Consider the following 72089-nt stretch of genomic DNA (forward strand, 5'->3'; position numbering starts at 1 on the left):
TTCCACTTTGTCCTCCATGACAAAAGTCTCCTTATTTTCCTGTTACCATTCTAGCAACTCTTTTTCAGTTTTACAGCACCATAATCTTCTATCCAGCAATTAGATATTACATACTGAAGTTTTTTGGTGCCCAGTCCTCCTTTTCTAGCATACATTTGTACCCCACAACCTTCATAGTCTCTTCTTTGTCACTTAAACGCAAATGATTTCTGAGATGATATTCTCCAGCTCACACATCTTTTAGTTACAAACCTATATATCCTATGGCCTACTTGACACCTCTGATGTCTCAAAGGTACCTCAAACATAAGAGATCGAAGCTAAATTAATAATTTCCCAACGGCACGTGCCATTATTACATAGCCTGATACATAGTCCAAAAAGCTATTGTGTTTTTGACACATCCTCTTCCATCACTGTCATATATTCATCCTTTCCATCTTTCAAGACTCCTCAAATTCTACGGAACGTATTCACTTTTTTTCCATCGACACTATCATCTCCACCCTTAAATCAGTAATTGTCATCCCTTGGCTGGGCTACTGCTAATGGTTTCCTAAGGAGTATCATTTCCATTCCTTTCTGCTCCTCCCTCTTTTATCCATTCTACACCCTGCAGATATGGTGATATTTTGAAACACAAATTTGATCATTTGTGCCCTTCTCCCCTGCTCATCCTGAACTTGTTTTAGTCCATCAGACTACTTACCAGGCTCCTTCCCACTAAACGGATGTTGCTTGTACTATTTCATTGGCTTGGAATGCCCTTCCCCTCTTTTCTCCTAAGACTTTATCCTTCAGACCGCAACTCAACCATCTTGATTTTGGGAAAGCCTATCTTTGTCTCAACGACTAGGTCAAATTTCTCTATTAGGAGACCATACTGAATTGTGTACTTCTCCATTACAGTATTTCCTGAGAGTATGGTGTTTTACTGTCTTTGTTCACCATTGTCTCCTTAGTACTAGAACAATCTTGGCACACAGGCGTTACCCTCAAAATATCTCTTACTTGAATTAATGTGTGGAGGGGATAATTATCCACAATATTTGGGTAGGAATCGCAAATGACATGGCATTTGAGTTGGGCACTCTCGGTGTTATTATTGAAGAATAAGGTGGAGGAAGATGAATTAGGGATGTTGCTACGCACAAAATTAATAGTATTTGCTGGAATATTTAGATGTAAGTGGTAGGGGAGCTGAAGATGTTTCATAGGTTCATTGGAGAATGGTTGAGCAAATGACAGAGCAAGGTTTCAGCTAAAGAAAATGATGTTCAATTTATCAATGTTCTGAATTTGAGGTAACAAATTCATCAGGTGGAAATGGTTTGATGACATTTTGAAATGTAGGAATGGATATGGTGTGAGATTTCATCTAGACATCTTAGTCTGGTTGCCCTTCTGCTCCTGACAAGCAAAACATACTCCTCTCGGGCTTCCCTGGTGGCGCAGTGGTTGAGAGTCCGCCTGCCGATGCAGGGGACACGGGTTCGTGCCCCGGTCCGGGAAGATCCCGCATGCCGCAGAGCGGCTGGGCCCGTGAGCCATGGCCGCTGAGCCTGTGCGTCCGCGCAGCGGGAGCGGCCACAACAGTGAGAGGCCCGGGTACCGCAAAAACAAACAAACAAACATACAAAAAAAAATACTCCTCTCGTCATCTATATCCTTATTATCTATTCTTTTTTTTCTCTAGCCCACTGTCACTTCCCTGGACTTTTACCTGGACTACTTCAACAACTCCCTAACTACTCTCCCTGCATCCAGTCTTGCTCTCCTGTAATCCAGTTTGCACTTTCATTCCAGAGTGACTTTTCCAAGACACCAGAATGTCATTTTCCTGCTGTGGATCCTTAAAATGTTTCCATTGACTGCAGAATAAAATCTGGACTCTTGATCAAGGCTTTATTATTTGATCCTAGAATTCCTGAATTTCATTTCCAGCTCCTCTCTCCAACCATACCAGACTACTTATCCTCTCCTGTTGCCTTTCTACCTTACTGAAATCTGACTATAGATTAACAAAGTTATTCTGGCTGGGGAAAAAATACTATACTGTCTAGTATGGAGATAAAAACCAAACCCAAACAAAAAGACAAGTAAACGCCTAGCTTTCAAGTTCAACTCAGATGTGGCCTCCTGAAGATTTCTTCTCTAGGAAAATTTATAGTTCCACTGGTTATCTGCCAGCTCACTGTAATTCTTAGCCAAAAGTTAGCTGCGTCACTGTCTCTTACATAGGTGAATTTAAGCTCACTATTTGGCATTTCTATCCTTGAGACTGTCTAATTACAAAGGGTTTGGCTACACATAATTTGTTGTCACACGTCTTTCTGGGCTGGAAATGTGTCCACAGATTCCTTCCCTTGACCTCAAGAACATGGATACCGCGGGTGGGGGAGGGGGTCATTACGCCTTGCGTCATCACGTGCCGAGAGGGTGGGGCCCTCAAGGGAACTGTAAGGAGGGCGGAGTCTAGTAGAATGGGGCGGGGCTGATAGGGGCGGGGCCACGAGGCGGGGCGGGGCCATAGAGGAGTCAGGGGCAATTCTGCCATTCACCCGGTGCAATTGGTGGTGGGAGGCAGCGTCTGTAGAGTCCCCTCGACGCTAGGTTCCGAGAGCTCACTGGGACCACCAGCTCAGACCAGAGGCAGACGCGTAGTCGAGCGGAAGCTGGTGGCACCGAAAGCGGCGGCCGGAGTCCGAGCTCCAAAGGCGGGAAGTACCCAGGATCGGGGAAGCCCCGGGAGCAGCGCGGCGTCGCCTCCCTTACCCAAGGGGCCGCGGCGACGGTCACGGGGCGCGGCGCCAGAGCGCGCGACCCAGGCTGGGATTCCAAACAGGCGGCCCAGGCTCCTCCTCCATTCGGGCCGCCTCACCTGCGGGCAGCTCTGCGCCGCCTCCGCTGGTATAGACGGCACCTGCGTCGCCCGGCTCACCGGTCTCCGCCCCTCGACCGCCGGCGCCAGGCCCAGGCGGCGCACCTGGACTCGGCGCTGCAGGAGCCGAGGCCCTTGGGGTGTGGCGTCTTCGCCACCGCCCGGAGAGAGTGCAGGTGGAGCGGGCGCGGCTGCCGCCGCCGCCGTCGTCCCGGTCGCCGCCGGGTCCCGGGGACCCGGCTGTCCGCGCCCGTGCCCGGGGAGGAGCCGCTGCCAGCCGGGCACCATGAACAGCAGCAGTGCCAGCATCACCTACGCCAGTCGCAAGCGGCGGAAGCCGGTGCAGAAAACGTGAGTGTCTGGTGCGCGTCCTCAGCGCTGGGGTGGGCGCTCAGGCGCACAGGTGCGGGAGGCCGCCCCACCCGCGCCCACGTCTCAGCGGCCTGGGGATTAGGTCCCTTCCCCACGCAGTCCGTGGAATCGCAGTTTGGAGGCCGGTCGAGAAACTCAGGCCTTGGGTTTTTACGTGTTTAAAGATTTCATTTAAAAAATTGTTCCCCCCGTTCCCCAGTCTCCAGAGCACGCGCACCCTTGCACCCCCCCACCCATTTGTAGCACTGTTCACTGTGCTGTGGTCCTAATTTGTTGAAAGCTCTGGTCTGCCCTGTGGGGCTGTTGGATTAGTTAACCTAAGCCCGTCTTGAAATCCCCTTTCACGTTTAAGATCCTCCTCGGTTAGGTTAGAGGACGGTCACCATTCTCACTCCTCGTTGGGGGGAGATGCTTTTAAGAGCTAAACACGTGCTGTCCGCGGGAAAGGGAATGAGTGCTTCTGAAGGTATTTTGTAGTCCGATGCAACTGGTTTTCTGTTGCACTCTTATTTACTTATTTGGCAGTAATTTTGTAGCGCTCAGCGTGAACGCATCGGTACAATGTATAGAGATGGTAGCAGTTTTGAGTGAGTGTAGTAGCCAGAATACAGTAACGGATTTGTATTTGCAGTCACCTTTTGGGGGAGCTTTCTTATCACTTTGGAGGTGGTTTTAGGGTCTGTAAATGATTTGGAGCTGGAATTATTGAAACAGACGTTTTCATTCTTAGCATCTTTCTCTAATTCCCTCTTCCTCTACTTCCAAGTTTAGTCAGTTCTGATAGATTACAAACTTAGATTTTTTTGTTTGTTTGTTTTGGTGGGATATTTGTGTGAGATGGCAAATACTTTTTTTTTTCAGAAAAAAGAAAAATCCGTGCTTGAGACAGATTTACTTTTGTGAATTGGCAGTATTCATGTGTTTATTCCTAATTATTATCACTGAGTTATTTTACTTCACATTTTTCAAACTTTCATAAACAATTTTCAGAACACATTAAACAGTTACTCAGAACAAATCAGAAGTGTGCATTTGGCTTAAAATTTAATTTAGGTCACTAATCCAAACCAGAAAAATAGCAGTTTAAGATTAATATTTAAGACCAGTTTAAAAGTTTGATTATTCAGGAGTTTTAATTTCCTTTTAGAATTTCAGTGATTATAGGTCTTCAGATCTAGACTTGGCATTAACAGAGGATATTCATCTATAAATAGACTGATTAAAATTTGGAAGACTTATCCTGCAGTGTGGCCGACATTAGGAATACTGCCGAGTCAGCAGTTTTTGTCTTGGCAGTTCTGTTGACATTGGTTTACAAGACTTGCGTTTTATAGAGTGGTTTCTTATATAAAAATGTGTTTGTCTAATTTGACTTTGTCCTCAGTGGTTATTTAAAGTTGAGAGGCGTCACAAACACTTCTGTGTATTTATTAATACAATAGTATACTTGGCATTATATATAATAGAGTTATCATAGGTTTTATGTATATGGTCAGATAACCTGAAGATGTCCCTGGTGGATTTTTAAGTTACTGCATTTCAGTCCGTGTGTTACAGAAAGACCTAGATGACTTTAATAGAATTCTTTAATTTTTATTCATCATAAAGTTTAACATTTTTGGCTTCTCATTAATGTTTTATTAAAGATTTTTCCTTTAAACATAGTACCATACATTTTCTTTTATTTACATAAGATGTACCTTTTATTATTTTACCTTAGAATTTTAATATACTTTCTAAGATGTTAGTATATTTGTATTTAATAATCTTCTCTAATACAACTAAAGCGTTTCCACATTCACCTTTATTTTATTTAGTTAGTATAAATGTTTATCAGATCTTTATTGAGCATCATGCGTTGCTTTTAATTATATAAATGCCTTAAAATGTCACTGCTCCATAAGAAAAGCCTAGTGCTGGTATTTACAGAATCACGTGAAATCGTTTATAAATTGTTTTTACCAGAATGAAAAATGGTTAACTTAAAATGCAGTTAATCAAAGTCCATTTTAAGAATGGGGCCATAAACCCAATATTAAGTTTAATGTGTTTTTTTAGTTAAATTACTAGTTTGTGGCTAATAGGCTCTATAATATGTTGGCACATTGTCAGAAAAATTCATCTTGTTTGGGCTGAAAATGTTATTGAGATCTGTATAACTTTGACCCCTTAAGTCAGCCATTGTATCTTACTTAAAGAGAAAATATGTTGTAGCATAATTACAGGACTGTTAATAGGATGGCCATTTAAATATACAATTCCATAAAATTTTGGAATCAAATGGGTGACATAATTTTAACCTGAAGGTCTTCCAATCTTCAATGGAATTTATTAAACGGGATAAACGCCCCCTAGTGGCAAAGTCCAACGTTGAAAATTATCTTAGTACGAAATATATTTTAAACGTGTTAAATTTAATCCCACTAAAGTATCTTGTACATAGTAGACACTCAGTAAATGTTTCTTTTCTTTTTGGAGTAATGACTGCTAGAAGATTAAAGGATATGAAGCAACCTTGCATCTGATACATGTTCCTAAAGAAATTTTCAAAGATACCCTTAGGAATGAATAGGTTCTACTGTTTCCTTACATGTTCCTTAAAATAACCCTGCTCAAAAAAAAAGAAAGAAAGAAAGAAAGAAAAAACAATTTGTTTTTACTTAAATCCTCTTCTTGTTTTATTTTCTTTGGAGATGAAAGCCTTTTTGTACATTTCTTTAATTACTTTGCTGCATGAAGATAGGTGAAAAGCACACTATTGAATTAAATAGAGTCTGGGTTTTTTTTCCCCTAATGATAATAACTTTGGATGTATTTTTGTAGTTTTTAAGTTCTGTTAATACATAAAAAGTTTTAGTGGTACTTCAACGTACCATATTTTTAGAAAATTAGTGCTGAATATTGGCAAATAATAGGTGTTGAGTAAATGCAATCTACACTTAAAAATGATATCAGCAGTGGTGGTGATCAAGCCAGCCATCATGAAGTGTCAGAGTTAGAAATAACTTCTCAGCCTTAGTTGACCCTTTTTACTTTAACACACTAATAACATTAGTATAAAAGCAGTGTCTTCCTTGCTATGTTTGCTAAATTGCTATTCATTTTATTTAAACCTAATGAACCTCACTTATACAATACCTACTTGGTTGAATAAAATTATGTTTTACTGAAAATGTTTGATATAAACGTACTATGATAAAATTTCCTAAATAGTTTCTAAAATAAAAATATAGGTATTTTTAGTTACATAATTGTTTCTCCACTGTTGTTTTTCTTTCAAATAAGCTTTGTTCAGATAGTTTATACATAGTGACTATAAAGGCTCTCACATATTGGACCTATGAAATAAGTAAGTGAAAGTGATTAGTTATTGGTAACATTTATAAAAATAAATGGTATAAAGAGGAAACAGTGAACAGTAGTTGAAAAAGCGCTAGTTCTAAACTAAAATTGAAAAAGCACTAGTTCTAAACTAAAAGATGAGGTCTAGTTTTCTCACTTGTGTAGGTCTGGGCAAGTGACTGACCAATAAGGCAGGCAGTCAACACCTACATTGCCACTCTCACAACTAAAATTAGCAGCAGAAGAGTATTTTATAAGCTGTAAAGGCGTCTAACAGAAATATAGATTGTATTTTTAAATAATTTCAGCTTACATTATCACAGAGCAATCAATTCTCCTGTGAAACAGTAAGAGGCAGTATATGATTGCATTCTCAATTGTGAGTAATGAAATGTGCTACTCCACTGGTGAAAAAACTTACACAGTACATGCTTATTGGTGCATATAATTTAGACACTTACTTAGAAATTAGTACCATGCAAATCTTTAACAACAGTACCTTTCTACTTCCACTCTTCTTTTAAAATTGATATTTTTGCATATTGGTTTTGTATAACAAAAACCTACTGTTTGTTAGTACTTATTGTGACATAAGCATGCACAGTGCTTTACAGACATCATTTTATTTCATTTTTATAATAGTAGTATGAAAAGGTATTATTATTTCAGTTTTCCAGATAGGGATCTGAGGTTCAGATTCAAAACTGTTAGGTAGTAAATGAAAGGATGAGTTTTAATATCAGATTCCAGGTCTTTTGGCTCCAAAGCTTACGTTCATTCCAACTTCGCAGTGCTGCCCAGGTGAGTAAGTTCAGTGATGCATATGGTACACCCATATGCTAGGGATTTCCTTAACGCTCACTGTTTCTTCTCAGATAGTGTTCTGAAATAAATTATTTACCTTTGCCCAAACATGATTTGTGCTTGCTTGACTCCATACTTGCATTCATGCCCTTTCTTCTTAGAGTCTTTTCCTCCTATTTTCATTGATGTGCTAGCTACCTCCCCTCCTTTAAAACATTGTTTTCAGTGGCTGCATGGTACTCCCTTCTGTTAAAGTTCTGTAATTTATTTTGAGGCAGAAATTCTGTTATTTCCAATCTTTAAATATTTCAGCGAGTACTTCAGAGAATACCCTTGAGATATGTGAATTTCTATGCAAATTTTTAGTTCATTCCTTAGGAAAAATTCCTCTAAGTGGAAAATTGGGACAAAGATATGATATACTTTTACGGTTGAGCCAAATATTATGCTCTGAAACATGCTGTCAAATTACTCTGCAAAAAATTTCCATTCCTCTTGGTAGTCTGTAGGAGTGCCTATATCCTTGCATTTTTTGCTTTAAAAATATTGTCAACTTCATAAGCAAAAAAAAAAAATGGGGTAGATAATTGAACTTCTATATTGGGATTGTATGTGTGGAATAATAGTACGTTTGCAGATTTTTCTACTTGAGATGTCCTTTACATACTGATTTTCTTTGTCTTATGTTTTTCACTTGTTTTTCAGTTTGCTCTTTTACCTTATTTTTATGAAATACTATTTTGAAAAGTATTCGTTTTAAATAACACATGCACATGAAAAAGTCAATAATGTGTATAATGTTATCTTAGTTTAGCATACTAGGCATTACCTGTTGATGTTTTATTGTGATAGTTATGGTTATTAGTGCTATTTAATCTCTCCTCATCCTCCCAGTATAATTTTATCACCATTTTGGACTAAATTCACATGCAGTGTTTCCTTAACTGTAAGTATGTTTATTGCTGAGTTAAGTAATATACTATGATTACATTTTCCTTTCTGTTCTCCATTGTCAGTGATTTCACTTTTTACCTAATTTTCATCTTCATATTATTTATATCTGGGTTTAACTGTGTCTTAGGTTTATCCAAGACAGATTTTGTGTTTCAATCTCTGTTTTCCTTGTTTGGCATGATCTTCCAGAGAGAAGGGTAGTTGCAGAAATCCATGTACTCTGCCATCATGAAACTGGAAGCGATTTACCTATCTTTAAGACCTGATGTAGAAGCCACATTTCCATGTAACCTTCCCCCATTACTCTACCTGTACATGAGCTCTTACCTTCCTGAACTCTCCAGCATCACTTTTATGGCATCTACATTATTGAGCAATACATTATGTTTGATTTTTGGCTTGTTATAGAATGTATCTCCTCCTAGTAAGAAAGACAAGCTCTGTAAAGATGGGTCTACCTTTTATTTGTCTTTATAGCAACCAGAGCTTCCTAGTATCATACACATAGTAGGTATTTGAGAATATTTACTAATTTAACAGTTGGCCACCAGTTAAAATTTTTCATGTTTTAGTTATGTATTCTATGTGGGTTCCAAGGGAAATACAAAGAAAAATAGTGTATATTTTAAAAAGAAGAGGAAAAAGGGAACATTCTTAATGATTTTTTTTCCAGGATTTGGGAAGTAACAGTGATTTCTAGGGCATATTTCATGTTCCAGTTTTCATTGGTAAAGTCTTGTGCTAAAGATTATATGCAGTTTGTACCTCATCACCACTCCTTAAGCATAGCAAAAGAGGGAAAGGGAAGAACCCATCACAATTGTAGAGTGGCTGCAGGAGAGCGACTGAAGAATTCAGACTCCTTATAAGTAACTGCCAGCCAGAATTCTCAGTTTTTGTAGACAGTTTTTTGCCTCACATAGGGAAGTAAAATATCCACCTGTAATCAGAGTAACAGTGAAATTTGACTGACTTTATGTCACAGATCCCCTTTCCAATATCACATTAAGTATGTAATTTATGATGATAAACATTCAACATTTATATTCAGAGATAAATAAGTATGCACTGAAGCCATGGGGAGGAAATGAAGAATGAATGGGTTTAAGAGTTGGGCTTAATGGGGTGTACGTTGTATGGTAGAGAGATTTATCGAGAAATACTTCAATTTCCTAGCTGTTGGAATGAGAGTCATAGCGTAATAGATGCAGAGAAGCGGAGCCCAACTTCTGAAAAATATGAATGTGAGGACATTCAGGTACAGGGGCTGGAAATAAACAAAGTTACTGGTAAGTAGCCTGAAGCAGTGAGACTGGATTAAATCACCCACAGGAAAAAGCCGATAGAGCAAAAAACTCATTACTGTGATAGGTAATCTTCGTTAGAAAATGCCACCTTAATCTCAGGATTACTGAAGCTTTGTCTTTGCATGTCATTTTGAGGTTTTATGGTAAATGTCATAAAAATATAAACATTTACAATTACAGTAATTTATGATTAAACTGGGTTGTTATGTTTTTCAACTTTGTTTCAAACCCTGAGCACAAGTGATGAGCCTAAGAGACATTTTAGCCTGGGATATTAAAAAAGCATTAAAGAGAGCATGCAAGCTGGCACTGGACATGCTATTGGGCTTGTTACCGCCAGTACTTATGGCATGCAGGGCTTCTAAAACAGAAGCATGGCATGCAGTCAGCTAAAGTCTTGCTTTCACAACAATTTTGATTTACAGGTTGGGACAAGATTTTTGAGGTTAAGGTTTAAAAAAATAATAAATTGCTCCTTTACCTGATTGACATCTATAGTCTCTCTATTTCAGGAGATGTCTGAATTCCAGATATCCCAAATCCAATCTTGCGGGGACACTTATTTACATTTCAGATGTAGCCTTTTATTTAAATAGATGGTTGGCAGTATGTTTTGGCATAGGTTTAAAGACAATACAAAAGTAAAAGTGCCAGCATAACTCAAGTGTAATTGATGTACAATTACTCTCTTTTTTAAATTACTTGGTGCATCTTTAATAGGTGTGGATAAGTATGAAGTATTTTCACAAAATAGTTCTGAATATTTATCATAAAAGCGGTAAAAAGGTGTCTCAGATCTATTACTTCAGCTTTAACAACAGTGGATTCGAAATGCCAAGTCCAGAGGGTACTTCGAAGCCCTGACTTTCCTTAATAACTTGGTGCATTTGACTTTGTTCTGTGACCTCCAAAATATTCTGCCCAGGTTCTTTTCCTATCTGCCTTATCACTCCTCCTCCGTCATCTTTGCCCGCTGCCCTTTCCTCAGCGTTATACCTAAATGTTGGCATCACTGAGGTCTGCCCTCAAGTCTCTTCTCTCTTCGTTTGGCATCTTTTTTTTTTTTTTGCGGTACGCGGGCCTCTCACTCTTGTGGCCTCTCCCGTTGCGGAGCACAGGCTCCGGATGCGCAGGCTCAGCGGCCATGGCTCACGGGTCTAGCCGCTCCGCTTCATGTGGGATCTTCCCGGACTGGGGCATAAACCCGTGTCCCCTGCATCGGCAGGCGGACTCTCAACCACTGCGCCACCAGGGAAGCCCGGCATACTTTCCATTAGGAAATATAGTTGTGATCCGAAGCTACGAATCCCAGTCATTTGCAATGTCTCCTCACTCACCGTTTTTCTCTCCCTTACTTCCTATACCTAGGAAGTCAGCACGTCAGTTTAGTTGAGTGAACACTTGAGTCTGGCTATGTACGGAGCTTTGTGGTAGGTACAAAGTGCTGTGTTTAAAAATCTCAAGCCAGGCCTTACTTGTTATCGTCCCACTATCACTCCCTGTGGTCAGGTTCCAGTCATTTCCTTTCTGGACACTTCTGATCAGCAGCCATTAATTGAGAGTCCACTCTGTCAAGTACCATGCTGAGCACTGGAGATACAAAATGATTAAGTTGATATTGTAATAAGAGAACAAACAAGTATATGCAATATAGGTTGCATAACACTCGACTTAGGAAATTCAATCTGAAGCTAAATATTCCATAATGTGCATCATAATACATTAGAGCTGTGGACAGTTTTGCATTGTGTATAGAAATAGTCTCATCTAGTGCAGGGTTGACTACTGCAAAAAGCCAGCGCTAGATAGGCAGCAATATCACATGGAGAAACACCTCTAAACCTCTTTATCCTACTGTTATTGTTATTTCTTTCTGTGTCCTAGCAGCTTGTCTTGCTTCAGTGTTTGTTACTGTCTTCTCCCCAGTGTTTTATAATCATTACTGGAAAGCTACCAAGAGTGCACAACTAGATTTTATATTCAATTACGGGAAATGCTTTCTGCACAGAATATTCCTTAATGGAATGGTGCTTAAGGCATTTACATAAGATGCATAAAGTTCAGTAGTCACCTGGGAGGAATCCAGTGGGAGTAGGTCAGGGAAGACTACAGTAAAGTGATCTAATTGAGCAGCACTTTGAAGCTGGTTCATTGCTCAGTGTTCCGTGGTTGGCACGTGGTGGGTGGTCACTATTTACTGAAGGAAGGCGGCCCTAACCAACTTCCCCTTCTCTCTCTACCCTGTGCTTCACAGGTAGGCCCTCTCACAGTTCACCTTTCCTCAGTTATGCCGCCTCCTGAAATCCTGTTCCCCTTTCAAGATGTAGCTCAGATACCACCTTTTCTATAAAAATCTTTTTTCAAGCAGTTGCTCACTGTACTGAGCTCCCGTCACACTTTTTGAGTATATAGGAGAAGAATGTTTTCCTGGACCACCCAGGACATAGGTGCAAATAAATATTTGCTTTAACAGGTGATTAGTCTGTAGACAATTATTCAATGAGGTAGACATGCATTATAGGTAAAAGTTGAGATTCAGTTGATTAATTGGAGAGACGCAGTAATTAGGTGTGACTTGAATTTGATTATACACGTGACCAGGGAAAATAGCTAGAGAAATGGTCACCAATTTCTGTTAAGTATGTAGTTACACACATAGTCTAGAGGAAGTATCTACTGACTTATTTTGTATATATGACACTTTACCAGTTTCTTACTCTTATTTTTTGTAGAAATAACATGAACTGTAATAGAAAGAAATAGAAATAGACAAGTTCTGAAGAAATTACTGGGTAGGGACATTGAAAAAAAGCCTGTTAAGTTTTCATATTACTTTCTATTATCTTTTTGCATAAAGTATTACTTCTTCATGTTCATATAACATGTTTTCATTGAAAACACATTATCTAGAAATGTTTTGATTGAATCAAACTAACAGCATTATACTCAAGCCAATTTCCGCTCTTTCAGATGCAATTAATTTGAATTATCAAAAATGTCTTTGTCTTCTCAGTAAAACTGGAGGAAAAAAGTCTTTGTCATAAGAATGCTCTGGCTAATTCTTTATTTTTCTGGCAAATGGTGGGGTACAGAGACATGATCTAAAACTTACTTTGGTTTTTTAATATCTTCTCTTTTTATATTTCAACATTAGGTGTCTGATGATCTGTAAATCCACTTTAATGAATTTCTATTATGAAATCCTGGCTAAGGCTTTTGTGTGAAGTTCAGTTTCTCATTTCTGAACTCAAGTTCTACTCCTAACCATAAGTATCTTTTTTCTCAGATGAAAATCATGCTAAATGTTGGGATTTCATTGGATTTTCTAATAGAGACACAAACTATGATGGCTCTAATAATTGAGAAGGATTACTGACCAGTCATAAAAGCAAAATTTGCTGGCAATTGCTGGTAAACAGTTAACCTCTAATATTTGTCACAATGAACAGATATCAATAACTAAAGTCAAATTTTTTCTCGCCTTAATATTGGAGGACCCCATTAGATGGCTGGAGGACCCTATGGAGATGCCACAATGGCTTTGAGAAGTTGTCACTGACAGGAAAGTGTTAAATATAGGAAGCAGAGGATGATGAAGAACAGCTTTTTATTTAGGATCGCTTCTATTTATTTGTAACATAAATGATGCCGAGATGATTTTTGTGGAAGATAGCAAAGGAGGCATGATTTTCACATAACTTACTACAGATTTCTTTCTTCCCCCTAACAATAGATGTCTTTGAAGGGGAAAAACTCCTAATAGATTTGTTAATTGGGAATCATGTATCACAAATGTATGAGGTATATAAGAGGTACTCAGCATTTTCCTGTGATGGGTTCATAAGTTTTTAATAAAACATTATGAAGGAGTTTACCCATTCCCTTGTTTTTCTTAATTAAGATATGAAGGGAGAATTTTGAAAGGATTTATGTAAACTTGAAGTAGATTTTAGATGTTTGTTTTGTTAGAAAAATAGTTGAGGAGATGTTATAATGTGATAGAAATTTTTGCTTTATAGATTTTAATGTATTTTATGGAATTTTGTTTGTTTTTTAGTGTCAAGCCAGTCCCAGCTGAAGGAATCAAGTCGAATCCTTCAAAGCGGCATAGAGACCGACTTAATACGGAATTGGACCGTTTGGCCAGCCTGCTGCCTTTTCCACAAGATGTTATTAATAAGCTGGACAAACTTTCAGTTCTTAGGCTCAGTGTCAGTTATCTAAGAGCTAAGAGCTTCTTTGATGGTAAGACACAAGGGTTTAATTTTTTTTTACAGTCGCCTACAAAATACTTACGTTGAATACGGCTGTTTCTGCTTCTGTGTTGAAAACTGCAAAAATTAGCCGCCTTACGTGAAAAAGTTGTTTATTGCTGGATAGTAAAACTTAGGTAGCAAAGCCAAATTTTTAATATTTCTAAAATCAGTTTTCCAGATTGATTCATCAAACATATGCTGCTGGGCTTCCCTGGTGGCGCAGTGGTTGAGAGTCCGCCTGCCGATGCAGGGGACACGGGTTCGCGCCCCGGTCCGGGAAGATCCCACATGCCGCGGAGCGGCTGGGCCCGTGAGCCATGGCCGCTGAGCCTGCGCGCCCGGAGCCTGCGCTCCGCAACGGGAGAGGCCACAACAGCGAGAGGCCTGCATACCGCAAAAAAAAAAAACAAAACAAAACAACATATGCTGCCACTTAAATAATATGTGGTGTCATTCTTTGAAGATCGTAACACTCATATTAAGAAGGACACTTTCTGGTTCTTCTCCTTTCTACTCCGTTTTTTAAGGTCTTGTTTTTAATGGAAAGAATAAAACACATTTTAACTACTATGATATATTTTTGCTGGATTTCCTTCAATATGTTTCACAGATACATCATTTTATTTATCCTTTCAAAATTATGTATACTTCTGCTGCTTTATAGTAACTATATGTTTGCTCCAGGAAAATGTAGAAAAATTTTTTTCCATTGGAAAGAGCATTTTGTCACTGGAGTCAGTAGAGTTGGATTTCAGTCTCCATTGTGCCACTGACAACTATTTGACTTTAACATGTTAGCATCAGTTTACTTTGCTTTAAGCTAGGGATTTGAGCTAGGTGATATTTGTTACACTTTAATAACACAGGAATAGTCATAAATTATTTTAAATGGAAGTTTTTGTTTGAAAATAGGCTTCATTGTGTCTTCTCATGTAAAATAATTCCTCGATTTCTCTTTTTGTCTGTTTATATGTCAGAAATAGATTTTTTAGGAACTGTTCCATCTTTTAAATATACCATGTCATTTTACCCATAGTAGTAAAGAATTAATGATAAAATCTCAGTGACATGTCAGTGCTCATAAATCATATAGAGACTGATAAGATGAAGATTCTTATTCAGTAGGTTTTGGTGTAGCCAGAGATTTTGCTCTTCTTACAAACTGTCAGATGATGCTGATACTGCTGCCCTTGACATATTTGCAGATACTTGAATTTGCGATTTGTGTGTAGAAGATTGCAGAACAGTTACTTCCCTTTAGGTTTATGTTTAGATGGTTTGCTGTGTTTAGTCTGAGCATCTTTTTTATTTATTGGTTTGTTTGCATGCTGTATGTTCTTCATTTTGGATTAAAAATTATATAGTTTTTTTTTAGGTGAGAAATTCTTTTATCATATTTAGAGTCAGAATATCCCTTAAAATATTTGCATTTTACAGTAAAAAGGATAACAAAACACAAGATCATGTTTGAGCTTAAGTATTCAAGTTTTTGAAGAGCCAAAAAGGAAAAGGAGAATAATGGACTACCACAAAGCTGTAGTACAGTAATAAATGCCTTCAGTGAGTGCAGACTAAAGCAATAAATGTACTCCTTGGGTTTCTGATTCTTAATCAAAAACTGTTCGACTAAATGATTAATATAATCCAGTTACGAAGTTGCTTGGATTTTTGTTGCTCCTACCCTGAGAAAACCATAATTCAAAAAGAGTCACATACCACACTGTTCATCGCAGCTCTATTTACAATAGCCGGGACATGGAAGCAGCCCAAGTGTCTATCAACAGATGAATGGATAAAGAAGATGTGGCACATATATACAATGGAATTTTACTCAGCTATACAAAGAAACGAAATTGAGTTATTTGTAGTGAGGTGGATGGATTTAGAGACTGTCATACAGAGTGGAGTAAGTCAGAAAGGGAAAAACAGGGCTTCCCTGGTGGCGCAGTGGTTGAAAATCTGCCTGCTAATGCAGGGGACACAGGTTTGCGCCCTGGTCTGGGAGGATCCCACATGCCACAGAGCAACTAGGCCCGTGAGCCACAACTACTGAGCCTGCGCGTCTGGAGCCTGTGCTCCACAACAAGAGAGGCCGCGAGAGTGAGAGGCCCGTGCACCGCGATGAAGAGTGGCCCCCACTTGCCACAACTAGAGAAAGCCCTTGCACAGAAATGAAGACACAACACAGAAAAAATAAATAAATTAACTAATAAACTCCTACTCCCAATATCTTAGAAAAAAAAAAAAAAGAAAGAGAAAAACAAATACCGTATGCTAACACATATATATGGAATCTACCAAAAAAAATGGTTCTGAAGAACCTAGGGGCAGGACAGGAATAAAGATGCAGACATAGAGAACAGACTTGAGGACACAGGGAGGGGAAGGGTAAGCTGGGATGAAGTGAGAGAGTGGCATGGACATATATACACTACCAAATGTAAAATAGATAGCTAGTGGGAATTAGCCACATAGCACAGGGAGATCAGCTCGGTGCTTTGTGACTACCTAGAGGGGTGGGATAGAGAAGGTGGGAGGGAGATGCAGGAGGGAGGGGATATGGGGATATATGTATATGTATAGCTGATTCAGTTTGTTATAAAGCAGAAACTAACACACCGTTTTAAAGCAATTATACTCCAATAAAGATGTTTAAAAAAGTTGTATAGTTTAACCATTGTGGTCTGGGCAATATACACTGATTTGAGGATAATAACTTCAGGGAAGATTATATATTTAAGTGTTCGTAGTAGACACTTATGTTTTCTCTAATCTACATAAAAAGCCTTTGAATTTTCAATCTTCATGTATACCAGACCCTTCATCTTCTAGGTGAGTCACGTGATGTTCAGTGGGGTGTGTGTTTGTGTGTGTGTGTGTCTGTATGTATCAGCTGTATATTTACTTTGTGATCGAGCTAGAACTAGGTTTCCACATTCCCTCTGTTGTTTTTGCTGACCATATCTCAGTTACTTCTCTTTTCTGGGAACCATATACATAGCAAAATCCTGAGAACTTTTCCCTAGATCTATGATTCTCAAAGTATAGACCCTAGACAGTCAGCATTAGTGTCACCTGGGCATATGTTAGAAATGCCAGATCTTGGGCCCTACCTAGACCAATGGAAACATAAACTCTGGTGGTGTGGCACGTTTGGGAGCCCCCGCTGTAGATTGTAACCCCAAGGTCAGTCCCAGCTTCTTGGGATGCAGTCCTGATCTTCAGCATTTATTCACATGCTGTGCTGACTGCTTGACCTTATGATGGAGGGTTCTGTGACATGTAAGATGTGGTCTTTGTCCTTAGAGGGTTTATAGTTGAGAAGCCAAGGAGGCACTATTCCTTGACTCTGGTCAAGATGTATTGACATCATTTTGTCTTTTCGTTTCCTGCTCCTCTATAATGGGAAATCAAATTATATGTTAAAAAGAGAAAAAAACACGTATGGGTTGTTCCCTGTTTAGAAGCAGTGGAGCAGAATTGAAGCTGCTTGGAGAATAGCCAGTATGCCATTTCAGTATTAACATACTTACTGCTTTCTAGGCTGTCTCTATGTGTGTGAGTATGTGTATATGCTTACACACATGCGTACACATACATATACATTAATATATGTATATTTAATGTAAAAAGTGGTCTCTCCCCCCATATATATATATTTCATGATTAGATGTGTATCCTGTTCAATACCTCAAGTAAAAGGGATTCCCAAATCTACCTTATAAAGAATGTCACAGTGTAGTGGGGCTCATTGTGGAATTCTCACTTGTTAAAAAGTATTTTCTTGGCTTTTCATTAATAAGTTTATTTTTTATTCTGGCTCAGTGTATTTGACAGTAAGATCTTATTACCCTATTTGTGTCATTCCTTCATCAATTATCTTTTATTTTAACATCTTTATTGGAGTATAATTGCTTTACAATGTTGTGTTAGTTACTGCCGTATAACAAAAGTGAATCAGCTATATGTATACATATGTCCCCATATCCCCTCCCTCTTGCGTCTCCCTCCCACCCTCCCTATCCCACCCCTCTAGGAGGTCACAAAGCACCGAGCTGATCTCCCTGTGCTATGCGGCTGCTTCCCACTAGCTATCTGTTTTACATTTGGTAGTGTATATATGTCGATGCTACTCTGACTTCGTCCCAGCTTACCTCTCCCTCCCCATGTCCTCAAGTCCATTCTCTACTTGTGTCTTTATTCCTGTCCTGCCCCTAGGTTCTTCAGAACCATTTTTTTTTTTTGTAGATTCCATATATATGTGTTAGCATACGGTTTTTGTTTTCCTCTTTCTGACTTACTCCCCTCTGAATGACAGTCGCTAGGTCCATCCACCTCACTGCAAATAACTCAATTTTGTTTCTTTTTATGGCTGAGTAATATTCCATTGTATATATGTACCACATCTTCTTTATCCATTCATCTGTCGATGGACACTTAGGTTGCTTCCATGTCCTGGCTATTGTAAATAGTGCTGCAATGAACATTGTGGTACATGACTCATTTTGAATTACTGTTTTCTCAGGGTATATGCCCAGTAGTGGGATTGCTGGGTCGTATTATCTTTAATTTTAGGTCCTTTGAATTACTGGTTTTTATACTTTAGTATGCATCAGCATAACCTCGAAAACCTGTTAAAATGCACATTCTAGGACATGCTCTTTTTATGCTGATTCTTTGTAGGTTTATTTAGAACCCAGGAATCTGTATTTTTATAAGCATTCTAGATAAGTCTGAGGCAGTGATTTAACCTGGGTTTGATTATGTCCTGAATTATTAAAAAATTTTTTCTTTGCCTTTAGAAAGACAAATCTAAATGTACAAAATTTTAGAAAGACTATAAGTGTGATTTCAGGGTAGTGTGTATTCTAAGCAGTTTTGTAGGGTTGTTCAGTACAGGAACAGAGTTTGATGGAAGATGAGGGAAATAATGTGTGAAAAATCCCAAAGTCTTCCCCAGACCACCAGTTATCTAGGAAGGCAATGCAATATTTTGTAAAAACACAGAGAATAAAATTTGCAAATAATTCTTATGACCTGAACAAGTACTAAATGCAAATGAGGAGACTTGGAGCAGGCGGACAGTGATTAGCATTTTTGTGTGCGGTTAAAACCATTCTCCCACTATTAGGGAAAGAGTAGAGCGAAGTGAAGGGAAGCTCTGAGTGAATAACAGGATGCAAACAGGGGGTGTGTGAATTCCTGCGGAAAGAACAATATAAACGAGTAATCATACAATCTTGTTAGAAAGGAAACTCAAGTTTTACTGTAACAATAGATATTTTTCCAAGAAAATACATCTATTTATTGTGAGTTTAAATAATCCAGCTTGGATGGGATCTTCTTAAACTTTAGAGCCATGACTATACTTCTAAGACTGTCTGAAAAGCAGCACTTAAGTTTCAACTACAGCATTAATCTTTATCCATTTCTAATTAATCAAAACATTCTAAAATATAACTTTGAAGTACTTGAACAAGACTCAGTCATTATGGTAAAGTTAGAAGGTGTTTCTCTGACATAATTAAACTGAAATTATTTTTTAATACATTTTGTAATTCAAGATTATGCTGTATTCTAAATAGTGTGCACTGTGCTAAATTCATGAAGAAGAAAAAGGGGAAAAAAGGCTTCTGCCCTCTAATAGCTCAAGGTCGATTATCTCAGAAACTGTGACAAATACTGTATGTGAAACCCTTTAAAAATATGCACATTAAATATTTATAATGCAACATTTAGAAGGATTAGAAGTTTCATTAGTTATTAGTTTTGGTTTCTACTGAGGAACAGTGTTAACCTTTGAACGTTTAATCCTTGAAAACTCTTGAACTATATGTATTCTAGATAGTAAAGCTCAGAGAATTGTTTTTCAGTTTGTTCACTGTTTTACAGATGATGAAGCAGTGATTATAAAATTTTCATTTTCATAATATGTTTTTTCTTTTGTGCACTTAAATATGCCATTTATTGCCTATTTTTCTCACTAGAATGGAAGGTCCTTGAGAATATTATCAATATGTTTACTGTTACACCTTAAACACTTAGGACAATGCCTGCCCCAGAGTGAGCACTTAATAATTATTTATTAACTTAATTGTATTAACATATCTGAAAAACAATGTGGAAATTCTAAATTATATACTTAGAAATATGGCTCTAGGGCTTAGTTTTTGACGTTAATATTTTGCTATTTCCAAATAAGCTTTCTGTTAATAGCCAATTATAATTATTGGTTCTATCAATTATATTCTTCTCTATTTCTAAATGTACAAATGCAAGGAATGTTTGTTTTAAGGAATCAGCAGTAAGAAATTTTTTACATGGCTTTTAATTAATTGATTGGCTGGATCATACAGTGAAACGTGTAGAAGTATTTAAGGATTCAGTCTTCTTTGAACTAACTGTATCACTGTGCCCCTTCTTGGTGCTTTCAGAACTGCCCCTTACGTTCTTGTGCCACCCTCTTTGCTCCTTTGCCCTCACTTTGTGTTCATTATCTTGTTCCTGGGCCTATGGTCGTTTTCTTCTTTGCTGCATGTTCCTGTTGTATTAATACTTCCCAGTCGTCTGGCAATCTTGGTGTGTTTTTCAGTTTTGTCAGTGTAGTTGGGATGGACAAATAGGTCTCTGGATTTAAAGGATAAAAATCACTCCCTTTGTAAATTTGATAGATTAAAAATTCCAGAATAAGGTGATACTTTATTTTTAATTTCTGCACAATGGACGCATTTAAACATGTTTAAGCATTAATAACAATGATATATTAATAATAGATTAACTGAAATTGTAGAAGGTGTTTTAAGTTCTATTCAGTTTCCTCAGTAACATTGTTCTTCTGTGTTACCTTCTATTCTTCCCTGCTTATTTTAACTGTTTAAAGACTTTTCTAAATTATGTATCTTTGAAGTACTTCTGTAGTGTCTTTTGTATTTTTAGGAAACAAATTTTAAAAATTCAAAATTGCTATTTTCTCATGTTGGTAATTAAACATAGTAAAGTGCAAATTTTGCATCTTGATAGATTAAATCAAAGTTGAGGGGAGCCTGAAGACAGAAAATAACCAAGTGGAGCTATGACCTGGCAAGTCAGTGTGGACTTAGGTGTTGGAAATACAGACTGAAAGCCTAAAATCTTTAACATCACGTTCACACTTTTTCATCAGACTTCAAATTGTTAAAATTAAACTATCCCCTTCTAATTTAAAAAGAAAAGTAGAGAATAAAAAGAAGACCCCAGTCATAAAATGAGTTTTAGACTCACATATCATGTTACCTTTGAGATGGAAAATGTTTAATAAGTTTAAATTTCATAATGACTATGATCAATCATAGTTTATTAAGACAGACTTAGATTTGGGTGGTTATACATAACCCAGTCTTTGAAATTGGTTGATATGAAAGGAAAGGGTTGTTTCCTCCTATATTGTGTCTCTTAATGCCAGGGTCAAACAGTGGACATTGTGCTTGTTAACCAGTCTGAATCAGTATGGTAGTGTTTTATTCTTAGCAAGAGTAATTTCAACATGTAAAAATTTTGAATTAGATTTCATTATCAGTTTAAACAATATTCATCATCATGTAAGGATTGTTTAAATTATTCTACTTTTCGACAGTAATCCCCAAAATTCTTTGTTGAGACACAAATACCTAATGAGGTAAAAAAGGCAGACAAGTTTTCTTTCTTTGAGACAATAGTAAATGTCAAGGGCATGTAGCATTTGTTAATTCTGTAAAATATTCATGGTAGTTATTATACCATTAAAATATAGTCATTAACTGTGAAATCTTTTACATCCTTCATTAATCTCAGTCATGAATTACTCTTTATGACATCTCTATAATTGAGATGTACAAGTTTAATTTGTGGAAAGGAAAACTTATAAACAAAAAAAAGGTGATTTTTGTGTAGGCTGCATTAAGCCTGACAGAGGTGAGCTTGAGGATCTGAGTTTCTAATTCCAAAGTTCTGTCTTTGCAACTGTCATAGGGAATAGTTTTCTGGTTATTTTTAAAACTAGGCAGTGTAGGGGCAATGAGTCATGAATCATTATAAAATGGTGATTATTTTAAGCATGTATTAAGTGTAAATATTTTACATATTGGAGTATTTTAAATTCACCAAGTCTAAAAATGCTGTGAGAGGATAGGATGGTGAGAGTTAACTTACTTTATGTGATGATCTAAAATTTATTCAACCTCATTGTTTACCATGGATCTTTTTTGACTTTATTTTACATTAAAAATTATATGTGCTCTTTTCTTGGTCTTCCTTCTGTAGATACTTTAACAGTTCATTTCCAGTTCATTAGGTTTTCAGGAAAGAGCTATTGTGTTTATTCATCTTTATTTATTCATTAGCTCCTGTGTTTCTCTGGATTTCAGAACATTATCTTGAAAAACAAATATATATGCATGTATATATATGAAGAATGAGCTTGAACAAGCATTAAAAATGAATTAAATAAAAAGCCTTTTTAAGGGTTGATGTTTTATTAAGTTTAAGGCGTTTGTATGTGCACTTTTTTTTTTACATTCACAGTGTTTGGTTACTAACTTTATCTGCTTTTTTTTTTTTAAATTACTGTGTGTCAAGTAATCTACAAAACTTACAGTATCGCAGCAATTGTGATTTCTAAATTCTAGAAATGTCCAAAGTAGGTTTGTTTGCCTAAAAGATCAGCACATTTGAAATCATCAAATAGTGTCGAGTTTCATTAACCCATGGTGTTATCCATTTTAGATGGTAATTTAGCTCTGTGTTTTTTTCCAGAATTTACATTCGAAGACATGAAACTGTAACATTCATGATACCTTCCGTAACTAAAACTGTAAGATTTAGAGATTCTTTTAAATTTTAATTTATGAACTTAATATAATCAAATCCATGCAAATTGAAACATGGATGGATGAAAAGAATGGTAGGACATTCTTATTGAGTCGGTATCGTGGTATTCAAATCCTGGCTTTTATAGTTCATAATATGGCCTCTTTGCATCAGGAATTTAATGTCTCTTTTCCTCAGATATCCTAACTTACAGCAGAAGAATCAAATTCTATGAATAAGTAAAATGAAAAAATAATTTTATGATATTTTACATTGGATACTTTTATCTCTGAGTGTTTTCCTTTGCTTTGACAAGTATTTTTTTAAAAAACAGTGACAAATATATAACAGAGTTTCAAACTGAACCTACACTCATTATATCCTTTATTATATGTTTTGCTTCTTTCTTGTCTCTTTTAAATTTACTGCTTTAATAGGTTTTGTCTTTGATCATTTCCTAGTGTTATATGATTCTAGGATCCTTGATCCTTAATTGCTTGGCCATGAACAGTTCCAGTTGGTCATAAATTTATGGGCTTAGCTTTCTTTTTTAAACAGATTACCATTGGGGGAATATTAAAGCCAGCCAACTTTCAGCAATTTTCTCTTTTTTCTTCCCCAGGACAGATTTTAAATGTCTGTAGTGAAATTGTTTGACTTTTTGTGAGTCTTTGCTGATCCGGTTAATGGAAATATACATCTGCCATGTTATAGTGTTTTAGAAACTATTTTCACATGTAATGTAAAATTAATCACTTGAGGGTCTGTAATAACACACATTTATATTACCACTAATCATTTTTATTTAGTAGTTATATTTATGTGTTATTTTTTTAATCCTGCTCTTACAGCTTTTTGACTTTTTGATCAATCATGTTTAATCAGTAGCTCAAATTCGTTTATAGCTGGTGATTTAGATGTTGGAGTCATCATAATGTCATTGGAACAGTATTTTAAACTATGAAAGTGAATAAAATATTCCTGAGGAAAGCATATAGAATAAGAGGGAAAATACCAAAGATGAAATGTTTTAAGGATGGGCAGAGAAATGTGTGTGTGAAATATGAAACTGTATGTGAAATATGAAACTGTGCTATGGTGATAATGAGTTTGCTCAAAGATGACATCGTTTGGTGTTTCAAGTTCTTAAAGGGGCAAAGAGAGGTGCACGTGAAAGTGTAAAGTAAAGTGAAATTGAAGTCTACAGAAAAATAATAATACTAGAGGAGGTAATTTCTGATTCTTGGTTGTCCATAGAAGACATAAAGCCATTCAGGTGTCAGCAGTGGGAGGTTGAGAGAAGAGACAGTCAAATTGGATCAACTCAATGAACCTAGAATTGTCTGTATCGAACTCTTCCAGCCTTAAATTTGCCCATATGATGTGGGAGTGCCTTTATGGTCAGTTTTACAGAACATTCTGTTGCCTCCTGCATTTTTGATAGTGTCTAGTTTCAAGTGTCTAGTCTCTGTGTTACAGAGGCAGCTTCCCCTCTCTTTGTCCTGGCCCAGTCGAGGGAGACTGTGTCATGTAAGGGGAGGACCAGCAGGCGGGGACATGGGGGGTAGTTCGGTTACTAACCCTGTGGCTTTAGATTAGACCTTTGTCATCTCTGTTCCACAGAGTCTTCATCTTCTCAGCATGGACAGTAAGAATGCTTGCCTGCCTGATGTTTTAAGTGTGTAGTGGGTTTATCCTAAAAAGTAAGATCTTTGTGAACCACAGTTATAAAATTTAAATTGTATGCAGTTGACCCTTGAACAACACAAGGTTTAGTCGAAAATTGGCATGTAACTTTACAGTCGGCTTTCCATATCCATGGTTCCTTCATCTCCAAAGTTCTGCATCCGTGATTCAACCAATCATGATCCTGTAGTGCTGTATTAGTTCCTGGAAAAAACCCACATGTAAGTGGACCTGCCCAGTTCAAACCCCATGTGTTTCACAGGTCAACTGTACATACAGAATTTTTTGTTATTGCCCAGTGTTTCAGTAGTAAATTATGTGGTTCTACTTTCATCTTTATAAAATTGGGATTAGAATTACCTCCTGAAGACATATTCATAATGAACTCTTTAAGCAGAGGAGAGATAATTTTAGAAAGTACGAAGGAATGAGATCCAGAACGTTTGTGAGTTATTTCCTAAATCCAGATTTTCTAAGTCACTGGTTCTCAAAATGTGATACCTGCCCCTCAGCATCACTTGGGAACTTGTTAGTAATGCAGACTGTGGGGCCTCACCCTAGACCTACTGAGTCAGAAATTCTAGAGCGTGGAGTCCAGCAATGTGTTTCAGTAGCCTTCCAGATGATTCTAATGTCTGTGAAAGTTTGAGAATCACTGCTCTGGCTGATGAAATTTTCCTACTTAGAATGCAGTTTTTTTTTTTTTTTTTTAATAAATTTATTTATTTATTTAGTTTTGGCTATGTTGGATCTGCGTTGCTGGGCGTGGCCTTCTCTAGTCGTGGCGAGCGGGGGGGCCACTCTTCGCCGCGGTGCACCTGCCTCTCATCGCGGTGGCCTCTCCCACCTTGGAGCACAGGCTCCAGGCGTGCAGACCTCAGTAGCCGTGGCTCCCGGGCTCCAGAGCGCAGGCTCAGCAGCTGTGGCACACGGGCCCAGCTGCTCCGCAGCATGTGGGACCCTCTGGGACCAGGGCTCGAACTCGTGTCCCCTGCACTGGCAGGCGGATTCCCAACCACTGCGCCACCTGGGAAGCCCAGAATGCAGTTTTAATTCCACTCTTGTTTATGTGGAAAGCTAAATGTAACTTATTCCCCACTGAAAAGGTACACTAATTGCTCTAGTTGGTTTCATTAATTCAGAGACCTAACATATCATTACAGTAGAATTGCATGTAACTAAATGTAAAACTGGAAAAATGTTGAGTAACATCTTTGGAAGTTAATTTCCACTTAATCGAGAGTGAGAATAGATCTAACTTTTAAGGATTTTTGCAGCTTTAGAATGATGTGTTTCTTTAGATTTGCTAAAAAGACAGTAACCACCAGTTATGCAACCTACATTCATTCATAAAGATATAAACTAACATGTGCCTTTTTAAAACCTGAATTTACTTTTATTCTGCCTTGGTGAGTAGAAACTTCTAGGCAGAAAAAAAATCTGTGAATATCATCAGAAAGCACTGAACTGTGTACACCTAATCTTTGTCTCCTGAAAACTTAGAATATAACATAGTTGTATAAAAAAATTTTCAGTTTCTTCCTTCTCTCCCTCAAGAGGACAATGCTTCATTTACCAAACAGACAAACAAACTTGATGTTACTGAAGTGAAATATCTATCTATTACCTCAGAGGATCTAGAAGGAACTCTTTTTAGGTACACTTATATATGATTGGAAATTATTTGTAAATACTCATCCATAGTAGACTGCGGATGTTTTCGTTATATTCAAGAAATACTACATTACTTAACCCTTTCTAATTTATAGATGTAGTTGGTTGAATTTCATAATAGGTGATAGCTTTGCTCTCTTTTATGCTTATATGAATGTGGGAATGGAATTTAACTTTTCCTACCAGAAGTAATAAAGGGGGATGATAAACATTATTGTAAAATAAATTGAATTTATATCAACAATTAGAGATTTAAAAGGCTTATGCTTTTTCCTGGCAAGACATTTACCATGTCATCTTTCTGTTTAAATGCCAACTACAGTAACAAAATACAAAGTATAGTTTACCACATGCCAATATTTTTTCCCGTGAATTTCTCTCTTGAAAAATTCAGAGCATGTTTTTTGAAGAGGAAATATTTGGCTTGTAGGGAGAAATGGAAATCTGAGCTTAGATGTATAAGGAAGGAAAGTGCCATATTAGGAAACATGGATATGATTAAATGCATGTGGGAATAAGACTTGAATATGGGAAAAAGACTTGAATCAGTTGGTAATAATTATATGGATAATATTACAATCTGATAATGCTGTGATATATTTACATTCTAAATTCCATTATCAATTAAATTCTTGTTTAATTGCATCATTCATCTCTCAAAGAGCAAATAGTTGAAATATTTTGATGGTTTATTATCTTAATATTCCACTGAATGCTGAAAGTCAGAGCCTTACTCTTTGGAAGGTGTGCCGTTCCTGCACATGTGGGGAGGATTTTAACAAATGTCTCTTCAGTACGGCTAGTGTTTCCCAAGTAATGGAATTGGCTCATGACTTATTTTCAGATATTATATTTTGTTTTTATGAACTGCCATGTATTTAATCCAGGGGTGTAATGATTAAAGTGTCTTCTGCATCTGATGATGCATATAATTTTTATAACAATTTACAAGTTTGAAGTACCTTCAAATTTATGTTGCACAGTCATCATAGTAGTCCTGTTAGACACTCATTAATGCTTCCTGTTTAGAGATGAGAAAACACTCAATTATCCCTAGTTTGCAACTTTTCGTGTCAGCTTCCATAATGGTTTGAGGGTGTGTAAACTCAGCATATAGCCCATTTTCTCCATCCTTGATTATCAGTTATAGATTCAGGCATTAACCTAGGTACTCTACTTGTTATTTTAGCTCTCACAAGAATTTGTCTCCAGAGGTATCACTGTCCTAATTTAAAGATGAGGAAAGTAAAGGTCAAAGGTGGTTAGCATGGGAGAGAAGTCTGGTAGGTGGTTAATAACAGCTCATGCACTTAGGATTAGGCTGCCTGGGTTCTTATCTAGGCTCTACCACTTAAAGCTAGAACCTTGGGAAAGTTTCCTAACCTCCTTAAGTCTCAGTTTCCTAATCTACTGAAAGGACAGTAAGGCCAGTCCCATAGAACTCTTATGAAGATTAAATAAATAAGACGTAATACATGGAGACTGCCTGACATACAGTGTGGGCTCTAAGTATCACATATTATTATGAAGGAAATTATTTAAGGCCACTCAGACGGTAGGAAGTCATATCCCCACATCATCTTCTTACTCTTCTGTTGCTTTCTGATCAAGGCAAGAAATGTATATGTGAAAGTGAGTAGTATTAATTAATACATCTTCCAGTAACTTTAATAAGGGAGAGGTGGTAGGTATGAGATCAAGCAATAGAGGACAAACTTCATGGAAAGGCAAAAATTACATAGTTTGGGTCAGGTGGCTAGGACATAAAATAAGTTTTCTAAAAAGTCATATTAGTATTTTTTAGATGAGAATGGGTAGGGAGTGCACCCCTCTTGGACTAATCTTTGCACAATATTTACTTAAATTCTTAACTGATTAATTATTAGCTTTAAACAAGAGAGCAACAGAAATACTTGTTTGCTTGTTTTTGGAAGAACCCTCCAGTGATCCTTCCCCCAAATGCACTTACCACTTTTCCTACTTAAGCAGTAGTTATACATACGTATTAAATATTGTCCCTCTAACATTTAGAATTGTAAGCATTGTTGTTTAGAAAGAATTTATTCTTTTTCAAGTTCCTCTAACACTTTAATTAAATTCCATCCTGGTACTTAATGTTTTTGACATTCTTTTCTAGTTCTTCATTTCCATAGCTTATATGCCCTACTTAAAGGCAGAGTCTGTCTAATGTCTAATTACGTTGGCTAATATCCCCAAAACAAGACCAGAAACAAATTGTAAGTTACTGAGATGAATGGCCTCTTTCATTTCTTATTCAGCTTCTCAGTGGTCCAATAACTCTACTGGGAACTGACATCATTCCATTGATTAAAAGTTAATTTTAAAAGATTCCTAATAAGAAAATTTAGACATTGTAAATTTGACACAATTAATATCTATCCATTTTTAGGACGACTTTGCTTCTTTCATAATGTCAGGGTTTGGGCTTTGTTGTTTTCTTTCTAATCGCAAATTTTATTGATATTTGGTATAACTCTTAAATTGTGCCTCGTACTGGAGCTTTTGGAAAACTAGGAGAGTGCAGTGAACCCTTATATTGTGAGGTTTTAATGCGTTCAAGCAAATGTGGCCACTGTAAAGCAAGGAACAAAAAAGCTTACAGGAGAGAAAGGGAGGAAAGGCCTCTTTGTCCTTTACCTTTCAACGAGAAAAGATTAAGCCTTTCCTTCGGTCTTGGTTAACTGTTAGATCAGTTAATTTACCTCAAACTATATTTTGGCCTAAGGAAATCTGTTCTGTGGCCTTTTGGAATTGTTATATTCAGAGGCCAGGTTTTTGGCTTCTTCTTTCAGAGAGATATGCTTCCAGTTCTGCAAAGGCAAGGACTTGGCGTAAGAGTCCAGTGTGACACATGCACTGATGGTTTACCAGAAAATATGCTTCACACATGAAAATGTTTTATATGTGATGCTTTGCTCAAACTAAGAGAAAAATCTGGTTATTAATATATCTCCACCTTATCACTGAGCCAGATTATCCTTAGCGCATAAAAATCTAATAAAATAAGAAATCTTAAAAGGAACGTCACAGTTTGTTTGGCTTAATGGTTTCTCTTATTTTAAATATCACAGGTTAAAAAAAGATCAGAAAAATAGAAAGGTGGTGTAATAGTGTCTAAAAGTTTAATCTTTATAACAGCGCAATCTATGAGCTTTGGGAAATACTGTTAATAATTAAAGCTACCAAGTAATATTGAGTTGCTCTGTGTCAGGAACTTCACATATATTGTAATTATTCTTCACAACAGCCCTGCAGGGTGTTTTTGTTTGTTTGTTTGTTTGCTTTTTCAATTATCACTTTACATATTAGGAGACAGGCTCAGAAAGCTCACACATTTAGGAAATGGCAGAGCTGAGATTTGAACTCAGCTCTGTCAGATACCAATGTCCATCCACATGTTTTAACTGAGAAAACATTTGAGAGTGCTTGGAAAAATGCTAAGTAAGTGAATGGTAGCAATTATTATTTCTATTCATCTGGGCTGCCTTCCAGATGATAAATGTGTGCACACACACACACGATGCAGAGATGGGAAGGTGGGGAGATGCAGCATTACAGTGTGCTACCCTCTATAGTAAGCATCCCACCATCCCGTCAGACTCCCGTTCACATATGCAATCCATAAGCAACTAGAAGATGACAATGAAAGAGAAGCCACATTACAAGGTGTAATACCTAGGAATAGACATAAAAATACTTTTTTGTGGAGAACTTCAAAACATTCTAGTGGGACAAAAAATACAGACTTGAACAAATGGGAAAACATACGTGTTCTCACATTGATTCAACATCATAAAGACATTAATTCTCCATGAATTGATATATAAATTTAATATGAACTTAATACTACTAACAGTTTTTTTTACCTTAAAACTAGACAAGAGGATCCTAAACTCAGTGGACATATATTTCTTAATAAGGCATTTGGTTGATTCTTCTCACCACCCAGTAGTTCACAGATGTTAAGATAAATATGTAGAGACATATTAAGAATATTTTTATAGGTTAGGTTGTGAGGAACCTTTTTCTCCTAAATAGATAAGAACTGGAGGGGTGTTTATAGCAGTGTCATGGCAATTCTTTGAAACTCCTTAAGTAATATGCCAAAAATCATATAGTGAACTCATCAAAAATTATCTTTAAGAATCTGTCAGGGACTTCCCTGGTGGTGCAGTGGTTAAGAATCTGCCTGTCAATGCAGGGACATGGGTTCAAGCCCTGGTCTGGGAAGACCCTGTATGCCACGGAGCAACTAAGCCTGTGCGCCACAACTACTGAGCCTGCAAGCCACAACTGCTGAAGCCCGCGCTTGGATCCCATGCTCAGCATCAAGATAAGCCACCGCAATGAGAAGCCCACATACCAACAAAGAGTAGCCCCCGCTCGCCGGCAACTAGAGAAAGCCCGCGCAGCAACGAAGACCCAATGCAGCCAAAAAAAAAAAAAAAAAAAAAAAAACCAGAATCTGTCAGCTGACTGGAAACCACCCATTGGCAAAGGATTGTTCACTTAGTTACTGTAGTACCAGTAGATACCAATTTTTCAAATTATCTCTGTGTTTGGTGTACAGAGGTTTTTTTATTATAGTTCTTTGAAACTGCTTATTTTAAAAACCACCTATACTATATCATTGTTTTTCCCTTTTTTTCATAGTTGCATTAAAGTCCACCCCAGCTGACAGAAATGGAGTCCAGGACAACTGTAGAACAAAATTCAGAGAAGGCCTGAACTTGCAGGAAGGAGAATTCTTACTGCAGGTAAATTATAGTAAATATAGTTCGTTTTCATTAGGACAATTATAAATGGAGAATTAATTAACAGCCTTTTAATTATCCCCAGTTTATTTAGGATTCACCCAGCGTTTCATACCACTTTCATCTGAAGTACAATAGTGGTATAATGTTAGTATTGTACATGAAAAAATGGAATTTTATGAAGCATATTTATTAGAAGTCTAGTTATCACTTTCCGTGTTGCATTTCTTTAAATAGCAAAAACTCCTAGATTATTTTAAAGGTTCTCATTTAAGACATTTGATTTATGTATATGTTTTGAGGAATATAGCTCCATTAAAATAATTTTATTTGTTAAATAGTTTGAAATTGTTCGTAACCTGAACTTTATTTTTTTCAACGTGTTCTTATAACTATATTTCCTTTTAGCAGCTGTGTGTGACTTATCAACTTGCTCCAGAATTTTTTCAACAACTGTCAGCCCTATTGTCATGCGCTAGAACTTGGAGAGTTTCTAGTAGATTTGTCTACAAAAGTATTTTAAATCTTTTCCAATTTTTTTTTCTTTTGGATCTGATACGATGCTTGATTCTCAGTTAAAATTCTTAGGTATTTATCTTGTTAAAGAAAGATAGAATGAATATGTGTGCTATGAAGGATATATATATATATATGTATAACTGCATTACTTTGCTGTACACCTGAAAGTAACTCAACACTGTAAATTAACTATACTTCAATTTAAAAAATGGTAAAAAAAAAAAAAAAAGAAACTAGTTAAAATAAAACAAAACAGAACAGAAAAGATGTGTGCTATAATCTGCGCTATTACTATTACATAATAATTTTCAATTCTACCCAGTGAACTGAGTGGAGAACTTAATTTGCCATTGTGACAAAAAGTAGCCAGAAGTTTCAGTAACTCCATTCATTCAGTAAATGCTTAAGTGTAACTTAACAATTTATAAGATTTTATTATAATTTTGTAATTGTGTTCAAATCCCAGAGAGCGAAAATTAACTTTTGCTTCCATTATATTAGAAAAAATTAAATATATTCAACCGTGAGTCGTCCTCCTCCTGCCTCTAGCTGAGGATTTTTATATATATTAGCTGAAACATAAAGACCCCTTATTCAGGTCACAGGAAGCATTCTAATAATTGCTGCTTAATGTGATTAAACACGCATCTTAGTTTATGTAGCAAAGTAATAAGGAAGTTCTTATCTCAAGTGAAAATAGACAAATGTGGCATGCTTAACACTTGTTCAACTGCTTTAAATTACGGGCCAGTGATTATTTTTATAACATCTTTATTGGAGTATAATTGCTTTACAATGGTGTGTTACTTTCCGCTGTATAACAAAGTGAATCAGCTATATGTATACATATGTCCCCATATCCCTTCCCCCTTGCATCTCCCTCCCATCCTCCCTATTCCACCCCTCTAGATGGACACAAAGCACCGAGCTGATCTCCCTGTGCTATGCAGCCGCTTCCCACTAGCTATCTGTTTTACATTTGGTAATGTATATATGTCCATGCCACTCTCTTACTTCGTCCCAGCTTACCCTTCCCCCTCCCTGTGTCCTCAAGTCCATTCTCTACATCTGCATCTTTATTCCTGTCCTCCCCCTGCATTCTTCAGAACCATTTTTTTTCTTTTTAGATTCCATATATGTGTTGGCATACGACACTTGTTTTTCTCTTTCTAACTTACATCATTCTGTATGACAGTCTCTAGGTCCATCCACCTCACTGCAAATAACTCAATTTCATTTCTTTTTATGGCTGAGTAATATTCCATGGTATGTGTGTGTATGTATATATATATATATATATATATATATATATATATATATATATATATATATATATATATATATATATATACCACATGTTCTTTATCCATTCATCTGTTGATGGACACTTCCGTTGCTTCCGTGTCCTGGCTATTGAAAATAGTGCTGCAGTGAACATTGTGGTACATGACTCTTTTTGAATTATGGTTTTCTCAGGGTATATGCCCAGGAGTGGGATTGCTGGGTTGTATGGTAGTTCTATTTGTAGTTTTCTAAGGAACCTCCATACTGTTCTCCATAGTGGCTGTATCGATTTACATTCCCAACAACAGAGCAAGAGGGTTCCCTTTTCTCCACACCGTCTCCAGCATTTATTGTTTCTAGAGTTTTTGATGATGGCCAATCTGACTGGTGTGAGATGATATCTCATTACAGTTTTGATTTGCATTTCTCTAATGATTAGTGATGTTGAGCGTCCTTTCATGTGTTTGTTGGCAATCTGTATATATTCTTTGGAGAAATGTCTATTTAGGTCTTCTGCCCATTTTTGGATTGGGTTGTTTGGTTTTTTTTTGATATTGAGCTGCATGAGCTGCTTGTAAGTTTTGGAGATTAATCCTTTGTCAGTTGCTTCGTTTGCAAATATTTTCTCCCATTCTGAGGGGTGTCTTTTCGTCTTGTTTATGGTTTCCTTTGCTGTGCAAAAGCTTTAAGTTTCATTAGTTCCCATTTGTTTATTTTTGGTTTTTATTTCCATTTCTCTAGGAGGTGGGTCAAAACGGATCTTGCTGTGATTTATGTCATAGAGTGTTCTGCCTGTTTTCTTCTAAGAGTTTTATAGTGTCTGGCCTTACAGTTAGGCCTTTAATCCATTTTGAGTTTATTTTTGTGTATGGTATTAGGGAGTGTTCTAATTTCATTCTTTTTCATGTAGCTGTCCAGTTTTCCCAGCACCACTTATTGAGGAGGCTATCTTTTCTCTATTGTATATTCTTGCCTCCTTTATCAAAAATAAGGTGACCATAGGTGTGTGGGGTTATCTCTGGGCTTTCTATCCTGTTCCATTGATCTATAGTTCTGTTTTTTGTGCCAGTACCATACTGTCTTGATGACTGTAGTTTTGTAATATAGTCTGAAGTCTGGGAGCCTGATTCCTCCAGCTCCATTTTTCTTTCTCAAGATTGCTTTGGCTATTTGGGGTCTTTTGTGTTTCCATACAAATTGTGAAATTTTTTGTTCTAGTTCTGTGAAAAATGCCGTTGGTAGTTTGATAGGGATTGCATTGAATTTGTAGATTGCTTTGGGTAGTATAGTCATTTTCACAATGTTGATTCTTCCAATCCAAGAACATGGTATATCTCTCCATCTGTTTGTATCATTTTTAATTTCTTTCATTAGTATCTTATAGTTTTCTGCATACAGGTCTTTTGTCTCCTTAGGTAGGTTTATTCCTAGGTATTTTATTCTTTTCGTTGCAATGGTAAATGGGAGTGTTTCCTTAATTTCTCTTTCAGATTTTTCATCATTAGTATGTAGGAATGCAAGAGATTTCTGCTCATTAATTTTGTATTCTGCTATTTTACCAAATTCATTGATTAGCTCTAGTAGTTTTCTGGTAGCATCCTTAGGATTCTCTGTGTAGAGTATCATGTCATCTGCAAACAGTGACAGCTTTATTTCTTCTTTTCCGATTTGGATTCCTTTTATTTCTTTTTCTTCTCTGATTGCTGTGGCTAAAACTTCCAAAACTATGTTGAATAAGAGTGGTGAGAGTGGGCAGCCTTGTCTTGTTTCTGATCTTAGTGGAAATGGTTTCAGCTTTTCAGCATTGAGAACGATGTTGGCTGTGGGTTTGTCATATATGGCCTTTATTATGTTGAGGTAAGTTCCTTCTATGCCTACTTTCTGGAGGGTTTTTATCATAAATGGGTGTTGAATTTTGTTGAAAGCTTTTTCTGCATCTATTGAGATGATCTTATGGTTTTTATCCTTCAGTTTGTTAATATGGTTTATCACATTGATTGATTTGCATATACTGAAGAATCCTTGCAATCCTGGGATAAATCCCTCTTGATCGTAGTGTATGACCCTTTTAATGTGCTGTTGGATTCTGTTTGCTAGTATCTTGTTGAGGATTTTTGCATTCATGTTCATCAGTGATATCTGGGGCCATGATTTTTATTTTTCCCCTAGAATGTTTAGACAAATTGTAAACATATCCTATGTCAAGGACCCAGAATAAAAATATACTGTTGCAAAACTAGTGTTAACTTTTTAATTTTCTGAAAATTGGAAACATTTAGGTATTTAAAATAAATGGTCTTGTCATTAATTCTGTTGGATGCCATTTGTATAGTATGTGATGCTTCCTCTCTAGTAGGAAGCATCACACACTATACAATTTGCTTAGGGCCATACCTCTTATCACTTATGAAGCAAATGAGCACATTGTAGATATGTGAAAATGGCATATTTCATTATACACAATTGCCATAATGGCATCTTACTTTATATTTCCAACGTGCAGTTATCACCTAGTTACCACTTAGATGCAGAAGACGTTTCCAGAGGTACTGTATACCATTTGGCTTGAAACTTTTGAAACGAAATCTTTTCCTTTGGTTTTAACAAAGGAGGCACGTGAAGAAAATATTACAAGATGTTTAATGCAAGTTTAATATATTTATTTTCTTGATTAGCTTAAATTTGTTACTGTTTTATGAGGAATAAAAATAAAACAGTAAAATAACTTTTTGTATCTTCTCATTATCTGTTATTTGCTTTAGTTGTTTATTTTCATATATTTAAATATGTTCTATCCATTGCTACTTAATACTGTGCTTATTAAAATCTGTAGCTTCAATTTTGAGATAACAGCAGTTGAAATTATAAATAACAGTATTAATTGCAGTTTATTTCTCTTATTAAATAGTAGGTGAAGCTCAACATGATTTTCAGATAGAGAGATAGTTGTGACTTAGACCAAAGAATAATAATCTCTTTTATTAATATGTAATTACCAAATTAATTCCTTCTTTTAATTTACTAAGATAATAATTCAGTACAAGTAATAACCTTGCTCCACATGGTATTTAAGATCATTTAATATCCATATAATTGGTATGTATATAGTCTTTTAAGATTGGTATGTATATATTCTTTTAAGAGGCTTTTTGTTTTATTTCTGACAACTAACATTTGTCTAAAAGTGTTTATCTCTCATATCCTAAATTATCTTTGTGTCACCTGGCATGCACTAATGAGCCTATTGTACAGTACTAAATTCGTTCCACTGTTCGCAAAACATGATATTCTACAAAATAATATGCATATGATCAATGGATACTATTTTCTAGAAGGGAGACATGTGTAAGATAAAAAAATGCGGTAATGGATATATACTATTACTGCCAGCAAAAACTTAAGAATACTCAATTTTGGGGGTGTTAATCATTAAACATTTAAGTTCTTGGTGGGTGCCATCGCCATTTTTCACCCTGGGGAAATTGCCAGGTTTTATAAGGCATAATATCTAACCTCAAAGATCTTAGATCCCAGTTGTGATTACATGAGTTATAGGCATGCAACAGTTGGTGATCAGTAACACATAAAAGCAGTAGATCATGATATAAGGTTAAGTGTGCAGGCTTTAGAGCTAGACAAAGTTTACCTTCTGGCTCAGCTTATTCCTAGCTGTGTGGCCGTGGGCAAGTTACCGTGCAGCTCTTTACTTCAGTTTCCTCGATTTAAAAACTGGAATATGACACCTACCTACTTCAGTGGATTGCTGAGGAAATTAAAGTACTTGAATACATTCAAAAAAGCATTTAGAAACGTGGCTGTTAAATAGTAGGTGCTGTTTGTTGTCTGCATAATCAAATTCTCAGAAGTATAATATAGAGCAGGGATCTTGAAGGTGAAAGGACTTTGAGGGAAAAGGAAGACAGTCACCGTATTTCTTTTACCTCATCTAACAGTGAGGGTATCTACAAGACTGTGTGAGCATCATAAGCACAGGCGCAGTAGCTTCTTCAGTTTTGAATCTCAGTACTTAGCATGCATCCTCTTTGGTATGCAATATTTCATTAAGTATTGAATGAACTACTTGCTGTCATTTATATATCTCTCTGTAGTTCGCAAAGCATGATCATGTAAATCTTTTATCTGCTCCTTTCCACAACCACATATTATAGTAATGCTGCCTTACAGGAATTGAGTGCCAGCTCTGTACCAGGCACTGTACAGTGCCTGTTTTTCAAACAGTGACACTAAAGCTTGAAGGGGTAAATAACTTAATAAAAGCACACAGTTAGTAAGAAACAGAAGAATCCAAATTCTGACTCCAAACTATGTGGTTCTTAAACTAAACCATTCCACATCTCATTTTACATGAATAATAGTGTCTCAGGAGGGTTTAACAATGTTCACATAGCACAGAGTAAAACAAGTACTGAATTAAACTCAAGCAGGAAATAATGAGGGCTTTAGAATTAAAATATGTGTTCACAGTTAATGTTTAAGTTGATCTAAATACTTTTATTACCTTAGAGTATAGCGATATTAACATTGGACTTGAACCACCACTAAAAGAATAGGAAAAGAGAGGATAACTTCTAAACTACAAGTAAGAAGGAGTAATAAAAAATAATTGGCCCAAAGCAGGCAAAATGGAAAGAAAAAGCAGCATAGTATAAGTGGAACAGATAAAAATAACACCTATAAAATGATAGCTTTAACCCTAAATATATTAGTAATGTTAAATTTAAATGGACTATATTTGCTGTGTACTTGTCTTACATGTATTTGTTCTACATGTGTATTTTATGTAGAGTCCATTTGTGTATTCCTTTTCGAATAAAAAGTTTTTAAAAGTTGTATAATATTTTGAGAGCATCCACATTTCAAACTGTGTCAGTGCTTAAACTATCTTTGCACAGAGCTTTTCTTCTATCAAATTTTTTTACGGTTCTAATAAACATCTTTACACACTATCTTCCTTTAAAAGCAGTGTGACAGATTACAGTAAATGATGTGTATACAATTATATTTTAAAAACATGTACAGTATATTTAAAACAAAATCTAAAGCGTGAGGAAGAAGAAATAAATATTAAAGTTATTGTGATTGAGTATTAAATTAGCTCTAAGGTTTTCTTTGGCAGAATCAAAAGGTGTGAATATATTCTTCTCACTACTGGGGTGTGTGCTGTTTCTTCATTTGTGGAGTGTAATAATATTAACCATTTTAAGGATCTTTTCATCACTAAAAGTAACAGCCTTAACTGAAGTCAGTATTTATGGATGATAATATTTTTATTTAGTCACATTACTAATTTTGTAACTTTTTTCCTTGTAGGCACTGAATGGCTTTGTATTGGTTGTCACTACAGATGCTTTGGTCTTTTATGCTTCTTCTACTATACAAGATTACCTGGGGTTTCAGCAGGTAAATATATTTTTCTTAGGTCACTAAAAAATTTTTTTGGAAAATTAATTTTCTACTTTATCTTATACTTAGGGACACAAGTGATAGTTTCTATATATAAAATGTAATTAAAATACATATGCTATAGAATAAAAAAGTATATGTTTGCAGCTAATATATTTTTATACTTTTAAAAATCTACTGCATTATACTTTCCTTAAGGGTATATGTGATTCATGGATTTTGTGTTTCTTTTTTCACTTATAAAGAACTCTTACATATATGAAACTTTAGGGTAAGGGGCAGATAGGGTTTGGACAGGGGCAGACAAGATAATATTTACCATCAAATTAGTTATGGATACTGGAAGGTATAGGACAACTATGAAATGAATGAGGTGATATGTAAAGGTATGAGCAAAATACTATGGCTTCTCCTTTTAATTCCAACTTGTATGGATTATGGAAGCTTTCCTGAAGGAAATGGTATTTAAGCTAACGTAAAGAAAGCGTAGGATCCGGATGGGTGGACAATTGTGGAGGGAACACAGAGAAGAAAAGCTAGACGTACTGTAGACAGTAGGTTGGAAGGCCTTGAAGGAGGTGAGCATGTTTGGTTTAATGTTACTGAGTGTATAGTGAATAAATGGAGTAATAAGGTGTTTGGCATATTTGAGGGGCAAGAACATCCAATATGATTTGAGAAGTTTGTAAGTACACTTGAATGCTAACTACTCGTATGTATCAGTTCTTAAATTCTAATGTGCATAAGAAGCACCTGAAGAACTTCATAAGATGTCATAAAATTGATAGGCCTCATTCCCATATAATCTGATTCAGTACGTCAGAGTGGGGCCCATGTATTTCATTTCTAACAAGCTCCCAGGTGATGCCAAGACTGATGGTTGAATGGCACCGTCTGCACTGTTATATAGACTGAAGTTTAAATTATGTCATACACACTATAGAAGCCACTAAATGTTTTTGTTAAAGGGAACATGTATGCTCCAATCTATATTTCAGAAGATAACTCTGGCATTGTGTAATGGATGGCATAGAGATGACTTCATGCTAGAAGATAAAGTTTGTAGGAAGATTTAAGTCCAGATAGCTAAAGTGGTAGAATCTGGCTACTGACACAAAGCCTAACTTAAGTATTTTTGAGTTTTAAAGAAAACATACTAATGTCCATAGAAAAGCCTGTTTGCAACTTAATTACATAACTAGTTTAATTATTATTTGATGTGATTCATAACAGTTAAGAAATCAGAAAGATTAGCTGTTTCCCAATCTGTTTTTTTCTTCATATATACATATAACCTGGATATTCTTTACGAAAACATTGATATCTGACATTGGTGGTGGTTTATGGCACCATTTTAAAAACTGCATCTTGTGACTCATTAGTGGGTTATGAAATTGATATACTGGATCACCATCAATCATTCCTTTTAGTTGCTTAAAATGAAATAAAATAGAAAACACAATATTGTCACACATATGTGGAATCTAGAAAAATGGTAGAGATGACTTTATTTTCCAAGCAGAAATAGAGACACAGACATAGAGCACAAATGTATGGATACCAACGGGGAAAGGGGTGCGATGGGAGGAATTGGGAGATTGCGACTGACACATACGCTATTGATACTATGTATAAAATAGACAACTGATGGGAATATACTGTATAGCACAGAGAACTCTACTTAATGCACTGTGGTGTCCTAAATGGGAGGGGAAATACAAAAGAGAGGGTATACACACACACACACACACACACACACACACACACATATATATATATCTATATATATATATATATATATGGCTGATTCATTTTGCTGTACAGTAGAAGCTAACAGGACATTGTAAAGCAACTATACACCAATAAAAATAAATTTAAAAAATACTGTCACACATAAAAGAAGTGTTCTGTGAAACTTTTTTCCACGTGTGTGTACACACACACACACACACACACACACACACGATGGATAGAAAATGTATTTCTTGCCATGAGTTGCAATTTAAAAAGTTAGAGCAATTCTGGTAGAAGGGCTAAGGGCTCAGCACTTTAGTAAATGCTGAGAAGCAAGAGGTGAAGGAGGGATTCTAACCTGGTAATGGCATAATCCCTTACTCTTATGGAATCTACCAGAAGTAAAAATTTCATATAAGGAAAATTATTAGAGAGCAGTGAAGGAAATACATAATACTATCAAGCTTAGAGAAGTCAAATGCAGCTGGATATTCAGACAAGGTTTTGTGGAAGGAGGATTTTAAAAATCAGTAAATAGATAAAAATCAGCAGAACTTAATGTGATGCAATTAAGGAGTGGGAAGGTGACTTATTTGACTGAAAAGCATTCACACAGGGAAGTGATGGCAAATAACTTTTTTTAAAACATCTTTATTGGAGTATAATTGCTTTACAACAAAGTGAATCAGTTATACATATACATATGTTCTCATATCTCTTCCCTCATGTGTCTCCCTCCCTCTCACCCTCCCTATCCCACCGCCCCATCCCACCCGTCTAGGTGGTCACAAACCACCTAGCTGATCTCCCTGTGCCATGTGGCTGCTTCCCACTAGCTATCCACCCTACGTTTGGTAGTGTATATATGTCTGTGCCACTCTCTCACTTTGTCACAGCTTACCCTTCCCCCTCCCCATATCCTCAAGTCCATGCTCTAAGTAGGTCTGTGTTTTATTCCCGTCCTACCCCTAGGCTCTTCATGACCATTTTTTTTCCCTTAGATTCCATATATGTGTTAGCATACGGTAAATACAATGGAATATTACTCAGCCATAAAAAGAAATGAAACTGAGTTATTTGTAGTAAGGTGGATAGACCTGGAGTCTGTCATACAGAGTGAAGTAAGTCAGAAGGAGAAAAACAAATACTGCAAATAACTTTTGACTTGTCAATTACAGTGCTAGTCTCTTTCTAGCTTTTCCTATATTGGATTCCTGGAGAGCTTTGCAATCATTTCATTTGTGTTCATCACTACTAACAAGCACTCACTAATTTAGCAAGGTTTTTAAATTAGTAAGCCACATTTTTAAAAAATCAGTACTTCTTGTTAATTTCCTTATACTTTTTTTTTCTTTAGTCTGATGTCATCCATCAGAGTGTGTATGAACTGATCCATACTGAAGACCGAGCTGAATTTCAGCGCCAGCTGCACTGGGCATTAAACCCTTCACAGTGTCCAGACTCTGGACAAAAAATTGATGGTAAGAATGTTTACCGAAAGATAGTGTTGGGGATTTTCTGATATAATTCTGTGAAAGAAAGCAGAGAACCTTTAGGGGCATTGAACTCCATGGTGAAGGTTGGGAAGAAGGGAAAAGACATGAATCTCTGGCCAGAGCCAGATCACAGGGAGCCTGGTGACCTAAGGAGGATTTTGACAGATGACAGCCATTGATGAATTTCACGTGACAAAATATAGCCATATACTCACTAATATATTGTATAAAAAGAACTCTTGGGCTTCCCTGGTGGCACAGTGGTTGAGAGTCCGCCTGCCGATGCAGCGGACACAGGTTCGTGCCCCGGTCTGGGAGGATCGTACATGCCGCAGAGCGCCTGGACCCGTGCGCTATGGCCGCTGAGCCTGCGCATCCGGAGCCTGTACTCCGCAACCGGGGGAGCCATAATGGTGAGAGGCCCGCATACCACAAAAAAACAAAAAACAAAAAAACCCTCTTATGCTATTGTGAAAATGGGGAAGGAATGTACAAGGTTGATTCTGGAGTGTGTGTAAATTGTTCTGTGTTTAAAATGCACCAAATATAAAAGCAGACTAGCATATGCAAGGATTAAAAAACCGTCTTTCAATGCAAGCAGTGTTTTCACACATCTATGAAAATGTTAAAAAGAAAAAAAGGCTTAGAAAATGTAGAAATTGTTGTCAGGATAGCTCATTAGAAATAAAAACAGCCGAATAGGTAAAGTTCTATGTAGTGAAAATGTTATTCGATAAGTTTTCATTTCTTTTCACTAGCTCCTCTTCTGAAAGTGATTTTTCTTTTGTAATCCAAATACAGACTTCGGTTTAGAAATTAACACAAATTTCAGCTATTCAAACAATTTTATAGCAAAATGGGAAGTAACTTTGTGTTGCTATTATTTCTACAGAAGCTAATGGCCTCTCACAGCCATCAGTGTATTATAACCCAGACCAGGTTCCTCCAGAGAACTCTTCGTCTATGGAAAGGTGCTTTGTTTGCCGACTAAGGTGTCTGCTGGATAATTCATCTGGTTTTCTGGTAAGGTGCAAAATCTTTTACTGACATTTACTATTAAGTTTTAGAAAATTAAAAAGAAAAGTGAAACCAATTTAATTTGAATGTATTTGAGTATGGGTTATAAAAATCTACTTTATTAAATAATTTTATAAAGGACAGTAACTTTTTAAAATCTTTTTTAAGTTTTAAAAATATCTTCCATAACTCAAAATCTGTCTTTTAAGATGCAGTAACAAAGACTGAGTGGAATAACAGGGAACTCTCTATCTTCCCCCTTTTTTTGGACTTTTTAGGTATAAGATAGAGAATTATATAGCACTTATTTGGCAGCAGACTGCTTACCCTCCTTGGATTTAATGCCTGCGAAATGGAAAAATTATCACGGCCTTTTCCGCCTGGCTGGAATAACTGCCGTGTAAAAAAGTGGTTGTGTCTTCATGATTGCAGGATCCTTCTCTAGTATGAGATGCTCTTGAGCAGTGTGAACTCCTGAGTAGGATGGCCAGGGAGCAGCGTAGGCAGGACGCTAAGAGTAGAGACGGCTCGGCCTGTCAGGTGCCTGTGTCCTGAAGATTGTGCACTCCACCAGGTACAGAAGAGGCAAAGCATGTTGAATATTACTTTTGTGACCTATCAGGAATTGGAAACAGATAATCAAATCTGTTAGCAAAGGATGATTTTTGTTGGTGTGTTTATTCCTGAAGATAGTTTTGCTGACCCAGAATTAGAACTGTGCTTTGAGCTAGTTTCCTAGTACCGATGATCAATTAGTATGTATGTCTAGGTGGAATTTCTTCGTGTAATTGGGCCTTTTCTCCCTTGTGCTGCTCTCATATTGATGTCAGAATCATCCCTTGGCCTGGTACTGTTTCAAGCAACCAGATTGATCATGGTCATGATTAAATTGTCTCTGTTCCCTCTGTCTTCTAAAATTATTCTTTAATAGAGTTCTGCGTTCTTTGTATGGTTTTACGATTCATTTTAGTGTATTTAAACAGTTGTGTTTTATCGCTCTATAAAAGATTCCCATGAATTTTGAAATATACTCTAAGCTGTGGACTAATCCACAGGCTATATCTGAAAATTAATATGTACTTGATGGCTTTATCACTATTCATTCGTTAAGGAAATAGAGTTTGAGTGTGCGGTGTGCACGGACCCGTGCTAGGCGTGGATGGTAGGGAAGCCGCAAGGTCAGAAAATCATTAGGTCTTCCTTTTGTGACCTATTAAAGCACCGAGTGGTTCACTTACCAATCCCTTGAGGATAGTCCTCATACTACCTTTTAGGATATTTTTAATGGGCTTCCTGGGGAGAAAGGAATTAAAGTCACCTTTGATAGCCTCATGAACTTTTATGGAATTATCAAGAACACTGGAAATGGCCTTGATGGAGCCTTTTAAAAAGGAACCATTTTAAAGCATTAATCTTAATGAACTGTTTTTTGGTTTTTTAAGGCAATGAATTTCCAAGGGAGGTTGAAGTATCTTCACGGACAGAACAAGAAAGGGAAAGATGGATCAATACTTCCACCTCAGTTGGCTTTGTTTGCAATAGCTACTCCACTGCAGCCACCATCCATACTTGAAATCCGAACCAAAAATTTCATCTTTAGAACCAAACACAAGCTAGACTTCACACCTACTGGTTGTGATGCCAAGTAAGTGAAACCTTTTCAGGTTTATTTTACCAAATGTATATTTTGTTGCAGTAAGTGTGTCTTAGCGTGTATATATTTTCCATATGGTGTTGATTATAGTATTGTTTATTATTATAGTAGCTATTATTATTTCATACTTTACAGCATAGCCTTTTAAAATAAAATTTCATCACGTTCACAAATCATTTTATTATTTTACAATATTTGACACGGTTTCTATATTATACAGATGCTGTGTTTATATAAGATTCCATATCCTGATGACATTTATTGTTGGCTTGTTTTACATTTTTAAATTATACAAACTTTGACTTTTAGCCCTAAAAGTTTAGTAACCAAAGCATGTTGCTGCTTTCCTCCTTTCTAATACGGGAATGCAGACAGGTTGGAGAAACCCTGCCCCTCAAAATGTAGTCTAAGTATTCTAGAATTTAATTAGAGATTTTGTGTTTCACCTATATAATCTACTCTGTTAGACTCATCTTTAGCAATAATTTTCATGGTCTTTATTCAGGAGAAGAAAACAGTCTAAAAGTGAAATTTGCAGCCATAATACAAAGAGAGCAGTTACAGAATTGTGTGTGTTTCTACCTGCTAGTGTGAAATTCTGAATGTCAACATAGTACAGAAACTAGCATAGAACTAATGAATTTATGTTGGCTACTTCATTTATGTTAAATTTTAATTTCATTCTTATTTTGCTTTTTTTTTTTAAACAGAGGAAGAATTGTTTTAGGCTATACTGAAGCAGAGCTATGCATGAGAGGATCAGGATATCAATTTATTCATGCTGCTGATATGCTTTATTGTGCTGAGTACCATATCCGGAGTAAGTTGTAGTTTCTTATGAGCTTGGCTGTGAAAGCAGCTTATGCTCTAGTACGTGTTTCAAATTATTACTAATGTAATGTGTTTAAGGAAACTATTTGGATAAACTTCTTAGTATCACACAATTATGATTAACCTGAGTTACATTCTCTATTCATTAGCTGCCACACAGGAATTAAGTAGTGTAATTACTCTGAAAATGACCATTTTGCCCACATTTTTGCTCAGGAGTTTTTTTTAATGGTATCATTTTTAATTCTAAAATTTATGTTACTATAGATTATGCTTTAAAATTGTATAGTAAAATATTAGGCTGTAGGAAATGTACCTTTTTTAAAATGAAAATAATTTTCCCTCCAAACTCTATACTCTCTTTTCACGTGTTACGAGAATTGTCTGACTTAATCTTTCCTTGACCCATTTAAATAATAAGTTTAGTATGAAAGAGGAAAAAATAGCAATGCTGAATAAGTATTTTGATCCATTTTAATATACTGTGCTTAAAAGTCATCAATATATTTATCATCTTTGGTGATATGTGAATTACATCTAGAAATATTAGAGATTATTGTGTTGATTTTGGATTTGATAATTTAATTCTTTTTTGTTTTAGTGATTAAGACTGGAGAGAGTGGCATGATAGTGTTCAGGCTTCTTACGAAAGACAATCGATGGACTTGGGTGCAGTCAAATGCACGCTTAGTTTATAAGAATGGAAGACCAGATTATATCATTGCAACTCAGAGACCTCTAACGTAAGCACAAAGACTTAGAACATTTCATGTTTTGGTTTTTTATTTTAATAACACTTTGGTTTATCAATTCTCCTACATGAAAACCTAAAAATAAATTTTAAGAGAATTTACACTGGAAATAAAAATTGAAAGGTAATATGTACAGAAAGAAGAAGGCATAGGGTAAGGACCTTGAGAAAACAGAGTTAACAGACTTTGTTGAACAACTGTGTATGTAGAGCTACAGAAAGAGAATAATCAAAGAAAACTCCAAGGGTTTATCCTGGGTATATGAAGGAAAGATGAAAAGCCAGTGTCATCTGACAAATAAAATAAAAATGTAACAGTGCTTTGTTTAGCATGTTTGCTAATAAGCAGGCAGTGATTTTTAAGTTTCTCATATATTCTCAAAGTGAGTAGTCTGCCAAATATTTGTATTGCAAATGTTTCCTCCAGTCTGGAGAATTGACTTTTGTATGTGGTTTTGAGGGTAAGGATTACCCTCAAATGTTACTAGCTGACTAGTAACATTTATTGGAAAGATGGTTTTTTGAAAAGACCGTCTTTTCCCCACTGCACTGCATTTCAATCGGGATTGTATCTGGGGCTCCGTTGGTCTGGTTGTCTATTTTTAAACCAAAGCACATTGACTATTCTGTAGCTTAATATGCCTTGATATCTTGATGTATGCCTGCCATCTCGTTTGTTCAGAATTTTTGTTCTCCTTCAAGATAATCTTGGCTCTTTACATTTCTATATAAATAGTTTAGAAATCAGTTGTCAATTCCCATGGGACAATTTGTCAAGATTTTTGAATGGGACTGCATTGAAGTTATAGTTTCTTTTGTGAGAATTAATATCTTCTATAATATTGAATCTTCCAACCCATGAACATGGTGAATGTATATATGTGCATATGGGTACGTGTGTATATACATGTACCCACGTCTTTATCTTAATAATGGTTGTATTTTTCTTAGTTTTATGCATCTTTTAATTTTATTCCAAAATATTTTATGTTCTGTGATGTTTTAAATGGTGTATATATATTATATATAATTTTTAATATAGAGAAATAGTTGATTTTTAAATATTGGTTTATTATATCCAGTGACCTTAGTAAAAATTCACTTGTTAATTCTAATAAGGTGTCTATAGATGTTTTTAAGGTTTCCTACTATATATACCATGTTGTTTGCAAATAATTTCTTTCCTTTCATCCTTTAGACTTAGTTTGGTTGTTGTTAATTCTCTTATTGCCCTGGCTAAGCCCTCAGTAAAATGTAATGGAAATAATGATGAAGGAGATTAATTTTATTCTTCTTCTCAAGGAGCCAGCTTTTAGTTTGTTGATTTTTCCTGTTGTACATTTGTTAATCCATTTTATTTATGTCTGCTCATTATTATTTCCTTCCTTCTACTCTTTTGGGTATAATTTGAATTTTTTCCCAACTTTTAAAATATATATGGTTAAGCTAAGCTATCACTTTTCCTTTGAGTGTCTACAACCCTTATGTTTTGGTATGTCTTATTTTTATCATTCAGTTGAAAATATTTGTTGGTATTTATTTTGACTTTTTTTAATTCATGAATTATTTACAAATACAGTGTTATTATGTCCTTTGTTAGGAGATTTTTCTAGTTGTGTTTTTGTTACTTTAAGCTTAATTCTACTGAAGTTAGAGAATAGTCTCTGAATGATTTCAGTCCTTTGAAATTTGTGGTGGCTTATTTTATGATCTAGTATATGGTCGATGTTAAAATATCCCATGTGCTCTTATCAATACATGTTCTGTTGTATGTATAGTGTTCTTTGTGTTCTTTATATATCAGTGGTCGGGTTTGTGTTGTTCATGTTTTTATACATTTGATATTTTTGTTTGCTTGTTCTATTAGTTCTTAAGAGGTTATGAGATCCATTGGAGCTCTTTACCTAATATGGATATTAAATTTTACATATATACATTCTGTGTAGTACATATGAACCTATAACTATGACATTTTCTCTGTGCCTTGATTTATGAATTCCTTTCCCGTGCAAAAATTTTTAATTTTCATATGTCAATCTTCCTTTAGAGCTTCTGGGTTTTATATTTTATTTCAACAAGCCTCATTTTAATATTTGGATCTTTATTCTATTTGTAATCCATTTTTCAGGTAGGGATGGAACCTGAGTGTGAAATTAATGACTATTATTAAGTTTGGGGACAAATTCTAAATTATTTAAATTTGTCTGGAAAACAATTTTAAGTACTTATCATCAGAAAGATTTCTCTCAAGGTTCATGTTCCCTGCTATGAAACTCAACGACAGTGTATTTTGCTTGCTATTACTTTTCTTTTCTAAAATTTCTTATTTTGAAATGTTTATGATGTGACTCTTCTTAACATATGCAAACTTTCTTGTGCACAATTTTAGAGATGAAGAAGGAACAGAGCACTTACGAAAACGAAATATGAAGTTGCCTTTTATGTTTACCACTGGAGAAGCTGTTTTATATGAGGTAACCAACCCTTTTCCTCCCATAATGGACCCCTTACCAATAAGGACTAAAAATGGTGCTGGTGGAAAAGATTCTGCTACCAAATCAACTCTAAATAAGGATTCCCTCCATCCCAGTTCCCTCCTGAATGCCATGATGCAACAAGATGAATCTATTTATCTCTATCCGGCTTCAAGTAGTACACCTTTTGAAAGAAACTTTTTCAGTGACTCTCAGAATGAGTGCAGTAATTGGCAAAACAATGTTGCACCAATGGGAAGTGACAATATCCTGAAACATGAGCAGATTGGCCAGTCTCAGGAAATGAACCCAACACTCTCTGGAGATCACGCAGGGCTCTTTCCAGATAATAGAAATAGTGACTTGTACAGCATTATGAAACACCTAGGCATTGATTTTGAAGATATCAAGCACATGCAACAGAATGAGGAATTTTTCAGAACTGACTTTTCTGGTGAAGATGACTTCAGAGATATTGACTTAACAGATGAAATTCTGACCTACGTGGAAGACTCTTTAAATAAGTCTGCCTTTGGGTGTTCAGCTTACCATCAGCAACAGTCCATGGCTCTGAACCCAAGCTGCATGCTACAGGAGCACCTCCAGTTAGAACAGCAAGAGCAGCTACAGCACCATCAGAAGCACACAGCAGCAGAGCAGCAGCAACAGCTGTGTCAGAAAATGAAGCAGATGCAAGTTAATGGCATGTTTGCAAACTGGAACTCTAACCAGTCCGTGCCTTTTCATTGTCCTCAGCAAGACTTACAGCAGTACAGCGTCTTTTCAGACTTACCTGGGACCAGTCAAGAGTTTCCCTACAAATCTGACATCGATACTATGCCTTACGCACAGAACTTTATGCCCTGGAGTCAGTCTGTGTTGCCACCTCATTCGAAGGGTACACAGTTAGACTTCCCCATTGGGGATTTTGAACCAGCCCCATACCCTACAACTTCTTCTAATTTAGAAGGTTTTGTCACATGTTTACAAGTTCCTCAAAACCCAAAGCACGGACTCAATCCACAGTCAGCCATAGTAACTCCTCAGACATGTTACACCGGGGCTGTGTCAATGTACCAGTGCCAGCCGGAAGCTCAGCACAGCCATGTGGCTCAGATGCAGTACAACCCAACAATGCCAGGCCCGCAGGCATTTTTAAACAAGGTAAGGTTTTTATCAAACTGAATCAAAAGCCCTTTAGATGATTCTTCGTATGTCATAAATCGAACCAAGTTATAAATTTTCTATGTCAGTGACTGATCTTTTTAAGCCAGTAGTTTTTTAATATGTTAGTAATACAAGTATATCATAGTTACCTGAAAGGAGAAAGAAATCAAGGAAAAAAGCAACATGTCCTTAAGTGATGAACAGGTGAAATTAGTTATAAGTATATTATTTAGAATAATCTTGATTTTTAAAAAATATGGCCTTTTAAAAATTTGGACTTCAAAAAGATTTAAATTTTTAAAAATATTTTCTTCAAAGCTCAATTTTTTTGCTGAGATAGAATTGATTTACAATTACCTTCAGGTGTACAACATAGTGATTCAATATTTTTATAGATTATACTCTCTTTAAAGTTATTATTTAATATTGGGTCTGTTTCTGTTGAAATTGGGTTAAAATCAATATAGTTGTGCTTCCTTCAAATGCTTTTGTCCTAGATGATCTCTGGAATTCAGTACTCAGTTCCTTGGTGTTCTCTGGCAGTCCCTCTATGTGACCTGCCAGATCCTCATTTTCTCCTTTAAGGTAGAATCGTTTTTTCTCCTGGCATTCTTAAAAAAAAAAAAAGAAATTTGGGTAACTCAGCTGGCTTTCTGTCAGGGGACTCAAGCTGGACGTTTTATCTTTGTTTAAATGTGTCATTCAGACGCTTCTAGCATCACAGTAACTTTAAAAAAAAAAAATGCTTGCTGATGATTGCTGCTCTCTGTGGCCACCCAGGAATATATCATGTTTGCATTTATGCTTTCCCATTAGAAAATATTTAGTTCGTTTTATCGTATATTTAAGTTTAGTTTTGAAGCGAATCCTGGTTATAAGACTATGTATTATAAATGTTACATGAATCTTTTTCACCAATTGTTTTTTTCTGGCCTTTTTTATACATGTGGTTTTTTCTGATTATATATGAGCTTATTAATAGACAATGGCTGTGAAAGTTTTTCTTATCCTCATTCCTGACTTCCTTCAGTTATTTAACAATTGGTTACAGTCTCTCTCACAACACTGCTGTGAAGTAAGCCTGGGTAGGTAACTTCTGTACAGTTTACTGTACAAGTTAATTATGTAAAAGTACCTTTTGAACAGGGCCTGCATTAGCATGAGTTCCTTACAGTATTTTCTTCCCCCACTGTTTTGTATTACTTCTTTATGAATGATAAGAATTCTAGACCTATATATTCCCCCTAGGAGTTATTAAAAGTAAAGAAAATTAAAATTCCATCTGTGGCTCACATTATATTCTGGTGGACAGCACTGCTCTAGGCAATATATTTAAAGAGAATTGCTGATGTGCATTGTATTATGACTGATGAGAGTAATTTATTCAAAACCTACCATTCTCTGGGCGCTTACTATATTCCCTTTGAAAATTCGAGGAAGTTTAGAAGCAGCCTGTTTTGATTACTGAAACGTACTGCTACATAGGCTTTAGAAAGGTAGATTTCATTCAAAGCAATTAAGGGTATGATAATAATGTTACTTTCACTAACTATATTCTAAAATACAAAATGCTCTCTAATCTATAAAAATCCTACAGAACTAGGTATCTCTGTCCTCCCTCCTTTTCTCCAGTAGCAGTTATGGAAATCAGCCTAATTTCATTGTTACATGGCAAGAGCAAGTATTTTACTTCGGTAACTTATTTCCATAATTAGGACAGTAATTTTAGTAGTAAAGCATGTTATGAATTAAAAAACTTGGTCCTAGCAATCCTATACCCATGGTGTAATATGCTAAGAAACCTCTTGCAAATCAAAACGTACCTCCTTTGAGAAGGTTCTAGGTTATCTATATAGTCCAGTGTAGTGATCTTCAATGTAATTAAGTCACTGGTACCTAGAACTTTTAGATAAAATCTGGTCAAAACAAACTTACTTACGACAGAGCACAGTAACTGTGATTCACGATTGGTACTCTCTGATCCGTCAGTTCCTATCCAAACCAAGGGCAGTTCACTGATCAAGTACTCTCTGTGTATGGAATGCCAAATCTGAAAGACAATGATATTATTCATCCATACCGTGTAAGAGAAACCAAAAAGCTGTAAACGCAACTCATACAGAATATATGTTCAGTATGTCTTCACTGAATGATTGAAAATTTAACAACAGGAAAGGAATTTGAAGTTTAACAACGTGCAGGACAAAGATTTCAAAAATACATTTTCATACATCTAATGGCTTAAGATATACGAAGGATCTGTTCTAATAAGTTGCATTGCAATTCTTGTTTTCAGTTTCAGAACGGAGGAGTCTTAAATGAAACCTATCCAGCTGAATTAAATAGCATAAATAACACTCAGCCTACCGCCCATCTTCACCCGTCAGAAGCCAGACCTTTCCCTGACTTGACATCCAGTGGATTCCTGTAATTCCAAGCCCACTTTTCATCTTGGTTTTTTGATTCAATTCGTTTGTGAAACATCATGACGGAGTAATAAAACTGTCATTGTTGGATGTTAGCAAGTTCACGTGGAGGCATTGATGTATGTAGTTCTCACTGTTATTCCAAACCAAATTTTAATGATTTTATAAGAGGAGTTAATTACATACATTACCATCATTAAAATAGAAAGTATGCTGCCACAGAGGAGTGAAATAATCTACAGTTTATAGTATTTTGAGATACCACAGAATATACAAAACTTATTCAGGGGGACATTATGACACTTTTAAATAAGAAAATTGTCTCTGTTGGAATTATTTCTGTCAGAATAAAATGAAATACTTTGAGTTTTGAACTTCAGCATTCTTATTAGCGTACCAAATATGAACTATTTCCGTTTCTTTGTAGCTTCTGCTTTTATCTCAGATGTTAAAACAAGTGGTTTGGTGCTTTTACAAAAAGATAATCTCAGTGCTCTCCTCCTTCCTTGGTAATGTAAGTGCCTCACAATTTTTTCTACCTAGAACACTGTAGGAGTATGTTTTATATAAAATATACTTTCTCTTTTTAAAATTAATAATATTCTGCACACAAATATTATCGGTGTTTCTTAAATTCAGTTGTTTTTATTAATCCAGGCATGTTTTAACTGCACTACTCACCCACTTTCTTCAGGTAAAGGGCAAAAAATGGTTGAAAAAATAATTATTTAATCTAGCTGTTTCTAGGCTTTAATGTTGCCGTGTGCCTTATGTTGAAAAATTTTGAAAGGGGAGATTTTCTTTCCAAGTTATTTTTTAATTATCATATAAATAAGACAGCAGCACTAAAATTTCAACAGTTTTCAGAAGTAAGCTTTACTAAAATCTCCACCTTAATAGTTGAATGTTGCAGTGTAAAGAATCTGCTGTTAAATGCAACAGCATTTAACTTAAAATTAACTTAAAATGAAGAGAAGCAGCGTTATTTTTAGCTCTTTAATAAGTAAAGCACCCATTTCAATATGTATAAATTCTTTAAAAACTGTTGTAGATCTATGATCCTTTAAGATGTTGGAATATGTTGACTTTATAAATTTCACTTATTAGTACAGTGGAAACTTTTTCTCATATTTTGAGGAGTGTTAAGACTGAATATAGCAATGTTTGGTGCAAAGTATTGGTATGAGTGAAAAGAATGGTGCATTGTATAGTTTATAATGAACAAAATTATTTGTAAAATATTTTCAGTCTTTCATTTAAAGATAGTGCATACCTTATACGTAAATAATTTGTTTGGGTCTTAACATATTTTATCAGTGTGTCTTTTTAAGATAGTAAATAATGAATCCAACTTCTTTCAAAAGTTGGCATTAAGAAAAAGACAATCATGCAGTTCTCTTAACTTCTTCAAATATTAGGTTGTTTCTATGATGTAATGACCTCTATTATCAATAAGGCAAATTAGGCTACTATTTTAACCATCCTCAGGTGACTTAGAAGTGCCACCATCTGCCCTTCTTTTATTTAAATATGACATCTGAAAGGCATAGGCACATTTTGCATGTATTATATAAATACATGATGGAATCCCACACTGAAATGTAGTATTAAAATACATTTTTAATTTTTTTAGTAAATTAATGTATATAAAAGTGACTTCAGACAAAATATCTACATCAGTTTTATGCATTTTCAGACAAAATTTTGAACCTGTAGAATCAATTTAAGAGTTGAAAATAATAAATTTGTCTAAAACATTTCATAATTTATTTCTAGCATGAGGTATCACTAAAGATTTAGACCAGTGATCCAGATTAATATTCCCTTTTCACATTTAAACCTTTCATTAAAAGTCTTCATATAAACTTAGTCTCTTCCACGCGTTACTGAATGGTTCAGTGGGGGGAAAAAATAGCCTTTTAAAATTGTGACTATAATGACAATCAAGTATACACTTATAAAATTTAAACAGCTTAAAGCAATATTGTATATTTTTATCTATAAAAGTAACTAAAATTTATCTAAGAATAATAAAATCACATTAAACCCAATACACCTTTGTCTGTACTGCTAAGTGCCAGACAAAGGAAGAATGGTTTGTGTACTGCTGTATTGAGGGATTTATTTTTAGATGCTGTGCACTTCTGAGGATGTGGATGTGCCCCATTTGATCTTTTTCCTATGCCAGGTTGTTCTTACAGTACCTGAAGATTTACCAGTGTTCCAATGTATTACATAGCTTTCAATCATTGCTATGCACAAACTAGTGTTTTTCAGTATTACTAAATTTGAGGTAAATGTTTTCATGGGTATTCTCTCCTTCAAGACGTTAATGCTTTCATATGCCGTGAATACATTTTTGTTTAAAATATGATTTATAATATCCTTCCTTATTATCAAAAAATTGTATACAATAATATATATGGTAATAAAATAATCACCAAGTATGAATAATATGTTTAAATGCAAATTCTTTCTGGTCCCTATAAAGGAAGTGAGTATTTATAGTATAGTGTTATATTAGATGAAAGCAGTCTTCAATATTTAAGGATAGGTTAAGTCAATAATTCATAAACTTCTTATAAAGTCCTGCCCCTGGATATTTTGGCCTTGACAGGAATATTAAAAAAACACACTTCAAGTAACTTCATAGGTTAAAATGCTTCTGAAATGGATATTCTTTTAAACCTTGTATTATCAGTGTTATAGTCTAGTGGTATTTGTTCATATCTCACATTAAAATCCAACATTCCATGTTAATAGACAATATTTTAAGAATATTTATGACAAAAATTTAAACAACCCATGTTCTATTCTATGCTTAGATTAGAGAAGTTATTGCCCAAACTTACACCTCTAACAAATATAAATGGCATGTTAAACCTTTGGTGTTAAATTCATAACTATTAAATACTCACCAAGAATTCTGCAGTTAGAATTGAAGAAAAATTCCTGGGAAAAAGTTTTCATTCTAGTAACAATTTTTTACATTAATTTTCCATTTGTTCTTAATCCTTAGGTATTTTTCTCAACAAGTCGATAAAAACATAGCAAATTAGCATCATACTTTTGGATATATTCTGGATATTTGAGAAAGACTAACACTGTCTTTTGCCTATGTGCACAATATATTCAGTTTTAACTGATCTGAAAGAATCAAGAAAAATCCAGATAATATTTCTGGTCCCTACTTTCAGTCAAATGACTTCATCAGCATGAATGGCTTCAACTTGCCCCCTTGTCACCAAGCCTGTCAAACACTGGCCAGGGATATTAGCTACTCACAAGACTAGGGAATGTCTCTCAAGTTTTTTCCCAGTGTCCGCAGAGGACCATGCTTCCAGTTCCACTAATACGACTGAAACCATCAAAACCCCACAGCACATCCTAAGTGTGTCTGTACTTTTACCTCAACAATACCACTGTCCTCTGCTCTTAGGCCAACTTCCAACATGGGAGAAGGAGAAGCTCCCCGGCCTCCAAGATGGACACTCTCCCTAACCACAACCTGCCCCCTCCATCCCTCCCCCATCTCCTTGGCAACCACAAGTCTGTTCTCTACATCCAGAGGCTGGGGGTAGCAGATGGAAGCTAATGTATTTGGAATGGATAAACAACAAGGCCCTACTATACTGCACAGAGAACTGTAGTCAGTATCCTATGATGAAGCGTAATGAATAAGAATGTAAAAAAGAACGTGTGTATATATATTTAACTGAATGACTTTGCTGTACAGCAGAAATTAACACAACACTGTAAATAAACTCTACTTCAATAAAAAAACAAGCACCCTTCCTTTCCAGTTTTCATACACTCAGCTACTCCATCTCCCTCTTCCAGAGTCTTTTCTCTCTCCTATGGGCACCCCTGTGTACGCGTCATCCTCTATCCCAGGAAAAAGAAAAATTACTTGATTCTGCATCCCTTTTCTTAACCCTTTGGAAGCTCATCCATTCTTCAACTACTACCTTTATGATGAATCCCCTCAAAATATGTGAGCTCACCTCCGAAAAAGGGTGAAATAAGACACCTTATCTCTGACTTTTGTTGAGCATCCTTTCCCTCTAAGAGCAGAATAGCAAAGCTAAGCACACAGACTCTGAAGACTCCTGGCCTCAACACACACATGATGTGAATCATTGGGAAGGTTTCTTACTCTCTCTGAGCCTGTTTCCGTTTCTACAAAATACGGATAACAGTAATAGGCGCCTCACAGGATTCAATAAATAATTTATGTAAAAACAGTTCCCAGTTGCAAAACTGGTACAATTTGAGCAGGAAAACAATAGCATTGGATTACAACCCAAAGAATAAAATATCCATGAGTCCATCCTGATATAAATAAATGATGGAAGAAAGAAATAAATAGGGAAGAAGGGACAAATCTTCCTTAAAGGAAAATCACAAATATAGGTGACTATGCCTTCCAATAGATGGAGCTTAATACCCCTCCCCTTGAGTGTGGGCTAAACTCAGCCTCTTGCTTCTAAAGAATACAGTACAGAAAGGGGAAAAAAATGTTTATATTGTAGAAATCTGGCAAGCACCACTTTAACCAAGAGATGGAGTTTGACATCAATTATGTCGTGGTGTTCTCACAGATATGATGCTATATGATCAGCACACTTCTACTCTGTGGTATTTTCTCAAACACACATAGCCCTAGTCTAATCATCAGAAAATGTCAGAGAAACCCAAATTGAGAGACATTCCACAAGATTCCTGGGAGTATTCTTTAAAGTGTTAAGGTCAAGAAAAACAGACGTTGAGACGTCACAGGTCGGAGGAGACTAAGGCATGACAACGAAATACAAAGTACAATAGGGTATCTGGGATTGCATTCTGCAATAGAAAAGAGGCATTAGTGGAACAACTGCAGAAAGCCGAATAACGTTTAGTTAATAGTATTGTACCACTGTCGTTTCCTAGCTTTACCAATGTACCATGGTCATGTAAGAGGTTAAGTTTAGAGGAAGACGGATGAAGGGAAGAAAGAAAGTCTGTATCTTCACAACTTTTATGTAAATCTAAAATTATTCCTAAATAGTTAATTTAAAAATCATTTTCATATTAAAAACAGTTTCTTCTTTGGCACATAGCAAGTACTCAATAAATGTCTGCCATTACTAATAATTTCCCTGCAATTTCCAATCAACCTCTCCTCAGTTGTAGGTGAATCTCTACATTGACCCTACTCCTCATTCTGTTTACTTCTGATCTCATGAATATCTAGGTTTTTAGTGTCTAGTTCAGTGTTGCTTTCTACTTTAAAGTCCTGATATCATCCTTATCAATGATCCTTCTAGCCTTGTTTCCATAACTACTACACATCAATATAATAACCTATTTTTCCATTCCAGCCAAGAATAATCACATCTCATACTTTGAGCATTTGTAACTGCCTTATTTTTGCCAACTTGAAATTTCCTCTTCTCATCACGCCATCTTTCTTCCACTTTCCCATTCCTTTCTTCTTTATTCAACTAGCTCTCTGCGCTCCTTGTGATCTCTAACCCCATGAGTACCCATTGTTCTTTTTCAGTCCATCTGCCTGGACCTCAGTATCAGGGTTTCAGCAATGTTTGCTTGTACCCTGGAATTGCTCACTTCCTTATTGGAAACTGCCACTCCAATCCATAGCCCCGGCCAAAACATTTCTTTTCCTTGATAACCAGTTTTGCTAGAAAAAGTGACAAAACTGGAATAATGGCCTCATCACAAATGTTTCACCATGTCTATGGCAGAAACTGACAGTTACCGAACACCACCATCATCTTCCCTTCCTTCTCTGTAAGAGAACCCTGACATTGGTCACAGTGAGGGAACAAAACTATATTTTCCAGCCTCCTTTGTGAATAGGTGTAGCTGATAAAAGTTCTGGCCAAATATATGAAAGCAAAACTTTTGTGATACTTCCAAAAAGGCTGCTGAAAGAGACCTAATGCAGCTGCAAGGAGCCGTTTTTGCTTTTCCGCTTTTCCTTTCTAGCCAGCACACATGGGTGTGATCAATGGACATCTAGCAGCTCTCTTGAACCATGAAGATAGAAGCCAGAAACTAGGATGGTGAATTGAAAACAGGATGAGCCAGGGTCCCTCATGACTTAGAGCCACGTTTGGAACCACCAAATAAACCCTGTCTGTGTACCTTGTGACTTCTTTTATATAAGAGATAAATAGACTTCTGCCTTGGTTAACCCATCATTCTATTATCTATCCCACCCCCGCTGCCAGCCACCCATGGTATCGTCATCTTCTCAGTCTCTCCAGTGACGTTATCTCCAACTTGACTCAAAAAAGTCTGATATAATTTTCAGTTTCCTCCTTTTTTTTACTTTTATGTTGCTATCTATCAATTATCCTCTCAGATTTTCCTTAACTCCTTTTTCTTGCATTTTCAGTCATTGAATGTGTTGGTTTCTCCAGCAAGCATCATCCATTTTCTTCTACGGACAATAAAGCAAACTGCTACTTCATTCTTTTTTCTTTTTCCATGCATCCATTCACTCATTCATTTTTATTGTTTTACATCTGAATAAAGCAGCTTGCTACGATTTGTTTTCTTCATTACTGACCTCTTATTTCTTAAATCTTCAGTGTGAATTTAACTACTACCAATTTGTATGTACAAATGTTCTATTAAGTCAAGAAATCTTCTTTCCTTGATACTTTCTTACCTTGGCTTCTGTAACACTGTAATTAGTTTCCTGATTTGATTACTCCTGGTCCCTCTCCTTCTATATTGCTACAGATAGGCTTTTTTTTTTTTTTAAGGTTCGATCTGTGTCCTTTTTCCTACCCTTCCCCTATACCTCTCTCTCTTTATAATCTCTCCTAATCAAATCACTGTGTATAACTCAATATGTAACCTAGACCTCTTTTCTGAGTTCCTGACCCAGATTTCCAATGGTGTATTTGGTACAATATGTAATATAGTATAGTTTTCTTTTAAATATCCTACCAGCACCTTAAATTGTCCTTGAACAAAACTGAATGACTCATTTTCCCTCCTGAGTCTAGGGATTCTCCTACCATTTTTGTTAAGACCTCCATTTCCATCTTCTAGGAGCTCAAACCCAATCCTCACATCTGGCCCGCTCTATTACAACAGTAGTCGGTCCCACTGGACAATGGAATTCTTTGCTTCTGTACTTATAATCTGAGACACTTTTGATTGAAACTATAGTTAGGAACTCAGCAAGAATGATCTGCCAACTTGCAGTAAGAAAAGACAGAATGGGAAGAAAAAAACTTCTACCAAAGATCTGACAGGAAGTGTAGGGAGACACTGGTTGTAGGGATTGAGAGAAGTTTCAAAATTGAAAACAAAAATGGTTTCAACAAATAAGGATTTGGGAGTGGTTAGAGGGGAGGAGCAGGGAGTCATTCATTCATTCATTCAACAAACATTTAGCCATCCAGGCCTACAGGGAGCCATTCTAGGTTGACCTTAAAGCATCCAGCTGAATAGTTTTCTATTTTACTCCATCATGGTGGGACCTATGGTGGGGTCCTCAGGATTTGGTGTCTCTGATGTCAAAAGAACCAGAAACAGTGTATTTTACTGAGTGTCCATGGCCCATCTGCATCTCTATCTATGGAGAGGGCTATTGAAAATTAGACTTGTGGACACCCCATGTTCACTGAATCCAATTTGTAGGCCTGAGGATCTTATTTTTAACAAGCTACTCTGATGATATGATATGAAAACTACCAGGATAGTCTTACATTTAAGTATTATATTATATATTATATATATATATATTATATATTATAGTCTAATTTAAGTATTAGACTAGGGAGGCCTGCCCAGGCTACACTGTTCCTTCCGTGATCCCAGTTGATCCTCTGGCTCCCAACTGACTAGTAAAATCACGTTTATTAGGTGAACTGCCCTTCTCTCGTGATATGTGATCTTTAGGATATCACCATGTGCTCGGATAGAAGAATTTAAGTCTGCCCCATCAGCTTTCCTGTGCTGATGAGCTTAGACTTTTAAAACTCCGGGAGGCAGAACCAGCCCTGGCTTCCTTTCCCCATCTCCAACCCCACTGCCACCATCTTGGACAGGATCCACAGCCCCTGGAGATCAGTTTCTGATACTACTTCTTCCACCTCTAGCAAACTTTTTCAGGAAGAGCAATGGGCAGAACTCTATTTTGCTGTCTAAAGTACACAGGCCTGCATGAAACAGCTTACAATTTAAGACCAACCAGAATTAGGAAGGAACACAAACTCATATATAGAAGAATTTATATTAGTGGTAGGATGGGAATAAAACACAGACCTACTAGAGCATGGACTTGAGGATATGGGGAGGGGGAAGGGTAAGCTGTGACGAAGTGAGAGAGGGGAAGGGACATATATACACTACCAAATGTAAAATAGATAGCTAGTGGGAAGCAGCCGCATAGCACAGGGAGATCAGCTCTGTGCTTTGTGACCACCTAGAGGGGTGGGATAGGGAGGGTGGGAGGGAGGGAGACGTAAGAGGGAAGAGATATGGGAACATATGTATATGTATAACTGATTCACTTTGTTGTAAAGCAGAAACTAACACACCATTGTAAAACAGTTAAACTCCAATAAAGATGTTTAAACAAAAAAAGTACCAAATTGGTAAAGTTAAAAAAAAAAGAAGAATTTATAGGGATCAGGGATTAATAGATTAGAAAACAGTGACCTCTGATGTGATTACCTACTTCAAGTAACTAATATGCTAGCAAGGGTGAGGGGGAAGAGATTATTCTTGTCATTTATGGTCCAGAAGTTAATCCAGGATCAATGATAAAAGTTACAAGCTAACATATTTTACCTCAATATAAAGAAGACTCTATTATTGAAAGATGTCTGGGGATGAAATAGGCTGATCTGAAATGTAATGATCTTCCTCTCTCTAGAAACACCACTTAGAATTTATGCTGAGAAAATAATTCCCTACTGTTGTCTTCTATTTCAGAGAGTCTATGATTCCATTAACTTCCATGTTAGATGTGAGCTTTGAGATGTATTTCATACCCCCTGTATTATGCTTGAAGAAAAAACAAGGCCCAGATACTATCCTGTGCAAGTCTCACAATTAGTTGATAAAATGATCTCACCTATCTTGAGTTCCGGTACAGTATTCTTTCCTCAACACAAGAAGTTGGCTTTATTCCCCACTTAGGGAAATCAAAATATTCAAATATCTTTATTTTTAAATTTTTATGTATGAAATTTTTGTTTTCCTTCTATTCAGGATTATAGTTTCACCCTCCTTTCCAACAGAGCTGGATATCCTAATGCTTGTGGAAAGTCTAAAAATTTGTCTCAACTCTATTTCCCCATCAGGTTGTATCTTCAAAAAATTTTAAACTACATATTTGTTGACATTTTAGGGTACTGAAATCTAATTTGGGGACTTTGCCATAAACATTTAGAACTGAGACTGAAGTCTGTGTTTCAGAATTAGGTTGACATGAATTCTGACTAAATGAATATCTAGTTCAAGGATGTTAATTTCCATTGTCTGGGAAGACACTTCCCTTCCTCCTTGTTCAATCAACCTACATGTAGAAATCCAGACCAACTGCCTTTGAATAGTCAGTGTTACATTGCACTTAAAAGGGGATAGAAAAATTTACCTTATTGTCAAGGTAAACTGTGAATGGTCTGAGATTCTACCCTACATTCAAGCCAACAGGTTAACCAGCTGCAGAAAGACATGTGATTCCTGGGTCAGAGTCAAAGGGCTCTTGATACCTTACAACAGTAGCAGCAACCAGTGTCAGCATTTGTGTTGGTTCCCCACAAGGCAAGACAAACATCCCCACATGCAGTTACAGGAAAGGAACCCTGACCTTAGGGAACCCAAATCTTTCATGACAGCAGTCCACATGCCTGACCCTTTACTCTGAAGGGAGACACTGTCACTATCTTCTAAGACTGTTCACTATACAAACATCCTTGGAAAGATGGTTCAGAACAAAAGCAGTCAATGCCTCTGCTTGCAACACGTGCAGAAACACAAGAGACCCTCGGAGAATGGTCTCCAGCACTTACCCTGATGGGTTCTGCTTGCCGTTTCAAGTAAAATGTTCATCCTTCCTCTGTTGACTGCCTCATGTTTTGACTACAGAGACGATTGTTATTTGAGAGGGGGAGCATGGCAAACCTGGAGCATTTTCTATCCTCAAGTTACATTATTCTGACTTTCCATGGAAAGAGCTCTGAAACCTTGCCTTTAAGTCTCTGTTCCAAGTCCCTGTAAAGGGCAAAGACACCATGATGTTTAAGATTCAGGGCAGGGGGCACTGGGTTTGCACTCTGACTCTGCTCCCTTGCCAGATGTGTAGTGTAAATTGCTCCTTTAACCTTTTGTGCCTTCATTCCTTCCTTTGTAAAAAGAAGATGTAATGACTTTACCTTATAGGATCTTCATGAGACCCAAATGACATAATACATGCGAAGTGCTCAGCACAGACACTGGCACATGACAATAAGTGTTAAAGAGAACCAGTCACAAGTACGGAAATTGAAACTGTGATTTTAAAACTGCCAACAAACAAAATTCCAGGACCAGATAGCTTCACAGGCGAATTCTATCAAACATTTAGAGAAGAGTTAACACCTATCCTTCTGAAACTCTTCCAAAAAATTGCAGAGGAAGGAATTCTCCCAAACTCATTCCATGAGGCCACCATTACCCTGATACCAAAACCAGACAGCGATACCACAAAAAAGAAAATTAGTGACCAATATCACTGATGAATACAGATGCAAAATCCTCAATAAAATACTAGTAACCTGAACCTAACAGTACATTAAAAGGATCATACACCATGATCAAGTGGGATTTATCCCAGGGATGCAAGGATTTTCCAATATCCACAAATCAATCAATGTGATACACGACACCAACAAATTGAAGAATAAAAACCATATGATCATCTCAATCGATGCAGAAAAAGCTTTTGACTTAGGCAAAATTTGACACCCATTTATGATAAAAACTCTCCCGAAAGTGGGCACAGAGGGAACATACCTCAACATAATAAAGGCCATATATGACAAACATCATACTCAATGGTGAAAAGCTGGAAGCATTTCCTTTAAGATCAAGAACAAGACAAGGAGGTCCACTCTTGCCACTTTTATCCATCGTAGTTTTAGAAGTCCTAGCCATGTCAATCAGAGAAGAAAAAGAAATAAAAGGAATCCGAATTGGAAAAGAAGAAGTAAAGCTGTCACTGTTTGCAGATGACATGATACTGTACACAGAAAATCCTCAAGATGCTACCAGAAAACTACTAGAGCTCATTAATGAATTCAGTAAAGTTGTAGGACACAAAAGTAACACACAGAAATCCATTGCACTTCTATACACTAACAATGAAAGGTCAGAAAGAGAAATTAAAGAAACAATCCCATTTACCATAGCATCAAAAAGAGTAAAATATCTAGGAATAAATCTACCTAAGGAGACAAAAGACCTGTACTCCAAAAACTATAAGATGCTGATGAAAGAAACTGAAGATGACACAAACAGTTGGAAAAATATACCATATCCTTGGATAGGAAGAATCAAATTGTCAAAATGACTATACTACCCAAGGCAATCTACAGATTCAGTGCAATCCCTATCAAATTACCAATGGCATTTTTCTCAGAAATAGAACAAAAAAATCTTAAAATGTGTATGGGAACACAAAAGTACTTGAATAGCCAAAACAAATTTGAGAAAGAAAAACTGAGCCAGGGGGCTTCCCTGGTGGCGCAGTGGTTGAGAGTCCGCCTGCCGATGCAGGGGACACGGGTTCGTGCCCCGGTCCGGGAGGATCCCACGTGCCGCGGAGTGGCTGGGCCCGTGAGCCATGGCCGCGGAGCCTGCGCGTCCGGAGCCTGTGCTCTGCAACGGGAGAGGCCACAACAGTTGAGAGGCCCGCGTAGCACCAAAAAAAAACAAAAACAAAAACAAAAAAACAGAGCCAGGAATCAGACTCCCTGACTTCAGACTATACTATACTTCACACTATACTAAAGTCACCAAAACAGTATGGTACTGGCACAAAAACAGAAATACAGATCAATGGACCAGGATAGAAAGCCCAGAAATAAACCCATGCACCTATTGTCAGTTAATGTACAACAAAGGAGGCAAGACTATACAATGGAGGAAAGACAGTCTCTTCAATAAATGGTGCTGGAAACACTGGTTAGCTACATGCAAAAAATGAGGTGAGAACATTTTTTAACATAATACACAAAAACTCAAAATGGATTAAAGACCTAAATGTATGACTGGACACTATAAAGCTCTTAGAGGAAAACATAGAGCACTCTTTGACGTGAGTCACAGCCATATCTTTTTAGAACCATCTCCTAAAGTAAAGGCAATAAAAACAAAAATAAACAAATGGGACCTAATTAAACTCAAAATCTTTTGCACAGCAAAGGAAACCATAGACAAAATGAAAAGACAACCCACAGAATGGGAGCAAATAATTGCCAATGATGCAACCAACAAGGGATTAGTCTCCAAAATTTACAAACAGCTCATGCAGCTCAATATCAAAAAAACAAACAACCCAATCAAAAAATGGGCAGAGGACCTAAAAAGACATTTCTCCAAAGAAGGCATACAGATGGCCAAGAGGCACATGAAAAGATGCTCAACATCACTAATTATTAGAGAAATGCAAATCAAAACTAAAATGAGATATCACCTCACACCAGTCAGAATGGCCATCATCAAAAAGTCTACAGACAATAAATGCTGGAGAGGGTGTGGACAAATGGGAATCCTCCTACACTGTTTGTGGGAATGTAAATTGGTACAGCCACTATGGAGAACAGTGTGGAGGTTCCTTAAAAAACTAAAAATAGAGCTATACCATATGATCCAGCAATTCCCACGCCTGGGCTTATATCCCTAGAAAAACATAGGTCAAAAGGATACATGCACCCCAATGTTCATTGCAGCACTGTTTACAATAGCCAAGACATGGATGCAACCTAAATGTCCACCTGACAAATGAACGGATAAAGAAGATGTGGTACATACAGTGGAATACTACTCAGCCATTAAAAAGAATGAAATAATGCCATTTGCAGCAACATGGAAGGACCTGGAGATGATCATACTAAGTGAAGTAAGTCAGGCAGTGAAAGACGAATATATGATATCGCTTATATGTGGAATCTAAAAAAAATGATATACATGAACTTATTTACAAAATAGAAATAGACTCACAGACTTCGACAACAAATTTATGGTTACCAGGGAAGGAAGGGTGCGGGGGAGGGATAGATTGGGAGTTTGAGATTGACATGTACACACTGCTATATTTAAAATAGGTAACCAACAAGGACCTACTATATAGCACAGGGAACTCTGCTCAATATTCTATCATAAACTAAATGGGAAAAGAATATGAAAAAGAACAGGTACATGTATATGTATAACTGAATCACTGTGCTGTACACCTGAAACTAACACAACATTGTTAATCAACTATGCGACAATATAAAATAAAAAATTTTTTTAGAAAACTCAAGAAAAGTGTGAAAGAATTGTTAGCTCTTATTGTTTGGGGAGTCTGTATTAGCTAAAGACCAACTTGCTATAATGAAGAAATCAAAGAATGAGTTGTCTCAAAAATAGACGTTTGTCTCCTGTGAGTGGGCTCTGCTCCAGAATGCCACCCAGGCTGGTGGGGCAGCTCTTCTATCCTCAATATGCTCCAGCCACTGCTTCTTCCTACCAGGAGAAAGGAAAGGAAGGAGCTTGTCCAGGCCAAGGATCTTTGAGAGCTTAAGTCAGAAGGTGCATACTTTCCTTCTGGCCACATTTGGTGCCCGTGAACTTAGTCCTATGGTCACACCTGGCTGCCACCATCTGCCCAGCAACAATTCTACTTCTGTGGAAAAAGAAGAAACAGATTTGGGTGGGCAACTGAAAGGACCAAGAAAAAAATAAATATCACTTCTCTATTCCACTGGGATTTTGAAGCTATTGACAAATAAGAAAAAAGTGTAAACAGGTAAAATGTCATCATTACTAGAAACTATAACTTGGAAGAGTCAGATGGGGACTGACCACTCCATTCCCCAGTCTTTAATCTAGACCTTAAACTAGTCTGGGACACTTCAATGAGTAGAGCCATCCTACTTTTTTCAATGAGTAGAGCCAGCCTACTTTTTTCAATGAGTAGAGCCAGCCTACTTTTTTCAATGAGTAGAGCCAGCCTACTTTCCCATGTCACTGCCTCTTGCCATTCCAGAGAGAGAAAAAGGGAAATAGAGACCAAATTCCTCATGCCCGGGCCACTGATAGGCGTGCTTCACATATGTGAGGAGAGTGGACAGTGGCTGTCACCCACCCAGGCTTTCTACCATGGGGAGAATTCAGGAATAAGGCAAGAGGCTAGGAGTGCTCATCCTTCCTCATGGAAACTCGAGCAACAGGAAAAAGATTTTCCTGGCCAAACATGACCACCATCAGCACCATCATTATTATTATAAGGCAAACTAATTTGGTAAAAACTTCTCTTAAGGTCCCTGTCCACTGTCCATTATTTTGTTCAATGACACCAATGAGATGCAGAACTAAGTCAGAGTTTAGACTGAGAAAAAAGATTTGTCTCTCCTGTCAAAGCGCTGCATGATTTCTTTCATTTACCTGTTGGCTCTGCCAGGAAGCACAGAATTCAGTTTTGTACTTAGTGCAAAGTTTCCCTCTGCCTTTATTTCCGGCAAATTTATTTGTGCTTCTGCGTGACTACTCTTCCTGCTTCATCTGTTACTTCCCTCTAGACGTCACCACTTTTAAGTTTTCATGTCAGCTGCCACAAATTCTTTTTAGGTAGGATATAAATTATCCTCATAAAGATGCAATCAGTAAATGCAGTGATGTAGAAAAAAATGTTGAAGAGGAACATGCTATCCATGAGTGCTTTTGGAGAAAGTGTTGGCCAATAAACTTGGGAGCATTTACAGGAGACAGATTGAGAAGTAGCCTTAAGATGAAGGGATCATGACTATGAATAATGGTTTCAACCTTGTCTGCCTTTCTGGAGCTGTGACATTTTTTCATGATCCTTCTCTCTGACCTGCTAACTTGAAATTATTTGCACTGTCCATGAAATTCTTTACTGTTTGACTCCTCTAATATTCCTCATTGCGGTTGTCATATCTTCAACTCTTTCCTATCCTACAGATTATCTGCTTTCTTTTCTGGACCTGAGTAAAAAGGGCCCAGAGTGGGAACACTTGGGAGAACTGATGTGTGGATACATGCAAAACACCACCTTAACACTCCTACAAATAAGTCGGTGACACTGTAAGAAGCTTGTAAGTGCTTTCTTTTATAGGTGGAGTCATATTGCAACTTGAGTCATTATTCACAGGCTGATGAGAAAACTCAAGCGACGCACTTAAAGATGCAAAAACTGAGGCCGAAGAGGCAAAGTGGCCTGTTCAGGTAACATAGTCAGTAGTCGGTACAGAATCTACACTTTGCACCTCTGAATTGAGAGCACTTACAAAAAGTAAATCTAATGGCTACCATGCAAGTACTTTGCTGTGATGCTGAAGCCAACCTATCTCATGAACTCTATATCTCCAGGAGATGAATATAATTGTCCCAACTTTACACATGATGAAACTATTTTAAAAAGCAATCAAAACAACCAACATGGTGGCAGGAGATAAAATAATGCCCCCCCGCAAAGATGTGCATATTCTAATCCCCAGATTGGATGGCAAGAGGGTCTTCACAGATGTTACTAAGGGAAGGAGCTTGAGATGGAATGGTTATCCTCTATTACCTTGGTGGACCCATGTAATCACAAGAGGCCTTATAAGAAGAAGACAGGAGGGTCAGAGTCAAAGGAGGAGATGTGATGACAGGAGAGATGAGAGAGATAAAGAAAGAGAAAAAGAGAGAGAGAGAAGATCTGAACATACTCTGCTGCTGGCCTTGAAGATGGAGGGCCACAGGTCAAGGAATGCAGGCAGCCTCTGAAAGCTGGAAAAGGCAAGGAAACCAATTCTCCTCTAGTGCCTTCAGAAGGAAGGCAGTCCTGCCAACACCTTGATTTTAGGGTTTCTGACTTCCAGTACTATGAGATAATTAATTTGCATTGTTCTAAGCCACTAAGTTTGTGGTAATTTAGGAATTACCACCAATAGGAAACTAATCCGTTGTTTATCGATTTTAAGAAGGCAAGGGAGGCATGTGGGGAAAAACACACTCCTCTGTTAAAATCATGTCTAGAGAAAAATAGAAGAGCCATTCTCTATACCTCTCCCTGACCATTCTGCAGGAGAGGACCAGGAAGGTCTGGCAGTACTCCCCATCCCTCCACTCCACCCTTAGACACATCTGGGCCTGCAAAAGAACCTCCACTTTATAGATGATAGTGGTGCCTTACGGGCGCCAGCCTTGCCTTGCCTTTGCAAAGAATGTGGAAGAACACAGCCAATGCACAGTTTCATTTCAGCTTTGCCTTTTCCAGATGTTTAGCTCATGTCAGAAGCCAGGAAATACATTGCTTACAGCCCACATGTGTTTCTGAAGAAGGGTCCTGATAAATGTGTCTGGTCTTTGCAAATAACCGAAAAAACTGGCCTGATTCCTAAGAGAAGAATGGTTTTCCTACAGTAAGTTAGACATTACACAAGCAGCGTCAGTTATACAGCTTTAAGTGTTTGTTCTTATTTTAAAATTAATAAAGCCTTTTGGAGAATGCTATTTGCAACTATGCATCTAAGGTTCTTGTATATGGGGAAAAACACATTTTTACCTAGACCTTGACAGTCTCACACAAGTGGGTCTAAGAAAAGACCATTAAAAGAGAATAAGTGACCCAGAAGTGTCAGAAAGCTTTTCTTTTCTGAACACAGGGCAGCATATATCTGGTCAGTGCTTTATTTACCCAGAAATTTCACAACCATTATCAGAATTGATTCCAATGACAATGCTACAATAAGGTGAGTTTTTATGGAAAAGGAAGACTCCAAGAAGATTATGCAACACCGTACAGCCAGTAACTGGTAGCATCAAAAACTGTGCTCAAGTCATCTGACCTCCAAGTTCAAAAAAAATTTTAAGGCTATTTCAGGTTGGTCTTCAATAGGATACAACAGGAATTGAATCACTGGTTTAACTACATGCCTCAAACAGTTAAAATTTCCCTTGAAGTTGAGATGCTACACTGTGCGTTAATCTTCAGATAGCAGGGAAGGAATACATGTGTGGAATCTGTTGAGGAAAGACTGCCAAGGAATTCCTACAGTGGAGGAAATTGAAGCTAGAATATGAGATAATCAATGTTATTCTACCTAAAATGCCCCTTATTGTTCTAGTAAATTAATATAATCAGATTTAAGAATCATTTGGTCATTTCAACAATCTTTTAGGAGGTTTCTCTGCTTGATTCAAGTGAGATATGAAACCGTTTCCCACTGAACATTCATATCAACTAGAATATTCAAGATGGCTCTTTGCTCTTGACAGAACTTCACTGTTCCCATAAAATTAACATGTGCCTCTACACTAAGGCCATTGACAAAATATAGTCTTACATTTGTGTACATATCAAAGAAAAGTCCTAAGCTGCAAATTGGACTTTTAAAAATTTATGAGAATACCTCCCTTAAAAAACAAAGAAAACAGACTCCCATATTTTCCCTGAATTCACAACCTACGCCATTTGAAAATTCATTTAAAAATCAAGTTACCAAACAGATTTTATAGTACAGAAAAGAATTTTGACTTCTGATTACCTTCCATGTTATAAACACCCAAAATATAAATTTTCATTAGCCTTTTGAGGTTCTGAGGAAGTCATATGTCCATTTAATACTTGTTTAAAGTAGATATACCAGAATCCTATTCTGGCTGTGGGTATGCAAGAGCTTTGAGTTAATGTCTACTGTTTTTTTTCCTAGAACATTCTTCACAATGATGTTTGTTAAAGTGATTTTAATCTTAATAACATTGAGTCAATGTCATCAGAAACTATGAGATATTTTTCAGCGTCTGTTTTATAGAATATTAGTCACACCAAATGTTAATGTGGATTTGATGATCAAATAAGTTTGGGAAACACTAGGCAAAGAAAAGTTAATCAGATTCCTTTATTACAGGTCTCTAATGAATTACTGTGCTGTGTAGTACTACCATGTAATACCACTACTAATTTTCCGAGAGATGGAACTGGTATGCAATATTTTCCAAACTTATTTGACACTGGAACCATTCTCAGACCTTATCACATGATGTTAGTATGCTAAGGAAAATACTTTGAGAAAATTTGATCTATGGTAATAGATCCCAGGTTCTTCTCTTGGATTGTACCTATGGCTCAGAGTCCTTATTTTACAGATATGGTTTGGAATACCTATGACGTACCCATCCACATTGAAATCATCTACCATTTCTCTGCCTAAGCACACAGATTCCTCCAATCCAGCTCTTCACTATGTGGAGGAGTTTAATATTATTTTTATACCTCAAGTACTCACTGTAGGGGCTCTTCTCTATATCACCTATAAAAATATTGTAAGCTTTTCTTCTGATCAAGCTTAACCATCAAAAAACTCTAGTTTAGCCACATTATTTTGACTATATGCAGAAAGAGTTTCACCGAGTTTATTTTGGAAGGTTTTGATCTTAGTTTTTGTTGAGGGGTAGTAGGAAAAGCAGTCTTATGAGATATATTATGGCAATTACTGTAAAGATTGTATTTAAGTCCCTTTGCAAAGATCCATATGCATTTTTTAGTATTAGAACTAGGAAAACAGCATGTTTTCTCCTCATCAAACTATAATTGAGTCTTTTTTTATTCTGAACACCTGGAAGCTTAAAGCCAAGTCAGGGCACAACTAGATCAAGGATTTATGCTCTTACAGACTGCACATTTGTGTTATATTTTCACCTCTCTCTAACTTGTGTTAACCTCTCCCTCTAATTTATATTTTCTTGGTGTTATCTTGCATTTTTTTTCTGTTCCTGCTATACTATTTTATGTGTTCTCATTTTAATCAGATTTATTTTTTCTTTTTGGAATGATCTGATAAAAGAACAAAACAAAGAATGTAAAAAAAGAAAGAAAAATAACTCTGGTTCTAGTAATTCTTGATTACTAGAAGCAGTGATACCAGAGATAACTGATACTGGGTGAGTACTTAACATTCATAGTTCAATTTGGAATACATGTCAACAAAGTTCATGTTAGCTAATTTTTTTCTGGTTTTATAATAGTGCTAGCATACACATTAAAGGAACCACATTCTTCAATCCTCCTTAATTGCTTCAGTTAAAAATCCATGAGTATCTAAAGGTGTGACCAAGATAGTTATGAACAGGGAGGTCAACCAAGATGGCAATATAGGAGGTTCCTGAATTCCCTTCCTATGTACACACTGAATCTATGGCTACACAGACAGCAATTGCGTCTGAAAGAAATCTGAAACTAGGGAACAATTCCTACACATCAAGCAAATTAGAAAATTGCCCACATCAAAATCGGTAGAAAAGGCTGAGATATACACATGCCATAAACTCCACCCCTGCACAGCACCATACAATTGGAAGGGAACTCCTAATTTACAGATTCTCCTTGAGGAGCAGAGTTTGCTCCAACATTTAATACCCAAACTTTTAAAACTCTCAGTTGAGGTACTGGCCCCTAAAACATCTATTTCTTAAAGCCAATGAGGTTTGTATCTGTAAGACTATAGCAAACAAAGGGATAGTTGTTAACGGGTATGCAAGTGCTTGCAAGAGAGCTATTCTCCCAGGGTTCAGTACAGAGGGAGCAGGCAAAATTGCCCAACTCCCAGTCTTTCCCCAAAAAGGAGTCCATCTGCGTACTTTGAAAACTGCTTCCTGAGATTTAGGCCTTTTGATTTAGCACACACATACAGGGGCTAGTTGGAAATTCCTGGAAACCAGGGAAACTGACAAACACCTTTCTCATTGACTCCTGGTAACCTGCTCCAAGTCACCAGTATCTTCCTGGAAGAAGCTTGTACATATGTCTATGTCCCAGCTTTTGCAGCTGCTGCACAAGGGGCAAGTCCCTGGTATGTCTGGCACTGACAGCCAGTGGGGCTTCCCTTCACAGGTCCAACAGGACTATGGCAATTACAGGTAACCCCCACAGCTATACACCTGGATCCAGTACAGAGGAAGCAGGAAGAAAAATACCCATCTCCGGTTTCTCTGTGAAACGGACTTAACTACATACATTCCCTTCCACCTAAGGGGGTCCACATTCTGGACACTGAATGCGCTCCTCCCTCTAGGGACACTGACAGGTCTTGGCACACCCTCAACTACTGCAAGTCACTAAGAACAAAGAGGGCAGCTTGGTTAATTACAAAGTCTTGAGAGAAAACCAGGATCTTAGGCTGGACTGATTGATGAGGTTCATCTCCTATATGAGAGCACTC

The 72089-nt window shown here is 36.6% G+C and overlaps 1 protein-coding gene across 1 annotated transcript; it reads left to right on the plus strand.

The window, feature by feature from the left end:
- Positions 1-2537: 2537 nt before the first annotated feature.
- Positions 2538-54100, plus strand: AHR (aryl hydrocarbon receptor). The gene is made up of 11 exons (XM_059074001.2): positions 2538-3232; positions 13718-13905; positions 30774-30877; positions 38009-38098; positions 41193-41316; positions 42224-42354; positions 43791-43993; positions 44713-44822; positions 45435-45576; positions 47974-49222; positions 51522-54100. Exons 1-11 carry the CDS (start codon positions 3168-3170, stop codon positions 51654-51656), a joined length of 2541 nt encoding a protein of 846 aa, XP_058929984.1. The 5' UTR covers positions 2538-3167; the 3' UTR covers positions 51657-54100.
- Positions 54101-72089: the final 17989 nt, after the last annotated feature.

The sequence above is a fragment of the Kogia breviceps genome, chromosome 9, assembly GCF_026419965.1.
Source record: "Kogia breviceps isolate mKogBre1 chromosome 9, mKogBre1 haplotype 1, whole genome shotgun sequence".
NCBI lineage: Eukaryota > Metazoa > Chordata > Mammalia > Artiodactyla > Physeteridae > Kogia > Kogia breviceps.

Bases quoted from the DNA above. Each gene is read 5' to 3' on its own strand.
- AHR (XM_059074001.2), top strand. From the start codon at position 3,168: ATGAACAGCAGCAGTGCCAGCATCACCTACGCCAGTCGCAAGCGGCGG. The intron at 3,233-13,717 runs GTGAGTGTCTGG...TTTGTTTTTTAG, and splicing joins CGGAAGCCGGTGCAGAAAAC to TGTCAAGCCAGTCCCAGCTG. The intron at 45,577-47,973 runs GTAAGCACAAAG...GCACAATTTTAG, and splicing joins GCAACTCAGAGACCTCTAAC to AGATGAAGAAGGAACAGAGC.